At 46.8% G+C, this 65708-nt stretch overlaps 1 protein-coding gene across 1 annotated transcript; it reads right to left on the bottom strand.

Annotated features, from left to right (window-relative positions):
• Nucleotides 1–33641: 33641 nt before the first annotated feature.
• LOC144094040 (adult-specific rigid cuticular protein 15.7-like) lies at nt 33642–38182 on the bottom strand. The gene is made up of 3 exons (XM_077627898.1): nt 38047–38182; nt 35937–36026; nt 33642–34172 (listed from the first exon to the last, which is right to left on the bottom strand). Exons 1-3 carry the CDS (start codon nt 38056–38058, stop codon nt 33864–33866), a joined length of 411 nt encoding a protein of 136 aa, XP_077484024.1. The 5' UTR covers nt 38059–38182; the 3' UTR covers nt 33642–33863.
• Between the last annotated feature and the right edge of the window lie 27526 nt (nt 38183–65708).

A 65708-nucleotide genomic window follows, 5' to 3' on the forward strand; every position in this document is an offset into this window, starting at 1 on the left:
AAAGCCTCTGAGCATCTTGTTCGCTCCATTGTAACCAGTTACATCATGCAGCGAAGACGCGCTAAAGATCCGTTTTAATCGTGTTTCACAATGCGTCCTCACCGTTTTGCTGCCTGAGAAGAGTTCCTCATTTAGTGATTCTCTTAATGGTGCCGATTGATTAAATGGTTGTGGTGATGTTGAGATTCTGGTGATCTTAACCTAGTACACTTAACCTAGTACACTGTAGGTGTAGGCCAGTGCCCTTCAAAAACTTGAGAAGTAGCTGGGCTATAATAAGAATGAATCATCTATTTAATCACCGCGCCACAAATTCCAGGAATTAGATTAATTCCCGCCTTACAGTGATAAATATAGATCACTCTGCGGAAGTCATGATGCGGGTCCACTTACGTTGTTTGTTTAGGAATAATAGGGCAAAGGCTCATAATGGCGATTGGTGGCAACGTTTATAGACGTGCGGGGCACTATATACCAACACATAAATGCTCGTCCCCTTTGGGTGAGCGCGCACTTCGTCAAAATCTTACAGGCCGCCGTAGGCACTACTCGAGAGGTAGCCATGTGGTGCGGTAGAAGCCCAGATGAGTTCCTGGCGTCTTGGATGTACTTGATAGCAAGACTGACAGTGGTAGCCCAGGAGCAGCACCAGCAGCAGCTACCGCCATCAAAGCAGATTAGGGACGACCCCTGCCTGTCAATACTTGGGAGTCATTATGAGGACGACAGCCGTCCCCGAAACAAAGGAAAGCATAACGAAATGTTTCTTTTTTAATTACTGGCGTTGATAAATGAAAAATCAATAGTGTAACCATGTAATGGCTGAAGGATAAATGAATAGGAAGTAAAAGAAAAAACCACCACATGTAACCCGTACGATCCGAACCCATGATCTCCGTATGTCACGTATGGCATTTATTGTGCATTAAAAACTTCTGAAATAATTTGCGACTACAAAAGCATGGTTCATCACGGTTTCCTCTCCTAGCCTCTGTGCAAAACGTGTGGAAGGTGCTGATTGGTTCTTGTAGGTTAGACAAGTGCTCCTGAAGAGTTGCTTTGGAGTGAAGCCTTATAAATACCTCTTCCAGGCCGATGCTCTTGTCGTACTGTTAGTTTCGCGAAAATGAAAGCGGTTACTCGGTAAGGTGAATTTTGGCGCGAATTCTGAATACCTGAAGTCACTGGCGGCAGTTCACGATTAAATGCGGTCGGGCATTCCAGCGCAGGGGGGCGTTATAGTGGCCCCTCTGTCCAGAGCGGCAATAGGTCGGGCAACGCATGGCTCGGCAAGTTAGGTTTTGACGCGTGTGACTAACCTGTAAGATGTGCACACAGCGTCCAGGGTGCTCCTCCTTTTAGAAATCTGGAGAAAAATGAGGTCATGTGCGCAATATCTGCTCTATATTGTGAACTTTTGTCTGTGCCCGTAGTCATTGTTCCGCGCCTTCTTTTTTTTTCTGTCTCTTTTGCATAATACGCGCACGTTGAGCCGCTAAAGTGCCAGAAGTACGGATATCCGCGTGCGACGTTATGAGTGCGCTTCCGGCGTCCAGCGCAGGTGCTGAGAGGGCCGATCGCGATCATACATTCATCTCCACGTTCCCTGCTTTTGCGAAGCGTTCAAAGCCGGAAGAACTGATTGGCACAAGCGCTAAAGGGGCTCTTTCGGTGCTTTGTTTGGAAACTGACAAAAGCGACTTGCGCACAATAGAGGGCGGCGTTCACCTACGGACATGGCTGCTCTTTTATGCAGTCGGCCGAGCTCTGGAAGCGTATAACGGAGTTACGAACTTATTTTTTTCGCTCGCTCTCTTATTTTTATTCCTGCTGCCTGGCAGTGGATCCTAGTTGTGTTTAGTTTACATAAACTAAGCCCTTATTCTCATCCTTTATTTTCCACTTCACTCTTCCTGCTTTATTTTTTTCTCTTGCTCGGTGTTTTCTCCTTTATTTGTTGTTCTTTTTCTTCCCACTCCAGTTCTGCGGATATGCCTAAAGTGAGGCCCGCCTGCGCCCGAGCGCCGATATAGACGAGAGCGTTGCGAGTATGGCGCCGCACGTGGTCACCTCGACGGCTGGCCCACGCTTCGGCATTGTCTTCTTTCCCGCGCGGTGCACCCAATCTCGCGGCCCGCTGTGCTGTGTGTGGTTGTTTGCATCCGCCACCGGCTGCTGTTTATCCACGGCGAAAAGAAAGCGCCGCCGTGGAGGAGCCCTCCGCTGGGTGTCTTTTTTTTGACGCACCACCTTCACCGGCGCGCACTTCCTGCTCTTTGTCCCCCGCACGAAGCAGCTCTTGGCGGCGGCGCGTGCGGCGAACAATACGGGCCGAGCTCCTAATGTCCATTCTCCCGTGGGGCCCGTCATTCGCTTTCGGCGCCTATACCGAAATCGTTCCTCTCCGCGCCAGCGTCCGGTGCTCGCCAAGCATCCCCCCCCCCCCCCCCCTCCCCTCCGGTTCCGAGGAGCCTGGCGTCTTATTTTTCGACCTCTTCATTCGGCCCCGTTTCTCGTCGGCGGAATTCCGGGCGACCCTCGGGGACCTCCGGCGGAGAAACGCCAGTGGCTGCGCCCTGATGTGCTGTTGGGAGGCAATGAGAAAGAAATGAGAATGGAGAGGGAGCTCACAAGGGTACTGAGTGTGCGCTGCGTGAAAAGAAGACGATCGGATCGCCGATGAAATGAAGGCTCCATTCAGTCATCTCTCTCCCAGCGCACTTTCTCACTGGCGACGTCAAGCGCTCCGAATGACGGGTGCGTGCGCAGTCAGCGCAGCTGCCACCCCGACTGCCCGGCTATGATGCTCAAGCAACTTAAGCGATATAGGCATAAATATTGCCACTTAGACAGCAGCCTGAAAGCCTCCCCCTTTTTTTTAGCTATTTGCGTTCTCATAAGTATGAACGGTTTTCGCTGATGATTTTCCTTTTCCTTGCCTGCATCAAACGGCTTCTTTTTTTTTGTTTTGCATAAGGTATAAATGCGCCGTAACGTTTTCAGCAATTTATTTCTTCCTGGCACATTTAAAGCAAATTCTTATAACTGTGGGTAACACATTAAAGTTTTACTCTAAATCATAACATCATCGCAGTGATGGCATAGTGGTTGGAGCATCCGCTTCGCATGTGGGATTTGAGGGGTTCGGTCCTCAGTGGCTCCGGGCACCCATTGGTGATACAGTGAGTACAAGCTTTTTCCTGGCCTGACGCTCGGCTTGTTTAGAGTGAAATGCCTGGGAAATGGGTCTTTTATCCCACAATGAGAAGGCGAAAACACCTTTTGCCATGGCGCTCGCTGCGCCATAGAAATTCATCATTAACAAATCGTAATATTATAATTGGGCTCTGAAAAACGGCCGATTACCCCACCATTTAGTAGAAGAACGCTTTATCCGACGAATTATTTGGTAGCCACTTAAGTCATCAGATATTAGCATTTTGAGGGCCACTTTAGCCCTTTTTTTAGAGTTTGATGCACTTCAGTGTCGCGCACTTCCGGGCAGAGTGTGCATCAGATCATTATTTCTGTGTACAAATTCCACACGATGTGCTCAATGAACTCTTGCAAACAAAACACGGCCAGAAGTACACCAATCTGTAATAAGTTTCTTGTATTAAATGTACTCGCCTTGACTCCGATTTAGCTGAACGTCCGCCGACCCACTGATAACTCACTTTTAGTTGTTTTTCGGCGCTCCTAGTTTTGCTAATTAAGGCTGTAACTATGGTCCAGCGCAGCGAGAGCATATTGCTGGCCGAGAGCGGAAATTTCTAACTGTCGCCGGCAACTCCACGTTCTCGTCAGGTGATGCGTCACACCAGGCAGAAGCTTCGTGCCGGGCACCGATCTCGCATGCGTAATTAGACGGATTGGGCTGAAGTTTTAGACGTGAATATCTCAAGAAACAGGCACTTCACTAAAACTGTACAAAATAGAATAATCTTTGAATGCCACTGCCTCTCACTTTACAATATAAACATGCACGCTAACAGCAGTGAATAAAAGCTAACTAAGGAATTTTAGTTAATTACTCGGGTTGCGATCACAATTTTTCCCACTGTTTGTGTCCGCCTAGCTAATCCATTTAGCTATTCCGTAAAGCCTAATTTCGAACGCCCTGTAAATGCAACCAGAGGCTAACCTTTAAAGTTTTTCTTTTTTTTATATCTACCATTGTTCGAGGGTCCCTCACAATGCTTGCGTACTCCAGAGAAGATCTTACTATGGCTTTGTACGTCTCGTATCCGAGTTCACTTGAAAGTGTTTAAAAAGCCTAATTTGCTACGAGCTGAAGATCGTAATTTATCAGTGGGGGCTGTCCATTTAAGCAATTGTAATGAATAAAAACTTACATTTCTCTATTTGCTTAATTAAATTCATGTTATATGAAAATTCCAGTTTTTTTATTTTATTAGTAAGACACACATACATTTTTTTTCGAAAGTAATAATCGTATCCCACTGGTCACACCACTGTGCTAGTTATTGACTCAGGTTCAGCTCAGTTTTATCAATAGGTGAATTTATAGTTTAACTGACACAGTTTTCAATCTAACAAATTCACTGATACAGTGAACTGATACAACTAAACCAATTTAACTGATACAGTTGTTGTCATAGAGTGGACTAGGTCATTGACATAAATATTAAATAAGACCGGTCCTATTAGAGATCCTTGCGGCAGTTTCGCAAAAAAAAAAAACGTCCGTTATGAACGTCTGCATGCCCTACCACTGCGCTTTCCAGGTCCTCCAGGGCGGTCATGTGCTCCTCGCCAAGAACTCAAGAACGCAGCGGCTTTTGCGCTTCCAGCCAATGGCGCCGGCCGATTCTCATGTCCCTGTGTGACAGTGCAGGGAGCAACGCCATAGTGGAGAGAGCGGTCTATTCCCGACCATGGAGGGAGGGTACACCCCCCTTTCATCTATCACTCCCTGCTTTGTCTCACTAGCAACGTCATGAGAATCAGCCGACGCCGTTGGCTGGTAGGGGGTCCTTTGAAAGGGAAAAGTCGCTGCGTTCTTAAGTTGTATCCGACTACAGCCCGTTTTAGGGACGCGACGTAACCAGTCGCTTGAAGCGCCTATTGAAGATTGCCTCGCTTCGTGTCTGATCCCCGAGAAAGTTTTAACAATGCAGCGACGAAGTTAGCACAGCGCACGTGCGCGTAGAGCGCCCTGTCTTTAAGCCCCCCTCATTGAAATTAATTGAGGGGCTTTATCCTGTCTTGGGAGGCCTAGATGTACCAGGCGGTACATGTAGGCTTCCTATGCTGTCTGCTCTCTGCGCGCCGCCTGTGCGCGGTATACCAGCGCCGATTGGGTCGGTGACGCCCACCACGTGGCCAGCTAGGCAGCGATGCATACCACGTAACTGCTGCTCAGATTCTTCAAAACGACTCCATTGTCTGCAGTAGTTTAGCTTTCAGCGCTGCCCCTGCCTCGCTCCCATCGCACTTCTGCTTCCACATTAGGCGCTTTTCCCAGCAGGTACACACGCAAGCACAAAATTCACTTGGAGCCCGTCAGCGCTTGTTTGCCCGGCGCTTAACGTTAGTTTCAATAAAGCCATTTTTATTGCTTTTTTTGTCTCTACATTCTTTCAAGGGGTCCACGGGGGATGAGCGCATAGGCTGGAAGACGCTCTCCGCGCTGGCGGCAAGCGCGAGTTTTTCAACTGCGGGGTCGATTTTACTGCGCCTCCTCGTTCTCTGCAACCGAGTTGAGCGATTGAAGTTGTTCGTTTTGACTGAAAAGCGGTGCCATTGCCCTAATGCATATTTCGACGTATCACCACCCTCGTTCGTAACAAGAGAGCTTGCGTTACAACTGCGGTCGCTCTAAGTGGACTGTACTATAATCGCATTTAAAGTATTCAACATAACGGATGGCATGTCGGCCTCCTCTTTACCATCTTTATCAGACTGCTGGCAGTTGGGGAGCGCTCGTACTTCCCATACAATGCTTTTTTCATTGCATGAGGTAGCATCACAGAGTCACCCGCACTAGCGTCTTGTTGCCATAAATTCACGTGCGTCTGATCACTGGGTGTTCGACAGCGCCCTCCGTCTTTCGTGGGCCCATAAACACCGCCTTGTGGAATCAGTTCGGGATGCATTCCGCATTCAGCTCCATCCACGCGGACTTAATCATTTGCACTACAGGGAAAAGAAAAGACCTGACCCACTACATGCGGCATCTGGTCGGTCAATTGGCGTTAGCATCCCCTGGGTGACGACAAGTCTTGTCGAAACATTGGCAAGCTCCCGGAGTCTTTCACTTCCTTTGGTCACATTGTGTTCTCAAAAACCCATCTACCTCGCCTCTCTCTACCATGGGCACATCAGATATGACACTTTAAGCGCGAAAATGGCGCCAATGTTCAGTGGTTGGATCTTGCACCTCGCATTATGTGGCAAGAAGATTTTTGTACCGAGCGCAATTTCATGTCTTCGGCAGCCTTTCTTCCGACAGTCGATGTAGAACATGGCGTACAGCCTGCCGTCAAACTGCATATTACTGGAGTGCTTGCACTCGAGCGATGCAGTAGCCTTGGAGCGACCGATCCCCGACAAAGTGGTGAGGATGCGATGCCGAAGCTTGGTATGTGCGCGTAAAATGTATCAACTGCACAATCCGCTGTCTGCGTCAAGTACCAGTGCAGATCATTGAGAGCGGATAGGGCAGGCGACGCATGCCACATGACCGGTTGGGCCAAGAAGGCATAGCACGTAACTGGTATCGAAACATTTGAAGTAACTGTTATTGATCATGGACATTATACGCTTTCAGCACTGCCTCTGCAACCCGCCCATCACGCTTCTCCTTCCAAATTAGACGCTTTGCCCCGCCGGCAAGCACGCGCGCATTGATGAAATTGCGACACGCCGGCGCATGCTTCCCTGCAGCAGTTATCTCAAGTTTCAATCAACCCTTTTTTTATTGTTTTTTGGAAGACCATTTTTTTTAGAGGAGGAGGGGTCACGTGGCCCGGGCGATGCTCTTCGGTCTCCGCGCGCTTGCGGGAAGAACCATTTTTTTTTTACTGCAGGAATCAGTTTATGGCGCCGGGTTGTTCGTTATAACTGAAAGGTGCTGCCGCAGTTGTTCATTTTATCTGAGATGCAATGCATATTGAAAAATTTGACAGTAACACCGCATTCTTTCGTAATAACTCAGTGGTCGTTATAACTGCAGCGATTATCAGTGAGACCGTCTACACTAAGATCGTTATATACGAGGTTAAAACGCGTCGTGACGGCGGTCGCCGCTTGCACAGACCCTTCTAATGCTAACGCTTGAAAACACACCAAAAGTCATGTATGACTGTCTGGAACGGCACCATGGAAGGTAAGCCTGCAGCTAAGCGGACAAGAAATGCAAACATTCACTGAGCATGTGAAAGCTCGTGCATCAGTATGCATAATAATGGCACTTATCCATATGCGTCGAAGACTTTTTTTTTAGGCGCTAAAGAATGAGGCGCAAGTGCGTTTCAAATGCCGCCTAGGAGAGGGCTTAGTGGCACGCGCAGCATCGCTTCCGTGGTCGCCCCATGTTCGCGCGCTGCAGCTGCACCCCCTCTTAGCACTGTACCAGGTGCGGTCTGCACGTCTTGAACCGCTCGCCATGGGCCCTAGCTGAGCCAATGCACAGGGTTTATTATAGCCGTAGATCGGTTAAGCCTATATCAAATTTGGATCAGGACTCTCCAAAGTAACTAAGAAGGCAATTGCTATGTAGTGTCTGCTTGCTGCGCTTTGGAGATCCTGCATACATCGACTTGAGAAACAATATTCGAAATCAAGGATATAGATTCAGAAACGCTGGTTTTCATGAAGCGTTTCTGCTTCTGGGCAAGCATGTTGTAGCAAAGAGACGAGTTGTAGGGAAGACAAGGTATTCCGTTGCCCCCGTCCACAAGTGAGCGCACGACGTGAAGAGTGCTGGCTCCCGGTTTGATCTTGGGGTGGTTTTCAATGCGCCTATCGGAACTCGGGCGTTTTTCCTCTATCGTGCAGAGGAGAACTGAAGATGGTGGAGCCAGCAGTAGGTCTGTATGCGCTTCATGTCAGGCCGCAAAATCCGCAGCATGCAGTGCTGTTGCCGTACGTTATACTATAGAATCCGATTTCTTGTGACAAAATTTACACAAGTTGGCCAAACCGGCTGTTGCATTAATAAGCGCCTGCGTGAAAACGATCTATCACTGAAAGGAATTCCTTATGTCCATTTCATTTCGCACTGTATAGGGAGTGCGGCTACACACCTCGTCTCCAGGACACGCCTGGACTGCAAGCACAAGCTTCAGATGACCAGCGAAAGTGCGAAAGTGTTCCACATGATGCTTCCACGTGTGCTTCATGCAGTCAACTATCCTTGACACTTCACGAAAAGGAGTTTGCGTATGTCAACCGGCATGTCACGTCATGATTCTTGCCTTTATTTTTGTGTTATTATAGTTATTTCTGTTCTGTTTCTTTTTTTGCGACTTGGAGAGCGCTGTGAGCAACTTGCAATTTTTTTCGATATTTCCTCACATAAACAATCGGCTGCGAACAAAAAAAAAACGGAAAAGAATCGCTTGCGGTGTGTTTTCTCTTCTCTTTGTTCCGTCTGGTTCCCGTTAATCATGTGGGTATACGTAGTTTTTGATGGTACCTGTTGAAGTGGTTAACTGGTTAGGGCGCATGGTTGGTGAGCCCAAGGTCGCGGGATAGAATCCGTGCCCCGCCGTCCACATTTCAGTGGAGACGAAATTAAAAAAAAAAGTTTAGACCGGAGACCGGTCTTCGTCAAAAATGATCGTACAGTGCGTGGGCAATGCGATGTCAGTGCATGTTAAAGAACCCCAGCTGACCGAAACTAATGCGGAGCCCTCCACTACAGCGCGTGTCAAAGCCCATGTGCTTATTGGGACACTAAACCTCGCATGCCATAACGTTCTATGTACCATATCAGCTTTTACTGGTGGCGTTGTTCGCGTCTACAACAATCCATCTCGTCTAGTGACGCTGATCCAGGCACATTAGTCATTTGATCATGCGTTGCCGTGAACTTTAGTTACGCGTCCTGTTACAACGCGGTTTTGGTGTCAGACTTCAAGCTTTGGCGTTATTTTGAGTGCATGCCGAACTCTATTCCCATATATAGCCTACAGTAGGGCACGCATCAATACACATCGTTGCTCGATTCGTACTGGGCATGACATCACGCCTCATCCTTTTAATTGTCTGGTAAAGGCCCGTTTTGAATGCAAGCGCAATTTTCTTTCCCTCTTCCTGGTGCTTTTTATTGCGACTGCTAAATTTCCGAACGAGGAAAGGACATCTGCGCCTCGTCCTTCTAGCGGATTCATTTCCGTCGTGCATATTTTTATCGGGCTACTGAGGCGATCTCGCTCCTCATTCGTTATATCGGGCAGGATATATCTGATTGCACCCGTCGGTGCGACGTGCGCTCAGAGTTGATGCGTTATTTACCATTTCTAACACGCGCAGTAACTCGTGCTACGAAGACTATTCACACAATTGAGCTGCACAGATTTCCCGTCAGTTATACCAAAGAGTATTTAGCGTCTTAATTCGGAAGGTAATCTAGAAGAAACGAAAAGAGGTATGGGGATGGGTTCCGCAAAAGAGAAGCTAGCCGTTGCTAAACCTGCACACCGACTAAAGGTCAGGTGTAGCCTACGCAAGAAAAATTTGCGTCGTTCTCTGCAGATAGAGATAGCTTCATAATAGCGTCTTGGCGCCCATAAACGAACGTGAGTGCAGGAAATTAACTTGTACTGCTGAGTTCGTAACATTCACAAGAAAATACAAAGCAGATAGCTCTTTTATTTATGCGAAAGCGTTACTAGTCCTATTACGAGAAATGCCGGCGGCATGTGTGAGCGTGTGTGTACTCGCAGATGGTACAGAAAATCCACAGCGATGGCGAGAAAAATAGGGTGACGTCATCAAGCGGTCGTATGACGCACACAGCAAGCCGAGCACCACCACTTCAGACAACCCATACATGTCGTTCGTCTATATATACTCGCCACAGGCCAACCTTCATGCGACGCCAGTTTTCTCAAAGTTCGTACCAAAATTGTGACGCAACCGTTTGGCGTACAGCGCTCCGTGTGGTGTCTTATGATTTTTTCGCTGTATATAGCTTACATGCGCTAGTCAAACTGGAGGCTAGCTTAGGACATGGATTCATACCGACGACATATCCACCTTCAGTTGTGTGCCTTCTCAGACTTTCGTATCAAAATTGTGATGCAACCGTCGGTCGTACAGCATTCCGGGTGGTGTAATGTCCATCATTCCTGGACAAAAATTTTGAACATTGAAAAATTGTAAGATGTTGTCATGGAAATATTGAGGGTAAGGTTCCATTCTTTCGAATGAGCAGAAAAATCTTTTAAAGTTCTTCCGTCACTCGCATCGAGAAGGTAATACTGTCATATAAAACCAATGGGGAACGCTTTTGACCATAGCAAAAACGTTAATGGCAAAAAAATGAAAGCCTGCCGACGGGAAACATGAGGATTTATTCATTGTTATAGTGAAATTTTGAAATGCAGTCGATCCCACATAAAATGAACCTGACAGCCAATATGGTGGCGTTCGTGGTATCCGATGTTCGTATGAATAGTTTTCCCATATTACAGCCATGAAAGCTAAGTCCGACAAAAGGGGCATTAAGTTTTTTAATAAGTTAATTTTGTGCGTCTACTTCTTCAAAGCTGTCCCTACCGCGGTGGTTTCCAAGCTCAGCAGTGTGGTCATGTTCTCCTCGCTGAGGCATTTGCTGTGAACAATGTACTTCTTGAACGTATTATAACGTATAAGCTATTCACAACTGAAGTGTTCACGGTAGCTGGTGGCAGTTCGGCCTTCTAAATCAAATTCCTGTTGGTCGGGGAGTGCTCGCACTTCGCGTAGGACAGCTTCGTTAGAGCTCGTCTCTGCGATGTTGGCGTCTGCACCAACGAAGTCATCCCATGAGACAACAGACTAATTGTGCATCAAAGACGCGTTGAAAGAAATGTATGTGAGTCTGATCTTCGGGGCTTTCGAAACCGTCATCTGTCGTTCCTGAGCCCATGCAGCGACGAAGATAGCGTAGTGTACGTTAGTACAGACTGCATCAGCTGCACTGTTTGTTGTCTGCGCGCTGTCTGCGCACAGCAGAAAAGGTCGACAGTCGACTAATCAGGAGTCGCACACCACGTGACCTGCTATTCCAGCGAAGCATTTCCACTTTTCAAATCTCTCCCGTTGATTGATCCCCGACCGTGCGCAGGGTAGCTTCGCTTACGACGGTGCCCTTGACTCGTGCCCACCGCGCTTCTCCTACTCTAGACGCTTATCCCAACCGGCACAGATGAAACGATTGACTTGCAGGCCACCGGCGCACGCTCGGCTGGCGGTCATCTACAGCTTCAATGCCGCATTTTTTATGCTTTTTTGGGTCGCCGTGTTTTCTTCGGGATGGTGTCACGGGGGATGAGGGATGCTCTTCGGTCTTCGCACTTGTGGGAAGCTCGAGTTTTTCGACACCGGGGGCAAGTTTACGGGGCCTCCTCGTTCGCTATAACCGAGTGGTGCTGCCAGAGTCGTTCGTTCTATCTGGGATGAGTTGCCTTTGCCCTAATACTTATTTTGATGGCAGCCACACCCTAGTTCGCAATAACACAGCGTTCGTTATAACTGCGGCCGTTATAACTTATAAGTGGGCTCGACTGTTTATAAAAAATGCAATCATAAACTCTTTCTTTTGTTGGGATGCATGCGCGCGCGCGCGCGTGTGTGTGTGTGTGTGTGTGTGTGTGTGTGTGTGTGTGTGTGTGTGTGTGTGTGTGTGTGTGTGTGTGTGTGTGTGTGTGTGTGTGTGTGTGTGTGTGTGTGTGTGTGTGTGTGTGTGTGTGTGTGTGTGTGTGTGTGTGTGTGTGTGTGTGTGTGTGTGTGTGCGCGTGCGTGCGTGCGCGCTTTCGTGCGCTCATTACAAGCAGCAAATGAACCGCCATTGACGGCCTTCCCTCTACAAAGCATAGGGGAATTCGAATGAATTCAACAGAACAGCATCGGTGCACTAAATATTACGTTATATTTTAATGATGGTTTAATATATTTTCAGAAATTAGCCATGCACAGTAAATTGTCGCGGTCCTTTGGGCACAACCTTTATAAAGATAGGTTAATTATTTTCAAGATCATAATGTGCGCAGACGTTATCACCACGTTTAAAATTCGTGCCACATTGAAGCTTCACTGGAAAATTTTAAAGGCGAATTATAGCGCTCTGTAAATATTATGCTTGCGCGTTTTTCTTTCTATTCAAGTGTGGCGTGCAAGGGCTTAAAAATAATGTACTTAAGCCTCTTTTATCCTCACGTATAGCATATTATTGCGACCTGTTTAAAATTTGCAGGTTTACCGATGTTTTAAGAATGAGCTGTGAAAATTATGAAAGAAAAAATGTTTTTTTCGCGTTCACACTAAAAAAAGTTACATATTTACAGTTTGAAACCAGTAGGGCTTATGTAAAGATAATTGTGTATTTCAGATATTTTTTTGCCTCGAATATCTTGGAATGCCACGAACGATACCTCAAAGAAAATAAAGCAGGCTCAAAGTAGCAGCCAAAATTGCTCTTAGTAGACACCAAATTTCCTCCAATTTTATAGAACCTTGATTTTAGATGAAAATCTGTGTTTTTCTTCTTCACACTCATCATAATTTTGAGGTTTTCATAGGTTGAACAGTGTTGTTTTAGACTGCGCAGGAAACGCAATCAGGAAACAAATTTACTTTTCGCTGCACAAATGAATCATCAAAGTTTCAATTTATTCAAATCTCATTTGTGCTGTTCACTACACCTTCTGACATGAAATGTTTTGTTAAGAAAACTGCGTTGTGTACTACAAAATTAATGTAGATTTCTTTCACTGGGTGCATTCTCCTATATTATATGAAAATTTTATTCCAAAGGAAAGTAGTTATCGGCTGAGAATTGCCGTTCTCAACATGGCCATATAGAGTGTACCAGCTATCGGGACTCAGGGGTTCAAAATGAGTTGGCATTATTTGAGGGAATGGAACTTAGGGAACTTGTTCTTGGCTCGTTCCTCAAAACTGTGACGGCGGCGGCGGCGGCGGCGGCGGCGGCGGCGCAGTCTGCACAGCCCTCCAGGCACCCTCCGGTAACAGTACATCCCACCTACCACCTACAAGGCCAGCGCATTCCTACCAGCCCCTACCGTATACTAGGCAGATACTCTAAACCTTGGGCCCGGGTTGAAGTGTCCTATAATGGTTACAGCGTTAGATGTTTTTCGCTCTTTCATCAGTTTTGAGCCGTTGGCTTCGGCGTCCGCAAGTACACCGCTGGCACCCACCGGTAAAAATGCTTATCCGACATATGAGCCCAGCGCCTCCCAATTGCGAGGCGAATGCATTAAACACTATAGGCCACCACTGCGGTGGCCTATAGTTAATTAGCGCATCCATTCTAATATATCACCTCTAATATGCCTCCTGTTCTTCGCGATCACAAGCAAGCTAACGCTGGATAATTCGCGTTGCAAATACGTATAACCATCCTGTGATTTTTTTTAGCCAAAACAATTTTATACAAAAACGGGCCGTTACAAAGATCCCTGTTTCCTTATGATAGATAAACCAAATATAAAAAACACTTAAACTGAAAAGCACAAGAGAACCGGAACGTTTTCATTGCGGTAGCATACGCCTTTCTTTAGTCTAATGGCAGATAAATTGAAGGAAAACATTAGAGGAATACACAACGCTGCCTTCACCGCGGACCATATATGAACACTGTGTGTCCCGCTAGACGCTCTTACATGAACCGAGCCGCGGCGAAGTCCAGCTTTCTTGGACAAAAATTTTGAATATTGTAGTGTCGTATGGTACTGCTATGGAAATATTGCAGGTAATGGTCCATTCTTCCGATGCGTTGCAAATTCTTTCTTGTAAAGTTTTTCCATCGCTCGCATCGAGAAGTTACGACCACTGTAGAAAACCAACGGGGAACATTTTCGACGATAACAAAAACGTTAATCTGTGTATGTATTCATTGTCATAGCGAAATCTAACTATGTATGAAAAAAATACGTTCAGAAAATCTTTCCTTTTGAGAATTGATATTGTCCACAGTTGCTGGGTATGCTGTTGTTGAAGGGCTGTCCTTGGACCTGAGCAATTCGGACCCGAGTTTCCCGGTCACGATTTTAAATCACTTTTCACGGTGCGGTGCACGTTCTGATCCATGCTTTGTTGCGTATTTTTTCTTGTTCATGCAGCCTGCTTTGTGTCTAGTAAAACTTCTTTTTGGACTAGTTGGTGAATTTTGAACCTAGAGAAAGGAGAAGCGCCAAAGCATGCAGCCACACACGAAGCAAGGACAAGACACAAGCGCTGACTAACTGAATTTTATGAAGGAAGGCACGCCTTAAATAAGGCGAGGAACAGGGGTGTAAAGGAGGAAAGCGAACAATCGCGAAAGATAACAGCAAGCCCAAGCAAGAAACAAGACATGAAAAAATCAAACGTTAGCTGCTTCTAAAAAGTCTACCACTGTTGCAAAAGAGTGATAATGAGGAAGTGCCGATGCAAGTGTCGCCGTATCTCTTAATATAGTAATCTTCCAGGCTAACACGCGCATTCTTGTCGGCACTCTCACCTAGAATCCAAGTCTCCCCTAAACGAGCCACGCATTCTCTGCACTTACGTGCGCAACCAAATGTGCGTACTTATCTTTTAACTGACTTAAATTTCGGGCATGTTCCCCCAATCGTTCGTTGATGCAACGGCCGGTTTCGCCTACATAAACCTTTCCACACGTATAGGAATGGCATAAATCACGCCGGTTGGGCACTTCACAAACGGAGTGTCATGTCGTATCTGGCATCCTCTTTTTTTTGGAGCCGCAAATGCGTGGGCATAACTTTCCCACCTTGTTGGGTGCCGAAAATACAACGGACACATCATGCTTGTTGGCCACTTTCTTGATGTTGTGCGAAGTTTTGTGCAGGTATGGCAAAACCACAGGCTTATCGGCCTTCCGACGATTATCATCTAATCTTCCTGTTCCAGCCTTCAATTTCTGAAGCAGGGTTTCAGCAACAGTAATCAAGACCGAAGGTAGGAAACCCGCCGCCAAAAGTCGGCTAATCTGATTCTGAAAGCTCGTTTGCACTTGATGCGGGCACGATTTTTTGAGACAGGATTATATGCAGTCGACGCAATGGCTCTTTTGACAGTCTTAGAGAGCGCCGAATCATAAGGCAGCAAATCCTTTTTTGCACGAGGGTAATAGCCCCAGCAGACGTGTCTTTCAGAGAACGTTAGTTTCAAATATAAAAACTGTAAAACAGCTGCGGCAGGTAGTTCACTGGGTAAATTTTAGCCCGAGTCTAAGTTTGTGAAAAGCGTCTAACACTTCGCCTACTGTAGAAGGGTAGGCGAAGGTCGTCTGATTTTTTAAAAGCACTGAAAAATCGTCAGCATATCTCAAAACCTTTAAAACCACCCTCCTCTCATTAAGATACCTATGTAACTGCTGATCTACTTTTGCTAAAAAAATATCGCACAAAATTGGAGCCACGCATGACCCAATACAAATTCCATCGCGCTGCAAAGAAGGCAGGTTGTCAAAGACGATAAAAGTAGATCTCAAGTAAAATTTCAATAAAGAGACGAAATTATCTACTGACACGCCTGATGAGTTCTGGAAAGACACGTCGCCGTTTGCTTCAATATATTCTTTCACAGCCAACGCAAGCTGATCGTGAGGAATTGAATAACACAGGTCTTGCACATTTACAGAGAACCCATAGCCAGTATCATCTGGGCTGGCGAGAAAATGCGTGACATCAGCAGACTTTTTGGTGAGGAAAGGGTCATTCAAGGCGAGCACTTTTAGTAGATTTTGCAAAAACTGGCTCATGTTTCTGTGCCACGATCCTTCCTCGCTAACAGTTCTACGAAAAGGGATTTCTGGCTTATTGGTCTTAGCAGTAAGGAAAGCATTTAGGCTATTACCTCTGCTATTCAGTATATCACTGGCAAGTGAGCCAAGATTTAAATCCTCACAAAAGTTCATGAACTTTGTCTTTACTCTAACGGCCTTTTTGTTCTGGCAGGAACAAAATTCTTATTAATTGCCGACTGCACTTTTTCATTGTACTTTCCCTTCGGCGGAACCTAGCGCGCCTCTTCTGCGCGCCATGGATAAGCTCAGCCTGACTAAGAACACAAAATTCTCGCCGTACTGTGGCCTAGCAGATATTCCTATCAAAATTCTTGTTCGATGATCGATTGCAAACAATATTACGCAAGGCTGGTGTCGTGCGCGTCCGTAGAGGAGCCCCGCTTACGAATGTGGCGAGCGCTGTATGTGTGTGCTGCATTCCAGTATGTTATGCAGCACAATTGGAAAGGAGGTGCTGAGTGCGCGGCTGGTTGTGCCAGGTCTACCTGCGAGGCAGTCATCTGTATATCGTTTCGTCCTTGTTGTTCTTCTGTTCTGTTTTTTTAAGTGTAAATAAACAGTTAACTCTCGCGAAGTTGACTTCGAGTAATGTGATTGAGCAAGTCGAACCTGGAAGGCTTTCGGCATCCCTTTACCGCGATAATCAACATTTCTTTTCTTCTTAACAACTTCAAGAGAGAGAGATGACAAGTCACAACTGCTGGTCTCCACCTGTAGTTCCCAACGTCATCACATCACTCTTAGTGATCCATCGCCATGATCAGCTTCGAAATTTTTTTTCTCTAGGGTGTGTGTGGGGGGGGTGGGGGGGGGGTGGACTGCGTGCACTCTAGAATGACGTTGCAGAGAGGACTGTCTTGAAGGAAACACTAAGAGGTGCAGTCGAAAACTTTTTGTTTAACCTGGTTTCATGTGCTACAAGTAAATGACTGTGGTACAAACAACGAAAGCAGTACGTGTGTCAGAAGCGGTCCCGGCACCAAGCGCTAGTGCCTCTGCGACCGAAGTGGGATTAAAGCACAAAGGAAGAAAGCGACGAGCCAACATAAACATCTGTTCGTTTTCCTTGCGTACCTTTTATCTTTGCTTTGACAACTTTGTAATCCCGAGAAGTGTATGAAAGGCAGGGTACTGTTACATTTCTGAGCCAGAATAACCTTGCGTCTTGTGTCTTGGTACGTCTTAACAATGTGACCATACTGTGAAAGGAAGACTACGTCACACGTGTACCGGCTGAAGGTCCCATAAACAGAACAGGTTTTCAAAAGTTTTAGGTACACGGTTTATAAAGGTCGAGAGAAACTCGATGGAATCGAAATGAAAAAAAAAGAAGCTCTAAGAATTGCAAGGCTGCTCAAGCGTTTAGAGGCTCTTTTTGGCAAGTGCGTTGGTGGAAGGTTTCCGCCTTGCAGATGAAGTCTGCAGGTTTCCCTGCAAACGTCAGTTCGATGCTTGGCCGAGGCACATCCTGGTTTCCGCTCTATTGGGTCAGAAAAAGCAACGCACTTCTTCCGCACGACCGACAGCGGAGCACTTGCTCTGCAGCCGGCACGGGTGCAGCGAATTGGGAAGCGTTAAAGCACTGGCCGTGAGGTAATGAACTGGCATCCATTTCAAAGGCTATAGAACAATAAGAGCGACACCGTGTCAGCGCTGCATATAACTGCGCGAGTTTTCAGAAGGAATGGGCGCGGCCTTTTTCTGGTACTGAATTATCAAGAAAACAATATGAAGGACAAAAGGACACAAAATGAAAGATACCAACGGCTATTTAGCTATGTAAGCGCTTCAAAACCACTCTTCAGAAGTAAGCAATTTTCATTACTTTTGTGTATTTTAATGCCGTCATATTTCGCAAATGCACGTTGTCTGACTACTTTTGTCAATTATCCATGGGCTGGTTTTCGTGCTGGATATAAACTAGCTTGGATAAGGTAAGAACGGGACTACCTACATGTACCATAACCGGTTACGTATCTATATAAAAACAAAACTGTAGGAACAAGATGGATTCATATGTCAATAAGACATTCAATGCGACCCGCACATTTTTTTTTTACTTTTTCATCCTGATCGCTTCACATAAAGCCGCACCACCGCGGTGAAATTTCCTGCTGAGCATGAAGACGTCAGTTTAACGCGCGCCAGAGACGGCCTCTTCATTCTATGGGAAGTAACAATAGGAAGGAAGGAAATTTCGGAATTGTTCTTTTTTTTTTGGGGGGGGGGGGGGGACTCTTCGCTGCAGCACCTGTTAAAACCGCGTGCAAACTGATGTCACTGGTGTCATATATTGTGCGATCTCGGACTCGCGAAATCTGCAGAGCTTGTTTTTTTTGGGGGAGGGGGGGGGGGGGGGGGGAGTGGGGGGGGCAGTGCGATTGGAATGCGGGGTCGTGTAGATTTCCTAGTGGAGAGAGGAGTGGAAAACTGCGGTAGCTTTGCCTCGAGTGGGGTGTGGCGAAGCAAGACATAGCAGATGTCCACCCATAGTTACCGCCCTGTACAGTTCAATCGCGCTGGGCAAAGTAGACCTACAAGGACCCCCCCCCCCACCCCCCCCCCCCCCCCCCCCCCCTGTGGTTTAATATGCAGTTGCACCTGGGGATTTGAGCTAGACCAGCGTGCTTCCAAGGCCGTCAAGACAAAGCCAGTTAAGTATCTCAGTATGTCTGAAAATTTTATTTCGGCCCGCCAGCCAGATATCTGGATGAACCTCGCGAGCAACACATTCAAAGAGAAAGAGGAGACGCAGGGAGGTCCACATCGGTGCACGCTAGGCACTTTATGCGCGTGCTCAACCATCTAGAGCGGGGAAAAGTATACGCAGAACAGACAATGCGGCCTGCTTAGGCAAACTGTGGGAGTTGATACTGTCTTACTGGGACGTTCTGAGAGGCCAGCACACTGCTATAAAGGGCGTTTACTCCGTCATAGTGGAGACTCCCCTGTCAGCGCAGAATGTAATGGGCTCTGCGCTCTTTGCGAATGAAAGTACGATGTTCCTCACGGAGGCAGTAAAAATTTAAAAGTTTTATTGCGGTTCTTTTCGAACGCTCAACGCTTTCAGAAGTCGATATTTTAATTTTCAGTGATAGCATTTGCCTGCACGCATCGACCTAAGATTTAATTAAAAAGGAAAAGTTACCTAAAGAACGGGCTTCTATTTATTTCATCTTACTTTTCCTCTCTGCCAGGGCCGAAATTGGGTGTCTTGAACTCAAAGTATGCAGCGCTACTCTTCACGAGGAAGACCCTGTCATGCAGTAGCCCGCATTAAACCAATGTCTAGTTCACGTAGTGCGGATTTAACTCTTATTCCTTGCCCTCTTACCGTTTCTCTCCACAAGCACGTCGACGGTAGGCTGAAATAATTTTGGTACACTGCAGGTGCTACTGAGGAAACACCACGGAGACGCTGGGGTGGCTGCATGTAACTCTGTTTCGCCTTTTTTGCAGTTTATCGCAGCTTGATGGCCACAGTGCAGCTCAACGCGTGCTAAGCTTGCCACAGCCGGAGTAAAGAAAGCACCCCCTTGATATATGACTGGTCTATACACAATGCGATGAAAACCGGTCGCGGTGATGTTTAGTCCCAGACGAGTAGGAGCTATCTTGATCTCCCTGACCGTGAACGCGTCATAGCGGGGCATTCAGCACTTTCAAGGCAGCGTAACGATGCTGCCGAGAAGCTTTACTCGTGCGCAGCGCGTGCAGTGCGAGATAATTTTTCATTCGAGCAGATTACGCCACCGCAGCTCACGCGCGTCGTCTGCTGCGCGCACTCTCCCGGCATCTTGTTTAGGCTGCGCTTAAACTGTCCAGGCGGCGTTTGAATTTTAGTTTCAATTCCATGTAATGGAAATCGCACTGAATTTGGACTTTTACAATTTTATTACCACGCCAATAGCGTTTACTGCCTTTCACAGGTCTGCAATGGCCGATATTAGCTAGAGGACCGCGTTACTGTTCCCACGAAAATCATTTTTCGGATGTCGACTGCACTGAAATGTGTGCACCTTTCCATAGCCATAGCATGTTGCTTTGGCCCGCGTTATCGAGGGAGAAAAGGTTTCAACCGCAAAGCCATGCGCGTTACCATTCCAACCAATACCAGCCGCATCGGTGGCTTTGTGATCATTGCGCTCGGCTGCTGAACCGAAAGACGCAGGTTCGATCCAGGCCGCGGTGGTCGAATTTCGATGGAGGCGAAATTCTATAGGCCCGTGTACTGCGCGATGTCGGTGCACGTTAAAGAACCGCAAGTGGTCTAAATTTACGGAGCCCTTCAGTATGGCGTCTCTCATCGCCTGGGTCGCTTTGGGACGTTAAACCCCCGTAAACCATAAACCAAATCAAACCAAACCATTCCAACCAATACTAATACTTGACAATAATGCGTAGTGCTTAAGGTCACACTGCAACCCAAGTATATGCAAATTTTATTGCTGACTTATACGGCCTTGCAAACTATTATCAAAGATGTTGAAAGAGGAGCCGCAGGTGCAGGCGAGGCGGTCGACGGAAATTAACATAAAAAATTCTGGAATCTCAAGGATGGCGTTCTTTGCTTATGACTCAATTGTAATGCAAAATGCATCGAAGCCGGCGCTTTTTGTTTCTTCTTAGCATTTTACAGTCGACCTTCGATAGAAAAAAAAAAAACCTGCCTAGCAGACAGCACACGGCGAAATTAATGTTAAAAGAACACTGTGATGATGTGACGTGCACGGATAGAGGCTAACCTTGCCACGCATGGACGCAGTGTTCTTGCTGGCCCTCTGTGCTAAGACAGAATGGAACTCCACGTGCTCCGAGCTGGCGTTCCAAAATATCGAGACATCACTAATGGCAAACGATGCAGTTCAACGGGGAACACTTGCATGAAGAAGAGACAAGTGCTGAGCACACAGTAAGCATATTGAAAGCTTCCTGAAGACGAGAGCAGTTGCACGACTACTTAAAAGAACGTCCAGTGTGGAAGGGAAGTGGCGCATAGTAAATTTAGATCGACAAGTTGGTAAGTCTACTTTCAGACAATCATATCGAGCTTTCTTGGACATCGCGTTTAACTGCGAGCCAAATGTGCAACTTTGTAAGATACTGCTATAGACATATTGATGGGAATGATCTAACCATTGGATGCGTAGCAAAACCTTGGTTTTATAGTTTGTCCTGCGCCCGCACCGAGCAGTAAAGACTACCACTAAAAACCAATGGGCTGCGTTTTTGCCACTAAGTAGCAGAAAACTTCAAGCGTTTCTGGATGGCGGTCTGATCTGCGGGTATATTCATGTGCTTTGGTACAATCTTACGACATGCGAAAAAAACTACGCTCATAAACAACTTCGCGTTGAAAAAATGTCCTTGTCCGGAATTTCTGTGCGTGGGAATACTCGAATAAAACATGTCCGTAGAAAAGAAACCACCGGTGCTGCTCATACATGGCGTCCGTACCTGTTTTGTTCTTGTTTTTGTGAACCGGACGTGGGGGGGGGGGGGGGGGGGGGTTAGTAGCTATGGCGCTCGGCTGCTGAACCTAAGGTTCGTGCGCGGGATCGAATCATGGCCGCGTGGCAGCACCATTCCGATGGAGGCGAAATGCTAAAACGCCCCTGTGCCCTAGGCGGTCGAAATTAATCCGGAGCCTCTCATTATCCCACGCGCAGCTCTGGGACGTTAAACCCCGAATCGCATCACATCGCATCATATTTTATACTGGAGTAACCTTGGAAAAGGGTGGAAATTTGGGCGAGTTAGAAGTAATGCATCAGTGGAACATGTGCTTACGCCCTCTTGTATTTCTGTGCCGAGTCGATGGCGTCAACTTTTTAAACCGGATTTCAATTAAGTTTATTTTTTCTCTATCCCGTTAGTCGATGCAATGGAAGCAACAGCATCAGTATCGTTTAATCACGACTCATTCTATTCTTAGCATCCTGTGCGGCCCTCGGCCGATTTCGGCTGTAGCGGAAGAGTGAGGACGGTTCATTTGATAAAAAAAAATTACAAAAAAAAACAGTGATGCGTGTACAATCACTGCGCTGTGCCGGCCTTTTTTTCTATGGCAGCAGGCAATGCACGTTCTCTAAACCTCCAACAAAAATTTTCTGCTGTCTCAAGCTACGCCGCAGAGGCTCGCGATGCGAACGTCTGCTGTGTGGCAAATATGGCTTCTCTTAAAAATTTGCAGCGTAAACTCCACAACCCCTCTGCAATCGTGACGACGAGATAAACTGAGGTAATTTAATTCAATATTTCCTAAGATAAATAGAGATGGTCTCCCTCCCAAGTAATGAGCGAGCCCAATGGATTAAAGCAATTTAATACGCTCCTTAGCATGCGCAACACAGTCTTTGTTAGGGCACTCGGGCTCACTCGGACGTATTTGTGCCAATAGGAGAACAGTATATTTATTTAGAACCGGGCACAGCCTCCCGGTGTGTCGGCTGTCCATCAGTCTACCAATTAGCATCAGTTATCCGCTGGCCATAAGCGCTGTGCGCTCCCCTCAAGTCTTTGCGGACTATTCTTCGTCGTCAAACGCGGATCAAAGCGCTGCTACAAACTCCCTCTCGACGCTGCGAATCACAATAATTATACATGCAATATTATACTCTACCGCATTTAAGAGGTCGTCGACATAAAGTCCTGGTGTTTTGCATGATGACGGTCATTTAACTTCTCGCTACACAGCAAATATAGGGATATTTTTGGTAAGTCCATCATGTCCGCATTGGCGAATTCCGAAACAAGCAGGTGAGTGCTGGGAAGGGAGGTGGCCGACAGACGGAGTCCTTCAGTGTACGCATCACCTGTGCTGTTCCCTCTGCCCCCTTGAGATCGACTTTTCAACATCAGACGCACCTTCTTCGAGGACTGCGGCAGAAGGCGTCGTAGTACCGGTGCTTGGCCCTACGAATAGTGGGGTGGTCACTGTTGAATGCACTATGGCAGATTTGGTAATTAAACGAGTTGATTGGGTCTTAAACTTCACATGCGTCGACTCAGCCTCGAACTCGATGCGACCTAGACACTTCGCGACTTGTGCCGCATTGCTTGCTAGTTTGTATTGTCCTTTTTTTTATTTGCTATTGCCCAATATCATTGGTTCGTTCCTTATGCAGAAGACGTTCTGAGCCCAAGTGAGATGTTTTTATAGTGATTGCTTCTAAAACACGAATATCTTATGCGGGAGTGTATGCAATACATTTTCTTTTCTTTCAACATTTTCCCCCTGGCATGCAATCTGTGTCTGTAAACTAAGCATTCGGAATGCTCACTTTCTTGCAAGCTAGTTTCGTTTCCTGTTCTCGGCTAATTAATGCACGAAATTAAGCTCTGTTGTATCTTCTATATGCCTCGTCTTGGAAGGTATAAGGTATGTATTATGAAGTGTATTATTCTGTACTGTATATGCTGTTACATTCTGCTATGTCACACAGCAGCGCGGATGGGCTTTTTGGGCTCTGAAAAGTTCAAAAAACCTTTTCGCACTTCGAAAAATATAACAATGTACAAAACCTCAAAGCTCACCCTTATTCACTTAGTGCACGGCAAAGTAATTTATCAATGAATGCCTAGGTGCAGCGTACGTTTCCCTTCAAAGACAGCACAGTGCACGCTCTGCGCCAGTGTCGGGTTGCTCTTCACCGCGGAAACAGTAACGCATTGAGGGTTAGTACCAATGATAATCTTCGAGCCCCGTAACTCGGCGCGGAGGCTGAGTTGCATCCGACCGCACAAGGCAGCAATTCTTGTTTTGTCCGAGGAACACAGTTCTCGCGTTATCGGCGCTTGCGACATGTGCGGAAACCCCGCGTGCTGTCCGCACCCGTTAGCGGTGAGAAGCGAGGGCGTTATGACACGCGGAGACGCGACTCGGGACTCCGGGGAGCGCGATCCTGAGGCAATCGAATGCCCCGATACACGAGCGCCCATCAGTGCACGGAGGCGGCCCAGCGCCGGGCCCGCAGGTCGAACGGGTCCTTGGGGAGCGAGGTTACGCGTCCGAGCACGAGCTCGTTGCCGCCATCGCGTGAGAACAATGGAGGGTTGCTTCATAACGAGGAAACAATCAGCGCAGCTGCCGCAAGCGCGCACAATGGCTGCGCCGTGAGTGGGTCAGCATCCCTCGGAGGGGGCTGACCCGGAGCGCGTAAGGAGCATTCCGCACCGGGCCTTGGATGGCCGTCCGCTGGGCGTGATGAATGGCCGCGCTCAGTCAGCGGGTCTCCGCTCTCCTGCCGCCGGTGGGACCGTCGGCGCTTGGACAATCCCAGCGGCGGTGCTCAAACGACCCTCGTTGGCGCCTCGGGAGCATTGTCGCCACTTACCCCCCGCGCCGGCTTGCCTTCCCCGCTGACAGCTACCGGGCGCCCGCAGCCTTGGCTCGGCCCTCGCCTCGCTAGCAAAGGCGCCTCATTGAGATGAGTCCGTCGGCTCGATGGCCGGATAATCACGCAGTCGCCCGGGTAATCGCCCCCTTTAGCGCCACGTGCAGAAACGTGTACCCGTCGCCTCGGCGACAAACTACTCCGGAAGAGAGACAAGCGCTTTGTGTTGGAAGTCGTTTCTTTCTGCACTTACAACACCTCTGACCAGCGTGAAGTTGTTTTTTCTTGCTGCGCTCGGAAGCCTTTGACATGAATCTTCTTTTTTTTTATCTCTCAACAATTTTGTTTTCTTCTCCTCGGGTGGTAGTGGCACTCTGCTTTTTTGTTCTTCGTTAATCTCGGCTTCTTGACTCTGGTCTGCAGAGTCTGTTGGGAAATACTGCATCCTCTACAAAGATTAGAAAAAAACTTCTCTTATATATTTATCAATTTTATTTGCCCTTGTCGCGTTTAATTGTGTGAAAATTTTGTATTGTCAACAACAGCAGCACAACGATAAAAATGCCCTTTGGTGCGCACTTTACACGAGATCTTAAAGTGTACAGAAATTTAGTTCAAAGACAATTTGACAATACCGGATCAATGTTTGTTTCCTCGAGTATGAGTCTTTCGATTATTAGCGCTTCTATGACCTCAATTCTACGGCACAAAACAAAATGAGCGGGGTCGAAGGGGGGCCTGAATTAGTTAGCCAACGTTTCGACAAAACTTGTTTTGAGGGCTGCAGTCGAAACGTTGTCGAAACATTGGCTAGCGGGCTGGGTCTCCCCTTCGCCCCATCTTAATTTTGCGTTGTATTGTCAAGAATTCTATCTCCTCCTTCTCTCTACCGGGGATCTAAATGCTACGGAGTAAAATTTATTTCCAAGCCCGATTTTGCAAAGCTTTCCCGAAGAACAAAGAAAAAAAAGAATAGAAAGAATTCCAAAGGGCAGCATCTTGCGTAATTAACCAAGTCACATCGCCGTCAATCCACTTTAGGACATAGTTTTGTGCCATGCAGGATCACATGACTGAAATTTCATACGCATGGTTCTGGGGCCCAAGTAGTAAAGCGAGAAATTGGCGGAGTATGAAAAAAACAAAGCGAACAAAGCGATCAGTGGCAAACACTTTTGAATGAGCCGGAGCTTGATGAGGCTGCTTCCAGATTCTGGCAATGCCTTCGTCATCTTGTCAGAGCCTCACTTGGAGTGATCTTTAGAGGCAATGATGCTGGTGCTGGTGTGGACAGGAAAGACACTTTTGACGGCGACAGCACTGCGATGGCTACGAAGTGCGCTGCAAGTGAGTGACAGGTGTCAAAAGGATATCAGTGAGGACTGTGTGCTGAAGCTACCGGCGTCCCCTGCTGATTTGCTGGGTATCAGGAGGAAGACATTATTTGTCTGGAGTATACTGAAGTGCGCAACACCTCTGCCTGAAGTTACAGAATAACTCACATTTCCGCTCGACAATTAATTTTTGGTTTGCTTGGGAAATTGTCGCGTTTGTCAATTTCACTAAGTTCCAGATATTAAGGAATACTTTGTGGTTTCCGTAAAATTAACAAAACTGGGTTTGGAGTGTATACGGGTTTAAATTGTGCAAATATTTCCTTTGTCCCCACTGACAAGTGCTGTCGACGAATATACGAGGCGACGGTTGCGCACAGAGATACGCCTGCTAATTTCCGCTACGTTGCGTCCCTGTGCTCATTGATGAAATCAACATTATTCGGGTAACTTACCTTTGCTCGAACTTTCCATGAACACACTAGGGTGCCTCCAGAAGCAAAAGTAAACGGATCGTAATGAATAATAGTGGCATTCGAGACATTTCAAAATCTCAGGACGAAAAGGTGCATCATCAAGCAGGACAGAAGCAGAAGTTACGACACTAAATTTACAAGGGACAAGAATATGACGCCACATAGCCCTGTGTGTCCTCGGCTTACTCTCTACCTTCTGTTGCAATATTGTTTCTGCTTGGGAGATGTACCAACTTGTCCTAATCATTGCCTTAATTGAGAGAGGGAGTTGACGCTACCACTAGTTGGGCGGCCCTTTCGGGCAGATTCAGTTCATTTTATTTTTTTTTTTTTTGCAGGGTAAGTCAGGCGGATTCGATTGCTGTTTCTTATTTTAAGGCTGCGGCTAAACATCGTACGAACTCGATGCATTTTTTTTTTCGAGTACGTCAGGCCGATCCAATCAGCGTTTTTCAAAGTCCGATTTATCTCACAAAATATGTTTCTCTCAGGTTCGGTATGACGGGTACGACGGTGTGTTTCCGTCCGCTAATAGTCGCAACAGTGGGCAAATTCAAGTTGCTACGATCGCATAGTGTGGGTCGCGTGGTGGCGTAACTTTATCGGCTGCTACAGGGAACCACTGCTTTATCCGTGTTTATCCACTGCCCCGAATGGGGTGATTGGCGTTCGGTGCGCGAGTGCGCCAGCAATTAACTCTTTGGGCTGCTACGCGCATGATGAACACCGGGTCTTTCGGATGTACCGTTTGAGGCTCGTCGTTGAATTGTAGCGTGGGAACTGAAAAATTACTCCTGGCTGCTTCCATGCAAACATGAGCCATTAGTGATTTTCTGCCGTGTGCCAAAGCCCACTTTGTGAAAGTGGAGGCTTGTTTCCTTACGACGAGCCGCTGTTCTTCAGCCCGAGTTGAGTTCACGCCGCATCGGCGCTCAAAGATGTGCGCAGCGTGTGGTGATGGCTGAGCGGTGGCTCTTCGGCTTGCGCTAAGCTCCAGCCCGCGGTTGTTTAAACTCCTTATACGCGGATTCTCGCTTGGAAGACAAAGCTGCGGGCTGGGCGCTTGATTAGCCTTCCCCAAAACGCCACTGTTTGCCCGGAAGTGAATCGTTTCACGCTTCTGGCTTTCCGGTTGCTCCACCCCCGTGCATTGTGGCAGCGCACGTCTTCGCCTCATCAAGCTCTCCAACCCCATTGCCAATGTACTACCGTAGCGTCAGATAAATTCGACAGGCCACTGATTTTGCCATGACCCGTGAGGCGGAAGCTAAAAACACGCACTCAAGCAGCCACGGCCCTGCACGGCGAGTTGCGTGCTTTGCAGGGTAGGGGCGCGCGATCCCCTGAATAGTATACGTACGCTTCAAAGGACGGTGCAGAATCGCAGGCGGCGCAAAAGCTAGTGGTAACTTGCTTAACGTCGAATAGCCTGCCACCGTCGCTTGCATGCAACCTGGTGAGAGTGACAATGGCGCTCGCCGCGCACACCAAACTTGAAGAACTCAATCTGTGCCATGTGCGGGATTGCGGGGATGTAAGCACAAGCGACCTGGTCTTTGCAGCTTGTCAAAAGCCGCGAATTCAGTGTGCAGCTTGCATATGCTTTGCGAGGCAAGCCGCATGACGGGTATACGTTGGACTTGAAAATCAAACGGGCACATTGGACGTACCTTAGACTAATCACTTTTTATAGACACGGCAAAGTTTGTAAAATGGGGCTAGCGTGTATGCTTTCTGTCTTCCTTAAATCTGTCTTTTTTTTTTCGAATACGCTTTGTTATCTGTTTGCATATGCTTGTGTCGTAAAGAAGCAGTGCGCAGCTTGCAAATTTTAGCGTCTTGGTAGTGTGAACGTTCGGCAAATCTACACAAAGAGGAAATGCAATAGGATACCTAAATTGTTCAGAGGTGATTGGTTGAGCTTATCAACGCGCCAACAATTCAGCGAACGACAATCCATAGGTCCGCATCCGTCTCATAAGTGTCATCACTGATGACAGCTGAAAGGGCCGTGTTAGCTTGCTCAGAGTGAAGAAGTGTTTCCGCATAATTCTTTTCTTTATGTTCCATATGCAAGCTAACATGACTCTTCACCTCACAGTAAAGAAGTGACAACGATACTGTCCGACGCGATTCCGCCTGAATACGCGTGCATGTTTCCGGGGACGAAACATTTATCCAACACGTAAAAACGCGAGTGTTCCTACGAATGCTTCACACGCGTTGTCTAGTTGCTTGACGATGCTATAACAGCTTACGACTCGAGACGTGACTCTCAAAGAGAAATAATTTTCCACGAGCGTTCTCGCTGACATTCAACAGAATGTTTATTCGGTAAAAACATGTTTATGTCACTAACAGGGCCGAAAAACATTTATGTATACGCAATGAGAAAAATAGTGAAAATAGTTAGGACAGCTTGGCTGCTGAAAGTGCTTGTAGAAGAGGCAAGGCCGACGAGTCTGCAGTGACAATGCTATGTGTCACACGGGCACTAAAAGGTCACGAACAGGCCACACTGCCAAACTGCCGTCGCACACTGAAAGCGACGCAAACGTTGGGCTTTGGCATGACAGAGAGGGTGGCGACTCAACCCTCAAGAAGTGGGAACACAGCGCAGTGTTCCAACAGGGATCACCGAAGGAGATATACTGGGCCGACCTGAAAGAAGAAATCAGAAAGAGGATAGCACATGGGAACAATTAAACTAAAAATACCTTTAGTCGATTTCATCTCATAGAGATCAATTAACTTGAGGTGTATATGGAAGGGTGCCCGTACGTTTGCTGTAATTAAAAGGAATCATCACTCGTTTTTCTTTCCTTTCATTAATTAATTCTATCCTTGCTGAAATTATCATCAACTTCGCCCTGCTCCGCCGCTTACCTGTCAGCTACAAAGCGTTACCGGATCATCAAGGCTGCTTGAAAGTTCGGAGTTCGATTAAAATGAGAAATACCGTACTGATTCGGAACAGAAATTTTTCAACATATGACGCAGTCGAAATCGTTGGCCATCATTAAAGTCAGAGAAGGCGTCGAATAACTTGTAAACTAAGTGGTTGAGGCTGGGTCATGTCAAGTGCATTTGGGTACCGGGGCCTTTCAGTCTTTTTTGAGTAGTCCAAGAGATGCGGCATTTTAATGTTAAGTTTTGCTTTAGCATATCGGGGTCAAACTAGCATAGCTGTTTTTCGCGCTGCCTTTGAGCATTATTCGCAGCCTCTGCGATGTATCAGTGCCTATTCAGAATCACAGAATGCGTCTCACCCAGACTAGCTGCAAACATTCAATCAGAGTAGATTAAATGAAACTTGCCCTAAACCTTCCTCGCTTTTTCTAGACGCATGTTAGGTCTTGGTTCTCTGTCTGTCAAAAAATTTGTCATCTCATAGTAAACTGAGAAACGTGAAGGTTTTCTCATTCGGCACACATGTCCCCTCGCATCGGTCATCGCCACAAAGTAGCAATGCCCCACTGCCATACCAGCAATTTATATTAAGGTTAGTCTGTTCCAAAAACGTCTGAAGAATGGAGCCTCTCACCCACCAACAATGCTATATTAGCCGACGTAGTTGGATTTGAGAGTGTAATTGTAAATTTAACCTGCTTATGGCGTAGGGTTGTCAATTTTTGTAACCTTGACCTAAATAGGAGGGCCATTCATATAGTACGCTAACAAGAGCTCGCGCTGGTGTCGTATTCTGCCTTATGTTCAAATTTGTAACTAGAGGTGCAGCAAATGGTCTTAGCTTTTTACGCAGCCTTCAGATGGCACATCCTTGCCTCAGACCTTCGCAACATCAGTCGTAAGATGGCTGTGCTTACTAAAACATGATGAAATGTAGAACAGTTATTGCCTCAAGAGGTTTTTGCTCCTAAAGGTCATCTCCCTGGCTGTCATTCACAAGCAACTTCGTAATGTGTTCGATGTGCTGATGTCTAGTCACGGAAACAGGCATAGGCTCGGTGCGCTTAGTTCATTAACGGCAGGACAGATGCGAAAGCCGAGCAACAGTCTGCTTAGCCAAACACGTCCTCAGCAGATGAAAAAATAACGTTGCATATGAAATGTCTGGTTGAGTACAATCTTTGCATTCAACGTGGCAATACTGGAAAAGAGATCGACATCTGACTTGGCTACTGAATAAAAAATAAGGGTTTCACGCTGAGTCAAGTACGTGACCATGGAGTGGTTCATGCAGATATCTTCTATACCGGCACTGATGCCTTGGTGTACCACCGTTAGAACGAATGACTGGAAAAACATGGTGACTGCGTTGGAAAGTAATATATGTGCAAGTGACACATGACCTGTTTATAGTATATCGGCTTGACGTATATAGTTTATCCACGCGAGCTCTTGTTACTCTACTTTATGAATCGCCCTCTTATGTTGACTTCGTTATGGTATGTCGCATTCGCTTTGTTCAGCATTGTCTGTATTGTATCTTCACTACACTTCTGTAGAGCCTTTGGTGCGCTGAAGGTAGTCAAGCAAAAAAAGTAAATAAATGTTAGTTCTTCGCACATCAGTTTTATACGCGTTTAGTGGCGTGACAACTTTAACGAATTTTAAATTAACTTCGTACCGCAACCATGCACGCGCGGACACTCACCTACCTCCTCCCGTAGAGCGTCCTCATAGGTTTTTGAACCGTCATTAAGGGATCATTTAAATTCTCTTGAACGAGTAATGGTTGCGGCCTGTCAACCCCTCATAAAAACCTGCCTCATAGACCTGGCATTGAGCACCGGACGCAGAATGTGAATGGTAGAAAACTTATTGAGCCAGTTAGAAAGTAGCCAGCATCTTTTCGATGTTCTTGTAAAATGTAAATGCCCAACCGTAAAATACGCTGAACACGTGCGACGGCATTCCGACACGCGGAAACACAAGCAAAAGAACGAATAGAGGTATTTCAGTGCGTGGTAATGATCTGGTTTGTATATCACGGGCATAGCTCCGACTCAATACGCATGCTAAAGTCGAAACACATATATTTAAGGTTCTTTGTTTTCGGGTTTTGTGTTTTTTTTCCCCAGATTCGGACGGTAAAAATCGAGTGCTATTTTCAACTTGATAATAGGTGAGAAATCAGTTTTTCGTGGGAAACATTCCGAAATTCTGTTTGTTTGTTTTTTTTTTGGGGGGGGGGGGGGCTAAATTCACAAAGTGTAATAATTTATTCGATTTTTTTAATAGCAGGGTAACAATTAGAGCTACGTTTCAGGCTGATAGGAGCGAAAAATTGAAGTTCTGTACAAAATATTCCGGAATTCATCGTTTCTTTGCTAACTACTAATTACTGGCAGCAAAGAGCTTGGATCTGTTTTGGGTCATCAAACATTTTAATTCCCACAAGCTGGTCACCCACCGACTTTTTACACGTCGTTGTTAACATACCTAATCATCTGCATGCGCAGCATTTTGGTTTCCATACGAGACCTGTCAGCTTTTTGGAGGTATCTCAGTTAAGAGAACGTTCTCTTAACATCACAGCTGCCATTAGCTATGCATGAAATCGTCAACGCGCCCATTTTCTAGCTCGGGGTAGCGCACAGCTACGTCATGCGTGTCAATAGTCCATGACTTCCGCACCTGTATTAGTGGGGCTTGCTTCCAGGAAGTACTACTGGTTAAACTTCACGCGAAGTTTGTCTACATCGTCGGTTACGGAACTCAAGACAGGTTGGTAGTCATCAAGCGACTGACTAAGTAGCCGCTTCTAGAATGGATCCAGTACGGGTACCAACTTCTATAACGTGAACTGGTTTTCGTATTTGTCTGTCGAACCCGCCGCGGTGGCTCAGTGGTTAGGGCGCTCGACTACTGATCCGGAGTTCCCGGGTTCGAACCCGACCGCGGCGGCTGCGTTTTTATGGAGGAAAAAACGCTAAGGCGCCCGTGTGCTGTGCGATATCAGTGCACGTTAAAGATCCCCAGGTGGTCGAAATTATTCCGGAGCCCTCACTACGGCACCTCCTTCTTCCCTTCTTTTTTCACTCCCCTCCCTTGTCCCTTCCCTTACGGCGCGGTTCAGGTGTCCAACGATATATGAGACAGATACTGCGCCATTTCCTTTCCCCCAAAACCAATTATTATTATTATTTGTCTGTCGGCCGCCTCCCGCCCGCGCGCCAACTGGGGGCAGAGCAGTTCCGCGGGCACAGCTGTTCCAGAAATCGAGGAAAAATATCGGGTTTGCACCCGAGCCGATTTTTCAGGTACTAGCGGCGTCAAATGAAATGCGAACAGCGGAACGCTTGGCGAACGGTCCAGCTTAGGCCGTCTGCCAGTCGCTAGCAGCGATAGGCGCCCCGCATCCCGGTTATCGACACTTTTGCTTCTGTTCTCTCCTGAGTTCGTTTTCTCGCTTTGCCACTGGAGCGCAACTGGCGCAGCGCAGTTCCTCTGGCGGTAGCGGCTGTCGCCCGCGTATGTAAAGCGAGCGCTGATAGAGCCCTGGCTTGCAGCGCTTCGATTTTTCTGCCATCATCGTGGTGCTACAAGCGCCTGTTATGCGAAAAAATAAAGGTTGACCAGGGGAGATAGGGCCGCTCGCTCCAGTAGCTGCGAAACCACGCTGTGCAAGTTGTCGATCGGTGAAAAGCATGAATGTGGCGCTCCAGCTTCAAAGCGAAGAAGCGAAAGTCAAATAAAACAAAAGAAAACTATCGCAAACCGGAAGAGCGCGCCTGTAATTGATAACGACAGGCAGACGGCCTAAGCTTGGCCGTTTGCCACAGCTCCGCTGTTCGCATTTCATTTGACGCCGATAGTATACATGTTCAGGGTGCAAAAATCGGGTAAAATCGGATTTTATCCCAAAACGAAGAGCCCTACATATATGGCAGTGAAACTAATTGAGAGTTAGTAATCGTAGCATCACTCTTCAGTGAAAAAAGCATATATTAGTATGACACTACAAAGTGCAAGCAAGCAGAGTGTTACGTGATCATGTTGCAGTTGGCTGTCGATCATTTTTTTTCCCCTCAAGTGTGGCGCCTTGCTTCGCCACTCAGCGCAACATAAGAGCAAGTTTTCTTCTGGCAATTAGGTACCCTTTGTATGCACTAATTGGCCGCAGACAAGTTACTAGAATCAAACAAAAATCTCAAACTCAGGAAAATGTCTCGAGTGTGTGACCATGAGAGCTATGGGGTCGATGAGCAAGAAATACTATAGTCCAAATCCCCCCCCCCCCCCCCTCCCCTATCCTTCCACCCTACGGGAGAATGAGGATATAGAAAGAGGCACATCGGGGAGTAAGATTTGTGACTCCCCGCTGCGCGTAGAGAAGCCATATTTGGCTCCAGTGTTTATTACCACGGGATCTGATGACTGGGAGAGTTTATTCATTAAGCCCACAAAGCGTTTAATGGTCCCTTCCTTGTCACCGTCTGAGCGCCACTATATTGCTTAATATTAAAGTGCGTGCCTATTTTGATATCCTTACATCTATAACGCCTCATACAGACATGGCAGCCACATGCATTGTAGAAGTACCCCTCTGAACAATACAGCTTCTAAACCTTAGGAATAAAGATGACAAAATATCGAGACAGGGCCACTTCTAAAGGTTATTTTATGGGGTTCTCCGCTTATTTCCTACCGGCTCATAGCTTAATAAGGGTCAGAATTATTGACTCTCTGGTACATAGAAAGCCATGAGAGTTCGCACACCGACCTGAGTAAAACAGGTGGCCTAGCCATGGTAACCATGGCCTCCGTAACCATAGCCGCCGTGTCCGTAAGCCGGAACATGTTTCCCATTGGCCGAGTGGTAGGGCGCAGCTGCCGGGTAGCTGGTCTTGGTGCCGGGCTCGTTGGTGTGCACCATAGCGCGGAAGCCTCCTTTGTCGGCCACGTACTCGACACGCCTCGACCGACCGTCGACGTCGTGCAGGTAGTAGGCGCCCTTGACGCCCCCGTACGCCGAGCCGGACTCGTGGCGTCCGTTGGCCGCCCCATAGCCGTTCACGATGTTGTAGCCGAAGTTGTAGTTCCCGTAGTCCTGCCGACCGGCCAAACAAAAGAACACGGGTCATCCCTAGTCCAGTTTCTCGAACCGTGCTAGCGGGAACGAAGCGTGCTCACATTGCAGGGATCGGAAGAGCATGCTTTGCACATTTGCTTGCGCCGCCTAAGAGCAATTTCGAATGCCTAATTGCGTCCGCTCCAGGTTTAACGTATGCAGTCTACCCTGCGCACCTGCTCAAAGGCAGCACGTCAGTGCACTTATATTTAGTTGTGGCACAGTAGCCAGTCAACTCCTCTTTGGGGTAATTTGTGTATCTGTGTACATCCTCCTCATATTTTTATGATATTCAATCTCGGTGCGGTCATTCGTTTTGAGCTGGTCGAGACCTGTTCGAGAGTTTTCTACCTGTAGCACTAGCCGGCTGAAGAAAAATAAGCAGATCTTCAAGCCACAGCGACGCCCGTACGTTCCGACTGCCCGCCTTTCAACTTGCCACTGACCAACCGAAGGAATAAATTGCTCACGAATACGGGCAAAAATCATGGCATATTTCTGGGTGGCTAGTTTGATCCTGGTCAGTGCTTACATGTTCTTTGATTATGAGCAGAGACCGAAAGAAAAGGACGCCGGAGCACATTTGCATTTCGTGAGATCGCCTTGACAGGTTAGAAAAAATAAAAAATCTGGTCATCCTGACATTAGTTAACAGCAATAACCTGCGTACATGTAAGATAAATAACAATATAGGGTTTCATTTTAGTCAGTTGTAGCACATTGCAAAAAGAAAGGGTAAATAAAAGTGTGCCTTCACTGGTTATTTTCACAGCAAACAATATAGCGGCTCACGAAAGCAGTGAATTCTCCGACACGTTTGAAGCAAAAACTTGGAGAGCACTACAGTCAGCTGCATTTGAGAAATGCGAAAGCATTTGCGTTTGAACGTGAGCAACTTCTTTTTTCAAGTCATCATTGTCACGTGACACTTATCACGTGACCCTTGGATGACGTCAACATTTTTTTTTGCAAATCATCGTTGTCTAACAACAGTACACATCCCTAACACATTTTACCTTCATACACACCACAACACATTCACTTCGTGTCCCTGTAACACGCCTAAACCAACGAACTTTGTTGTCATATGCGTTGCGTGCCCGCCTAGCACGCAGGAGGCCTGGGTTCGAACCCCAGAGCCAGCAAATTTCTTTTTCCGAACTAGGTCACGTGATAGGTACCACTTCTTGTGGGCACATTTTGCGGACATCTTCCGGCAATGGCTTTTCCTTCGCAGGAGGCATATAATGCTTTCGCATCAATGAAATACTCCACAACAGAAACTTCGGCGTGATCGCAAGCCATTTTGTCATTATATATCGAACAGGAGAAAAAAACAATCTCTAACGTTCTAGAGACACATTTAGCCATTGACTTTTGTGTCGTACTCATGTAAAGGTGAAGCATTCAGCTCCACTGCCGAACACCCAACACCAAAGATTTCTAGCAATGAGATTGCTTATATAACTTGTTCCTACCCGGCGCATGTGTTGAGCCTCTAATCATGTCTTTTCACCCCCTCCCCCTCTGACGTCTGTTTGCGGAACATGCCTGCCTCACGCCTTCGCAACGACTCAAATACACCTATGTGATATCGTGCAGCACTACTCTGAACCCAAATTTAAGGGGGCTTTCCATCACACGCCAGATTGGCCTTAGCCGCGATCCAAGGGCCTGGAAAAAGTGAATGCGAAGCACATAACCGAGTGGTAAAATGCTAAGCTAGAAAAGTAACAAACTCACATCTTGCTTGCGATGGGTGACACTGTGACCTCCGTGGCCTCCGTAGCCGCCGGCGCTCGCAACGGCGGCGAGGGCAGCGAGTATGCAGAACTGTGTGGAGCAAAACTGCAAGTATTAGGTGCGGCACTCAGCAGAAGCAGCGGTCTCCCGGTGACGGCGTTATGGCTGGCTACAGATCAGGAGATAGTCCGGTGAAGTTTCTATTGGTTAAGCCAGACGGCCTTTTTCAGGGTTTGCTACAGTCTGAAATACTTTTAGCTACTCTCCACTGTTCAGACATAAAGGAACCTCATGGAGATCACAAAAGAATAAAGATCTCAGCCAGGGTGTATGCACAAGGTGCAGCACGAAGCGCAGTAGAGATTACGCGGCAATTTTACCTTTGATGAGCTTCGAAACCATCGCAATCGGTATTAACATGCGTTGAAAAATGCTTTGCTTCACGTGTCCAAAAGTTCATTTAATCATTTTGTGTCATTAAGTTGCAGTGGTATGCACATTTGTTACGATGAGCTATGCAGTATTACATAACACTGTATGTAGTGCTATGCAACGCGTGATACTGCATTATTGCTAGTTCTGTTCACGGAGATGTACAACGAAAAAATGGTGAGAACAAATACATGTACTTGTAGTTTTTTCGACGTACAAATTAATAACCAAATCAATTCAGACAGCACCCAACGCTAAATCGCAGTATTCTATGGCAACCACTTTCTCTTTATAAATAACAATATAGCATTGCTGTAGCAAGAAGAATGCATAAAGTGTCTCGAAACGCGAAACTATAGCTGCCGCGCACCGCTGTATGAACACGGTTTCAGTGTAGCCAGAACAGACCGTAATGGTCATTGAAAATAGAGAGGGGTAGCAATGCGTGCAACCGCGAAGCCATGCACTCGAAGCACGCATAATCATGCATATCCTGTCAAGATGACTATACTCTTCTCACCAGTACGACTTCCACAGTGTGCATTGTATCGGCGTTCATTATCCCCTCATGTAAAGCCCTCACCCAAGGGCCCTTGGGGTATCTATAATAAATAAATAAATTACTTGTCCTGTCTTAGGTGTGAAACAGTTTTAGACATTTTGATCGCAGATCGCTGCTTCCATGCCTTGCCGTGCAGGGCGTAAGACTGTATCTTACAGTTTCCTTTTCGCACTAATCCCAAGATCATATTTTTGGGATCTAATTCTCACTGAAATTATTTAGAATCCAGTGAGAACCAAACGATTACAAGTTTCCAACAGCGAGCAGAAGCTGTAGTAGTTGTACATTTTCCTCTCCCCGTCTCCTTCGCTGTGCCAGGAACGTGCATTCGTGACGCTCTGTGCTGGTTCACAGTGAATCTGGGGGACCTCCTTGCGTTGGAGCGGGCACGAGTGTTTAGAAGGAGTTAATCTTGCGGAATGGACGTATTAACCCTCTAGTTCAAATAGACAAGCTTCATGCAAAATTTATGCACTGGCATTGCATGTATACACCAGAAACGCCGCCGCGGTGGCTCAGTGGTTATGGCGCTTGGTTGCTGACCCGAAAGACGCGGGTTCGATCCCAACCGCGGCGGTCGAATTACAATGGAGGCAAAATTCTAGAAGCCCGTGTACTGTGCGATGTCAGTGCACGTTAAAAAATTTCAGGTGGTGTAAATTTCCGGAGTCATTCACTACGGCGTCCCTCATAGCCTGAGTTGCTTTGGAACGTTGAATCCCCATAAACCATGAACCCTGTACACCAGAAAAGTTATCTCTGCTCTCCCATTTACGTGTAAGAATGATTTGGTAAACAGCACGCCATAGAAAAAAGCAACCTCGCGTGACCTCAGCTGCCACATCGCCAGCAAAAAGACTGGTATAAAAGTATCTAAATTGGCCCGTATCCAGCCATCAAGCATGATCCCCGTCTAGAATAACAATATGGAACCGAAGCGCATTATCTCCGCGTGTAAGCGTGGAACCGAGCAGCCAGTAACTAGCAACACGAGCGCCTCCCAGCACGTTCGCAGCGCTTAGCGTCATGCAGCTCAAGAGCAGCTGCATGGCACGGCGCTGCATGGCAAGCAACTTCAACTATGCTCTCGCGTATCGCTTTGCAGCGCGAACTCACCTTCCCAATCATCGTCCAAGCCAAGGCTCCGAAGCAAACGCCCAAGCCACACCACACCACAGGACAGCGCGTGAAACCTTCCGGTGCGTTGCGTGCCCTCGCGACACAGGCTTATATATCGAACCGCATGGCTGCACCGGGGCGCCCAGTTTCGTCCGAGCACCCTTGCCGTGGTGGCTAATCGAACCCGAAGCAGCGTCCCCTTTCCCGGCGCCATTCTCTCGTTCGCCCTGCCACTGCAATTTTGGGCGGCTTCCTCTTTTTTTCGCACGCGCACAGCTCGGTGCAGGTCTCCGGCAGTGCTCTTGCCCGGCCACTTACCGTTTCGTTGTGAACTCCCGTCGTTTTGCTGCTTTGTGCGGGCCGCAGCCCGTTTCTTTGACAGCTCTGTCTTTCTCAGGGAATCCCGATTCGCTTTTTTTTCCCTGTCCCTATCATATGACAGAGGTCGTGATAACAGTGCTTCAAGAAGGCGGCCGTTGGAGCAGGGTCGCACGGTCCACCGTGTCAAGATGCCTTTGTCAGCGATATGCCAGACATGGGTTCACCGGGCTCTTTCGAGGGCTTTGCTATGGGTGGCTCGCGCACGCAGTTGCGCAAAGCTTCTTTGAAAATAGCAGAGACGCTAGACGTTGGCAGGCCACCGCGTCGTCGTGGCAGGGTTGTATCCCACATTCTTCTTTGTCTTTGTTCTTTTTGAGCCGGCACGCAAAGCGCGGAAGCGTGAGTCGTAAGGGCGCTAGTGACATATCAATGACCAAAAGGTTTAGGAGTCGTAACACATTGTACTTTTTCCGTCGGACATATTTTACGCAGAAAACAAAGAAGATTTCAGACGTAACGAGAGCAAGGACAAGAGCACAGGATTTACACGAAAACGCATAACATTGAGCAAGTGCTTGCCACGTGATGTATGTTTGCTTCCTGTGCCCGTATTTCTTTGCACTGGTCGTTTGAAGCATGTTGTGAAGAACACGCAAGAACTCATGAACTGTGCACCAGCCTGTACTTCTTGAGAATCAACACTTTACATGCTGTAAAAAGTGGCGTCCTTTTATTAATCGCATTTATAAGATTTTCTCACAGTGCTCTATCGTTGCTTTTTCGTTACTCAATAACGCGTGCACCATGTTGTGCATTTAGTGTCAGAGGCGGCTTCTAAAAGGTAAAAAACCTAACGGCCCTTCAGCTGGCGAGGTGCAGCTCGGTCCCGAAAAACCTTCATCTTCGTGAACTAAGGTGACTCGAGGTCAGGCGGACAGTTTCTGCGTTTCTTAGTGTGGTTTTCAAATTTATATCTCAACCTCATTCACAAATAGAAGTTAGATCAAATATGGCCACTTCAGGCGCGAAAAATAAGGAAAAGAAGCCACAGATCCTTTTAACACGGTCTAGTAAGAAGCCAAAAAACAAGTAAACGCTGAAAAAAACATTTTTTAGCGACAAAATTAATTTGCCTCGAGCGCATGGTGGTGCACGTGTACGACACCGTAAGGTCGCCACTTGCGACGGCGCGTTAGAAAAAAAATGTGAGTGCTGTTGCGGGCTGTCTTAAAGTTTTCAAAACGCGTTTTCAAGGGAGTAAAGCATCAATTTGCGACAGCCTGATGCGAAACTCATAACAACAGTCCTTGTCTCCACTCAGCCGTCGAACGACATGCTTGCCCCAAGGAGACCGTGCCCTGAAGTTCAAGCTAGTTTCTTATATTAATGTGCTGACAGTGACGCCTTCCATAAAACCTTAAACAAAGCGTAGGGGTGAGCTTTGGATTGTATACCTGGCTAACGAACAATGTTTGTGAAAAAACTTCCAGGCAGCAGAGTCTGCGTTTGAACAGTATAGAGTCAGGCATTTACAGCCCCTGAGAAGCTACGAAGGCCCTCAGGAGTGAGAATGAGACTCCTCGTATCCCTCCAGAGATTATTAATGCGAAAGCATTATATGGCTCATCGGCAACGCAACCCGGCGTTGTTCACCAGCAGCAGTGGTCCGAAAACCTCAATGACGTCAAAATTGTCGCATGGCGTCAGCAGCTGACCATAATATAATAATGGGTGATCATAGGTAGTGAAGCAAAGATATTAGACGACGCAGTAGAACTTAGTGATAGTTACAGTGATTGTTATCGATTGTAGTAGTTTTGGAATGACAAAAGACATTACTAAAAATGATGGTCATTAGTAACGGTAGCAATAATAAAGACCTTTAGGTCAAAAGGTTTAAGGTGAAGGCTTTCAGAGCCTTTCGGTCAAACGCTTTAGGGTGAAGGCCTCTAGGGCCTTTAGGTCAAATGTCTTTATGGTAAAGGACATTAGGTCAAAAGTCTTTTATGGTAAAGTATTTAGGGTAAAGGCCTTTACGTCAAAGGATGCTTTCGCATTTACAGCTCTTAAGGACTTTAGAAGAGTAGGCACCAAATTTTTTACTCCGTGTTTTCTTCTTTCAAATGATGTGTTCGTCGTCAGTACAGATAGATCGAACCGTTGTGCACGCCTACGACCGTTTAATAATTTATAATTGAATTTCTTCTAGATGCCGTTTCGGTTCTGGTTCCATCAGCCTAACGATGGCTGTGAAGTAGTTATCATTGACTACAACACTAAAGCCAGCCTGCATCAAGACTCGGAATGACAAAAAAAAACGTATGAGCAATTACATGTTTTTTTTTGTGCCTCATGTGACCTAAACATCAACTACACGTCACAGCTATCATTCGGTTGATGAAACAAAACAGCATAATAACAAAAGTTCTGTTTTAAATAATTTATTTGTCATATGCGAATACCGCGTGGTGAACCATGTGTTCTAAAGTCTAACGCATCACTTGAAAGAAGAAAACATGTAACTAAAATTTGGTGTCTACAGTCCTTGAAGTGCCCACCGTAACTTTTACCTTCGAGGTTGTCGTAAATGCCGCACTACACGTTCAAGAGAAGCCACATGGTCTGAGAACTTTTGACAAACCGTCTACGTTGGCATGAAGCTTCCAATCGGCCGTCTCCTATCTGTAGACTCATTCTTGTTGCTTCCATTAAAGCTGCGAACGGTGATGCCCAACTGCAAAGCCGTTTCGTTGACTTTTCTCACCAGGCAACATTTGCCTTCTTTCCGCCGGTTGTGGTTGAACTTCGTCCTCGCTAACAGTATTGGAGCGGTGCGCAAACATCGCATTCTCATTTAAAAAATTAAGGAACAACTAAATAACAGTAAAAGTCATAAAATCTTACGGATATCTAAAACTGTAATGCAGAGTGAACTTGGGAGGGAGAAAGAAGCTACACTGTGCTTAGCCAGCGTTTCGACAAGAGGACTCGTAATAGTTCGAGCAATGTAAACAGTGTCACCATTTTAATCGTCGTCAATGCCCCTTTTAGCAATCGTGCGCAATAATGCTTGAGTTGACGCTCTAGACCCAGTATCTTAGCCAGCGACTAGAACAGTCATCAAGGCCTCTAAAGCAGCACATTACTGTTTGGGAACGACCGGATACACTAGACATGCGAAGGACACAACTAGGTAAGTCTAGCAGCATTCCATAGTTTGGGGCTGCGTGTGCACATTTGCGCACTATCAAATTCCGCATTGCTGTCTGCATTGTTTCTGAGCTGACATGGCGAATTCAGCGAGTGCAAAAAGCTTACCGTACTTGCTGAGTTATAACGCGCACTTTTTTCCCCCGGAAATTGCAACTAGAAACGGCATGCGCGTTAAAATCGGATGCAAAGCATAAACCACGTTATAAACAGCCCCCATACCGCTATTTCCTTCACAAGATAACAGTTAACCTTTGTGTGTGGGCATGGCTGGCATCTTGGTGATATTAGGCTCAACTGCGTACATAGCCAAGAATAAGCCGAGCTTTGTTTTTGTTTTTAGAAAAATGATAATCTGAAATTAGGCGAGCAAGCCGCGTGTATTATGCGCACCCTGCCGGTAGCCGTTCCTGCTAGGATACGTGGATCTCCATCAGTAAAACGTATGCGAATCTGTTCCACTAATGAAATTCGAACTGTGCGTCATTTACCCGGCTCGCTGGCGCTTTCCTAGGCTAGCGTAAGGTAGCGCGAGAGGAAACTTCTGGTCAGGGACTTTAGATTCAGTAACCTGCCGCTTTCGACGCACCGGATTCCGGACATACAAGACCGTCGCAGTTCAGTTCACCGCTTAGCAGACTAGTCAGCCGGTCCGCGCGAGAGGGTGGAAAGCGTGAAAGGTGCGCCTCCGACTGCGCGCCTTGGAATTGGGTCGTATATGTGCCTGTCACTTCGAGGTGCGCCCGCTGCGATGGCAGCGAGGAAATGTCGAGAGAGCGACGAGGCGAGGAGTAACGCGAAAACAACACGAATGTCTTCTCTACAAATCGCGCTTTTTTTTTATTTCCGCGAACATGAATATTGGGCGGACGTTAGAATCAGGTAATTGGTATATTTTCTTTTTCGTAAATACTTGTTTGACTTCCTGCTGCAAACTTTGTAACCGATCTGCTTGAAACGCGCTGTATGTCTTGTAAACTTGTAAGGACAACGGGTGTGCGTTTGGGCTTTCTCCTCGAAAAATCGACGTTCTTCAGCTGCGTCTAAAAGCTGAGCGCACGAGAGCCTTTTAGGTATGCCTTACACAGTTGTTCAAGCATGCCGCCTCTGAAGAGGATAGTTGGTTTGCACTCCCTCTCTACGGCTCTTCCGACCTAATACCATGGAATCTTCGCACTCTGTAGTACTTAGGAATATATTTTAAAAAGAAAAACCGCTGTATGCCATTCATTTAATCTGAACTTCTGAAAAAAGTAGTACCATGTGGCTTTGGGCGGTGATGAGCTCGCAGCTGGGTATTTGATTACAGTGCATATTTTATCACTTAACAATGAAATAAAATTACTGAAATCTGTCTTGCTTTTTGCAAATTTAATTTTAATACGATCGACAGTGAACTGTCTGCAGTTAACACGTTCATGACCTTCTACGAAAAGTAGTAGCATTCAGAATGTTTTTTTCTTAAAAAGAGAGTGAAATATTAAACAATGACAAAGACACCAGAGGGGTACCCATGTGGCGTGAACATGGTTTTTGTCCCAGCGGAGCGTTGCAATCGCTGACACAGACTGATTTTGCAATCTGTCCTGTGCTTGTCTTTAGCGCCATTTTAAAGGTGCAAATAAAGAGCCTGGGTCGACGAGGGCAAGAGGGGGACAAGATGTCCCGTCGTGGGACCGAAAGCGCGAAGGAACCAGCTGCCGACATCGCGGCGAGGGCGGTCTTCTCCCGCCGGGCGGCGCGCATTCCTTCGTGGCCGTTTTCTGGCTGTTATTATCGGCGACAATGAGGCGCGGCGAACAGCTGCGCGTGCCAAGGAGCGAAAAAGAGGCACGTCGTCGCAGTGGGACGCGCGAGACTCAACACCGTTCTCCTCTCAGGCGGCCGTTTGCTTTGTCTTAAGGCGCGTCCGGAAACGGCCGGTCCGCGTTCAAACGGTTCCTCATGGGAGAAACCGCATTTGCATTCCACGGCGTCTAAGTACGCGCAGAGCGCGTGACAGATTAGATCAGTTCCGCTTGGGAGTGAGTTTCGGGCCGGCGATAACGTCGCCGTGGGGCCACTCGCCACTGTCGCCGGCACGCAGCGCAGCGACTGGAAGCGGCGCGAGGCGGAGCCACAATGACGGAAAGTGGTGCCCTGGTTGGGGCCTTTGTGAACCACCGCCGGTCACGCCTGGCTGCCGCGAGTCCGGCTGCACCAGGCCGCCCTTTGTGCGCCCTCCTGGCTCCGGCCTTGATGCCTGCACGAGCCTGATACAGGCTGTCTGACCGAATTTTCACTTGCCCAAGCGTGGTCCCCCCTTCACGACGCCTGGCGTGCTGCTCTGCCGACCAGTTGCCTCACGCGACGCTAGCGCGTCCACGTCCCGACCGGCGCGTCACGCCAGGCCGCCGCCCTCGCAAGGTCGATGTTCGTTTCCCATCGGCGGAACCGAAATGCCAACTCGGCCGTGCTGTGCATTACCGATGCGTGCCCGCAACTCCAACCCGAAGCTAGGAAACGGCCTCTGGACGCAACGAAGGCCTGGAGACAACCGGCACATGTGCGGTTCGAAGTGTGCTCGATAGTGCTGATAGTCCTAACAGCTGAATCAGCATCTAGGTTCTCATTTAAGATATCCAACGCTGCTTCTTGGAACAAAACGTTGAGTTGCTCTGCGTTTCGCATGAAAAGTAACGTGAATGCCGAGATGCAAGCAGCAGAAAGCAATTTAAAAAAATTAAGCAAACGCAGTAGCGCTTTGAACGCACGCAGCAAGCCGTACTGAAAGCAAAAAGACGCCTGAGAGGATGCGGAAGCATTCGCATTCAGAAGTAACAACAGAAGTGCAAGCTGGATTTGTTTTTATTAGCGTGTAGACAGGGTCTTCGAAAGCAGTGTTGTTCTCTTGAAGGCATACCGTCCGCAAAAAAAAAAAAAATGATTGGACAGTGCAGTGCAAAGGAAGTAAAGGCATGAGGTACGATTATAAACACACATGTTGGCCTAGCATGGCTGGCTGTCTGTTGGAAAGCCGCAGAACATTCTTCACAGTGAATCCGTGTCTTCACCTTCAGTGTAAGTCTTCCTGAAAAGGAGCCAAAGATAGTTGTCTGTTATTTTTCTCGCGCACTGTACATAATATACTCGCATCATAAGAGGCCTAACAGTCATGGGCAGTTTTTTTGTTTTTGTTTTTCAACATCTACAGCCCTCTCCACTGACAACGTGCCGCAATTTTTCACGTCTTGTTTGCTGTTATTAGGCCACCTACGGACTTCGCACGTGAAAGCTCTTGTACAAATGGAATTAGTAATGAAGCAGGCCTGTTCAAGCTAAATTCGCTAAGAGTCTATCTGAGACCTAATCGGTGTGCGCATCTCTGGCGGAGGCAAATATATGTAGTGGCGCCCCCTCATCGTATAGTCCCCACGACACCAAGATTTTATTTCATGGTAAAAAGTCGTGAATACGAGTTACTCTGCGAAGAAGTCGGACTTGATCGTTAACAGTCAAGCGAAACATGCAGGCATCTTCCACGGTGCAGCAGTTGTGCGCTAATGTAAAAGTAAGAACCATTTCCATTGTGTGAATGACCCTCACTTCCATACAAGTCCATACAGACACTATTTGGGAGGTAATACGCATCGCTGTGGAACTATAGTTATTCGATGGGAGAACCAGAACAACAATTTCTGTTTAAGCGGTGTCGGTAGAAAATGGTAGTTGTTTTTGTGATTAAAGGACATTGCTCAGAGTGCTTCAACAATATCTGAGCTCCCTACCTCTGCATTTATGCTTATTTAATAAATTACATGCCTTTGATTTCTCCTTTTCCGTCATGTGAAAAAGCGAAACTACAAGTTGTATCTGAAAGCGCCGCCGCTAGCTGTGCTAGATTGGCTTCTGACCTTGCTATCCGAAGTTTTCGGAAAACCTGTTTCCCCCTCCGTCTCTACGCAGCCGACCATCACCACCATCAATCGTCAGAACAGGGCCGGCTGGGCGAGGATAACACTATAGCAAGGAGCAAAATTCCCTGGTGGGGGAAGCGTAAGCAGCGACGGGCGCGCCACCTCGAAGGCTACGCGGAACTCCGCGGAGGTGGTGAGAGTCTCTTGGGGAACTGGCTAGCGTCGCGAGCGGTTGCGATTGCACGCTCTTGTCAGCTTCCGCGGCAGGTGCTCGGAGATCCGTCGTGCCTTGCCGCCGGACTTCTGGTTCAGGGCAGCGAAGCGAGCGCGGCAAACGCGCGCTCCGCCGCCTCCCCCAGCCAATGCCCGGGGATGGCTTTGCCCCAAGAATGCGGCGCGCGCGGGAAGTCCCGGCCGCCATTGTCGGCGCATACAAATGTTCGCCGCTGATACCTCCGAAGTCGCGCCTCCGCCCCAGTCGGTAAGTCGGAAGCCCTTCTGACGTAGCCTTCTACTTCCGAGGAATGCCTCGTTGACGTTTTGTAGCTAGCTCGCCCGCTCTGGGTATTATTTGTAAGTGTAATAAATAGCATATGAGCGATCCCGCTTTGCCATCCCCCCCCCCCCCCCCCCCCCCTTGTCACCTCGAGCACGAAACCCTCTGCGGTTCGCGAGCTAACACGCTGCAGCCGCGGAGAGGTAGTGAGGAGCGGAAGACTGTCCCCGTACTGCCACATGTTGCTTGCCAAGGTTATGGAGTACGAGAATTCTGGCACAAGTTTAGTACTTCGCTAAAGTACACACCGTTTTCCCTGAGTTTGCCAGATTCACGGTACGTCACGAAATCCAAACGTGCACCAACTAGACGGCAGAAAGTTCCGGTAAACGACACTCTTGCTGCTGACTAATGGAAACAGAGCACCGTATGAGTCTCTGTTTAGAACAATACCGCCAGTCTTCCATATGTCGTGAAAAGTCGTTCGTGCGGTATTTATTCGTTTCCCAGTTTTCGCACAGCTATTTCGTGTGAATCCCCCGTCAAGCAGAGAGCGAGGGAGCGCTTGCTACAATTATCCCTCCCAGTACAACACCGTAAAATACCCGTGACCTCGGTGCTTCCACTAATTTGTGAAGTAAACAGTAGCAAAATTATTTAAAAGCTGTCGCGTGTGTCTAATTTTCCCCTGTAACTTACTGCTCCTGATCATCCTGCTCTTTATATTGACGTTGAATGTTCAGGAAGTGGAAGCTCTCGTGCACACTGACGAACTTAGCACAAGGCTCTGAATCAACTTCAGCCATTGCTACACTTTTCGGCGCAAGAGCTTGCCCATTGATTTACTTCAAGAGGATCAGATCGAAACGCTGCCATCGACGCCAAAAATTCACACCGTGAGCGAGCCTTTGGCATTGCTCCTTTTTGGCAGTGCCCCTGCGATGTTCCAGTGAGTGAGAAGAAGCGCAGGGACAAGAGCTGGCAAAGTGTGTTCCTGTGCTCTCCGGTCGGTTCTCAAGTAACGTATCCAGCTCAAAGCTTCTCGAAATTACCAACAGAGAAGAGGGGCCGCCACCATCTGTAGGAGCTCCTCAAAGACCCCTTCATCTATCCTGGTGATTCCGGGAAGCGTACTTGCCAGTCATAGCCATTCCAGCATCTATCCTCGCAACTTGCAGTTCTCGCACGCTTCTCAACCCCAAGCGCCGCAGAAAATACCACATGCCCTGAAAATTGACTAAGCGGGCCAAAACCTACAATTTTTTTAAACAGCCATGTGAAATAAGAACCTGTCTTATTGGGGAAGAACTCATAACTCAAAAAACATGGGAATCAAACGAGAAAAAAAAAACTCGGCGTCCGAAAGCAGGCACTATTCCACCGAGCTACACTGCCGTACAGCGAAGTTGCTCACGCCTGACATGCATAGTTGAGTTGCATCTGCTGGCTCGTCGCTACAGTCGCTGGTAGTGTGTTAGACGGTTGGTTATCACACGGTCGGGAACTGCAAGCTTCGTACTGTACTGGACTCGGCTACTGTGCAGCCGAAATTGTGGATTCTGCTGCGTAATCATAACTGCGCCGCAACGCTCGCTTTTCAATAGTTCGTTTCACACTTCTTTAGCTAAATCTAATCCAAGTTAATGTTCTGTATTAGGAGCGCACGGAAATAAGCAAACCATTTCTAGGACGTTTGCCTCGAGTTGAGTGACCGTCGTACAAGTGAACCAAATACAAGCATTGCACTTCCCGTGATCCCTGGTATGGATAAACGATCGCAGCGCTAGTGCATGCAGCTCTATGGCTTCTATAGAGCTAGGCCTCAGCACGTGTGCTCAAAGTCGGGAGGTCGTGGGCTGTGCGCCCGAGAAGGCCCGTATTTGGCTGCCTCCTGCAAGATCCCCTACCGCTCGTCGTGGTCGCTGTGCAGGGGCGTCGGAGGGCAGACGTTCACCCGCGGCACGTGGGGCTCGGCGTGGTGTCGGCCCAGGTCGCGGACGAGCGCTGGCCGGGGCACCACCGGGTAAGGCAGGACCACGTCCAGCAGCGGCAGCGTCTCGCGAGGGCACCGGTCATCCGAGTCTGCGGCTTCCGGCGCGCATGACCGGCCTGCTTCGCCCTGCTCTTCCTTCTTCTCTCCTGCACAGAGAGCACTGATCATCGGGCCGCCGAAGGACGAAAACGAATGCTGACGTGTTTGTACCGTGTGCTTGTCATACGCGATTCGATCGAGCGCGAAATCAACGAGGATGAGGAGCACGATAAAAAAAAGAAACATGAGTTTAGTCGTTAGTGCGCTGTGCTACTTTTAGAGGGCACTGCACTGCAGACGAACAACGGTGGACTTATTTACTGCTTACGGATTTAAGCTTTCCAACTAGCGACTAATTACAAGTGACATGCACCGCATCCCAATCACGCGGCTATAAACTTTAAAAAGATCGATTCGCGTTTTCGCGGTGTTGCTGTGCTTAGCTCCATGTCGATTGTAATTATCCCCTCGTTAGGCCTCTGGGATACTAAGCTTCATTATTCCCATTATTAACGCTTGTTTTTTCCTCTTCTTCTGGATGAACTACTTCTTCACGAATCAAGCTGAGGTCCAGAGAGGGTGGGCAGCGTGACGAGACTGAGTATACTGGAACCAAGCGCTGTTTCGCAAGTATGTTGTATGCCGACACCAATTAAACGCGACAATGAGGGCCCCGGATACAGGGTGTTTCACCTAAAAGTGTGAGCATTTTTTAAATATAGTTTTTTTGAGCTAGAAGACCACTTCTTTTGGCATAACATTATCAGCGGTGATGTACAGCAGAATGCACCTTAAACGTGTTGACTATAGCAGGCGTTAACTAATATAAAATAGTAAATTCTAATTGCTACTGTTAAGGTCTTCATTTATTGAGAGGTTTGTAGCCCACCGTAAGTAATATCTATATCAGTTTTTAGATTTTCGAAAATACCATTCTCGTCGCTGCTGCAGTGCAATGAATTCTGGGACCGCACATGACAGAAACCGAAACCGCGTGGCCAGAGAGAGCGCTAACCACGCCATTGAGTGCCCTTCGCACAGCGGCGCGCCTGTCACTGCCACATGCTCTTTTCCCGATCGCCGCTCCCAAACGGGCGCCGCGAAACGAGCTCCTGAAACCCATGCCGGTGTGCGACGCGCGCTTGTAGGCGTGGCGAGTGCTCTCTCCGGTCACGTGGTTTTAGTTTCGCCCGTATGGGCCCCCAAAATTCCTTGCACTGAAGCGGCGACGAGAATGTCATTTTCGAAAATCTAAAAGCTGATGTGGATATACCAACATTGCACTACAACTTGATCTAGAAATGTTCTTTTGCGCAAATAAAACGACACACGAGAAAGGCGACACACACACACAAGCGCAAACTGTCAACTGGCTTTATTGGCGGAAGGCCACACATTATAAAGGCCGAAGGGTGGGGTAATATACAATGAAAAAAGAAAGAAAGAATGAGATAACAAAACAAGGTGTGAAAAAGCCACTAAAGCAGAACGCATGCGCTGGCAGACATGCGTAAGACATGAAAAGAAACATTTGTGAAAATTAAGTTAGCCGCTTTAAAAAAGGCGATCTCAGCCACGAACAGAGATAAAGAAGGTTCGCTGATGCACTCGCCACCAAGTTTATATGATAGGCTTCTAGGCTAATCCGTGCCTTCTTATCTCTACTCCTGCCAAGAACCTTCGTCTCTTCAAACCGGGCCACACATTCTTCACAGTTACTAACGTGCGCAACCAAATGCACGTATTTGTCCTCTCGGTTTTCTAAATTTAGGGCGTGTTCCCCCAGACGGTCATTCAGACAACGTCCAGTTTGGCCGACATAAAACTTTCCACAAGACATAGGAATGGAGTAAACCACTCCAGTGGAACACCGAACGAACGGTTTCTGGTGCTTCTTCAGACACACACATTTTTTTTGCGTCACAAATGCGTGGGCAGAGCTTTCCCAATTTGTTGGGAGCCGAGAACACGACAGGTACACCGTGTCTGCTTGCAACTTTTTTGAGGTTGTGCGAAATTTTGTGGATATACGGCACGACCTCAGGCCTAGGGGCCTTTTGTTGAATTTCAGCCATTTTTGGCCCTGCTCCACGTTTGGACTTCTGAAGAATGGCCTCGAAAACGGCAGTCAGAACCGACCAGGGGAACCCTGCAGCCAAAAGCCGGCTTATCTGATGATTAAAGCTGTCAAACATTTGATGTGGACACGATTTTTGGAGAGAAGATTCCATACAAAGCGAAGCTATTCCTCGTTTTATAGTCTTGGAGTGCGCCGAGTCATACGGCAACAACTCCTTTTTTGCGCGTGGATAGTAGCCCAGCAGACGTGTCCTTCAGAGAACGTTAATCTGAGGTCTAAAAACTGTAAAACCGAAACGTCGGGCAGTTCATGGGTAAAAGTCAAACCAAGACCATGTCCGTTAAAAGTATCTAAAACTTCACCTACTCTAGAGGGGTAGGTGAAGGTCTTCTGCTTTTTTAAAAGTACTAAAAAATCGTCTACATACCTAAAAACCTTTAAAACTATCCCGCTCTCCTTAAAAGTCTGCTCCAGCCGCTTATCTACCTTAGCTAAAAAAATATCGCACAGAATAGGAGCTACGCAAGACCCTATACAGATGCCATTTCGCTGCAAGAAAGGCTGGTCGTTAACAACAATAAAAGTAGCATTCAAGTAAAACTGCAAAAGTTCTAAAAAGTTATCTACAGACAAGCCTGCTGAGTTCTGGAACGACACGTCGCCGTTTTCTTCAATGCATTCCTTAACAGACAGTAGAATTTGATCTTTAGGCACGGAATAAAAAAGGTCTTGTATGTCTATGGAAAAACCAAAGCCAATGTCTTCATTAGACTTAACAAACTGTGCTACATCGACTGACTTTTTGGTAAGAAAGGGATCGTCCAAGACAAGGCATTTTAGCTTCTTTAGCAAGAACTGGCTGACGTTTACCTGCCACGATCCCTGTTCACTAACAATTGTCCTGAACGGAATCTCCGGTTTGTGGGTCTTAGCTGTGAAAAAAGGTTTTAGACTGTTTCCCCTGCTATTAGTAATGTCCCTGGCGAGTGCATTCAGATTTAACCTCTTACAAAGTTCGGTGAACTTCGTCTTAATTCTCACTTCCCTTTTTTTGACAGGGACAAAGTTCTTATGTACTGCTACCTGCGCTTTCTCATTGTAAAGTCCCTGCTCTAAAACAACAAACCCGCCCTCCTTATCCGCTTGTAGAAGTACCAGGTTCTTGCTCTTACAGAAAGGCACTACGCCACTAAAGACATTGTCACTGCGCATGTACGGATCTTTTGGAGGAAACTTCCGCAAGCAGTCCACACCTTCAAGAAGGCAGCGGTCGCGGTCCTCATCTTTCGCCTTCAGTGCCACTTTTCGGTTGAGTGCAATCAGTTCATGCGCTGGAACATCAAGATGAACAACCAACTCGCCCAACAGGAAGTTTTAATGAAATTGGGCTACAAACATCTCCATAAATGAGGAGCTTATCAGTAACAGTTAAAAAGTTAGCTATTCATTATTATTCAACCAATCCCCAATTTACCAACCTGCTAGTTATCAACCTGCTAGCTGTATTCGGATGCACACAACCACTGACAATCACATGCCGAAGAGGGCGCTCTGCTAACTCAAAAAGCCTATCTTTAAGTTTTGTTAACAGTCTTAGGTGAAACACCGTTTATATAAATTCAGGTATAGTTTGTTTGTTTATTGGGGTTTAACGTCCCAAAGTGACTCAGGCGATGAGTCGCTTCTGGAAAGGCCTCCTGAAATTTCAACCACCTGGGTCGACGCATTTGGGTACGCACCCAGATGTTTAAAGCTCAAGACAACACCAGAGCAAGATATGGTCATTATTGGTCTAGCTGTTGCGTATACCTTTATGACCGCGGGCCAAATAAAGGACATTGTCGGTTTGTACACAAGTGAGGATTTTGTGCGAAAACGGCTAAATGCAAAGGAATAGCGCAAAAGCAAAGGTTTTGCGTTTGCGGCTTTGCGTTTGCTTCATCACGGAAGGCCTGAATAATCTTATTAACTGTTGCCTTTCTCACACCAACTTCCCTAGCTATCCCCCTTTGAGATTTTTCCGCTGTCGCCAGTGCCAGAATACGCATCCGCGTTTTTTTTCCTGAATGCGTTTTGGCATTCTTCTTGCTCCTTGACTGCTAGGGAAAAAAACTCGACGGGGCGACCGCAATTTATACACAGCCGCAGCTGCGTTGTCACTATATGATGCCTACGTAGTGAATTTTGCAGCCGAGTAAAATCTAGCGACATGCCTAAAACTTTAACAACGATTTGTTCACCAAGAAGTACTTGCAACTGGGCTTGTTGGTGCATATTCGTGAAAGACATAAGAGCGCAAACTGGCAACACGGACAAGGAAGGGAACAGGACGAGCGCAACTAGCGCTCGTCCTGTTCCCTTCCTTGTCCGTGTTGCCAGTTTGCGCTCTTATGTCTTTCACGATTTGTTCACCCTGTCGTTCGCCGTTCTTTTGCTTCCCCACGAAGCCGCTGTCATCAGCCGGGGGAGAAGAACGTGGCCGGGGTTGTGTCGTGATAATGGGAAGAGCCCAGCAGACGACAGTCGTTGTGTGGGCAGACTTGTTTATGGGGGTTTAACGTCCCAAAGCGACTTAGGCTATGAGGGACGCCGTAGTGAAGGGCTCCAGATATTTCGAACACCTGGGGCTCTTTAACGTACACTGACATCGCACAGCACACGGGACTCTAGCATTTCGCCTTCATTGAAATACGACCGCCGCGGCCGGGATCGAACCCGCGTCTTTCGGGTCAGCAGCCTAGCGCCAAGCCACTGAGCCACCGCGGCGGCTGGGCAAAATTTGCGCATGCAGTTATTCTCACTGGCTTCACCGCTCCCCGCGGGGATAAGGCGCTGGCAAGCGGTTTGGTCGACGCTCGAGCGGTGCTGTTAAAGAATTGGCCGGATGTAAAGCACAAACATGTCACTGCCGTGTTCATGGCAACACCAGGTGAGTTCAAGACCTCGTTTTTTTAGTGTGGTAGCGGGGCCACACGAAGTTGCCATTTTTCTTGGAATTTGGAATTATTGCGTAGCCAGTGTAACTTCAGAGCTGGGTCCATTCGCCAGTTTGCAAAAACATACGACATACTACAGGCATATAATAAACTGACGATGCTACCATACTCAAAGTTTCCGTGCTGACTGCTTTGAGGAGAGCAACCCTAATGAGCCTTAGCATATCAACTATCGCTCAGTTTCGGTTTGGTTTGGTTTGGTTTATGGGGTTTAACGTCCCAAAGCGACTCAGGCTATGAGAGATGCCGTAGTGGAGGGCTCCGAAAATTACGGCCACCAGGGTATCTCAAACGTGCACTGACATCGCACAGTACACGGGCCTCTAGCATTTTGGCTCCATCGAAATGCGACCACCGCAGCCGTGATCAAACCAGCGTATTTTGGGTCAGCAGCCAAGCACTATAACCACGGAGCCACCGCGGTGGCGGCTGAGTTTCATAGTTTACAGGTGTTCAAGGTTGAGGAAGAGGCTGTGTTAAGCTACAGGTACCTCTGAGATGTAAGACGAAACGGGTCGACAACCCGAGGTTTACCACAACCCGTGAATAACAAGAAACATTATTCAAGTAAGTACCTGATGGCTTAAGACATTAGGTAAAAGGTTAAAATCAATGATTAAGGCAACAAAAGATAGGTTTTACAGCATCATTATGAGTAAATATTCAGGTAAATCTCTGCACAGCTTTGGGAGAGACGTGTCGGTTTCCAAGACATCAACTTAACTAAATTAAATACACAGCAGGGCCTTACTTAAAACAAGGCTAGAATTGCGGAGGCTCTCAGTAGTTCTTTTGTGTGTGTTTGGTTCTCTTTAGAGTGTTTTTGTTTTCAGTAATATAGGACCAACACAGTGTGCGTTGCATAGTAATTTGCCAGAATTATTAGGCTAGGATATAGGTTCGACTCAAGCGAAATCATGTCAGGGGTGCCACTTGAGTCTATTCTTGGCCTTTATTTCTGATGTACATCGTATGACTTGATTCCAGATTCACCTGTACAAGTTCGGCTATTCGCACACGACCGCATCATATTTAAGGTGGGGTGTGACTTCGTTTTGTCAAAAAATTCAATTGTGAGATTTTGCGATCATCTGATAAAAAATTTATCTTTCAGAAAATACCTATATTCCACTTGGGTATTCGCGATATCAAAAAATATATTTTTTGTCATTTTACTTCGTCACGTCGAGCGGAAAAGTTAGTGGACCTCGATGTGCTCGTTTCAGATACTTGCAAAAATTCAATGTTCTGAAGTTTAGGATCAGAAACTCAAGTTCTCGTTTCAGCTTACAATTTGGCCTTGTTTGTCGTACATTTTTCAGCCACTAGAACACCTTTTGCAGCTCTCCTGTCAAGGGAAGTTTTGATGAATAAAACGGTTTTCAGGGACTTTTTTGGCGTTTTCCTTAAAACAACATTTTTGAAAGTTTGTGCACCTTTTTCCCCGAGAACTATAAGACAAGTATGCAAACAAGATGTTTCATAGTTGTTAGTTAATGGCATTTACATAACTGGAATTAGAATCAATAGCAAAGGTGCATTCGTGTTTTTCTGACTAAAAAAGAAAAACAATTCATACATAGAAATTTTATTGAATCGACAAAGATAAAAACATACCAAATAAAGTTGTTGGAATCAAATAATTTTTCTGTTCCACTTGTGTTAACGTTGGTTGCTACTTTCGTACAAAACTGCAACACTCTGCGGATAGTAGATTTTAAGAAAAAGGTACATTAGTAGAAAAAACAAAAACAGAAATAAAATACTAAACAAAATTTAAAATTTAAAACAAATTTGAGCTATAATGCGTGCTGCGTCTATCCTTAAAGAGATACTGCATTATATCACGACTTTCTGTAAAAACATCGAGATTGGATTCAGAAGGTGCGGTTATCTAAAGTGTGAGTCTTTATTTCATTTATTTTTGCGCGGATGGCATTATTTTCGTAGGTTTTGTGCTCGCGCGCCGTTTGCCGCACGCTTAGTTGGGAGTTGTGCGTGATGTCACTCGTCTCGCAGTGGCCTGCTCCCGTCGCACCGAGCTGACATCGGTTCAGCTGTCGCGCCTGGAAGTTCAGAGTTGGCAGCATGGAAACATGAAACTGATCGACGGTTACAGCCCGGAAAGTGGCAGTGGTAGTAACGATTATATCATTCAGATATCGGAATGACAATGAACTAGAGATACGGCTACAACACCGCAGCTTCATCGAGCGATGACGAGTAAAACGAGCCTGGAGGATGAAATTTTGCACAGGCGCGCTCCCCGTAGTGGTAGCAATGCATAATCCAATGTGATATGACCCGGACAAGTTTTCCTGAATTAAGTATTAAAACATTTCCTTTGTCGAATGTAAATCAAGACGTCACCTTCATTCATTGCTTCAAAAACAACAGCCGCAACGCCGTGATGGGGCGGGGGGAGAGGGATTTGAAATAGGATTTATACATCATGTAGGCAGCGCGAACAGCGGAGTGAGTGCTCGACGTATAAAAGCAGCCAACTTAATTTCATCGGCGTAGCAAAAAAGAATGCAGCACGCAGTTTTTGTGACTAAAGCGCTGTTACTACACTGCCAGGCTTGCGTGCGCAACTCTCACGAACGGAATCTGGCGCGCGATTTTCGTGGCATTGGCCTGTTCGTAAATTGTCTACGCTGTTACTCTCTGGTGGTCTCGGCCATGAGCCAAGAAGTTCTTCAAGTTTTCTTATATTTGCGCATGCTCGCATGAAAACACTATTACACGATATATTTATTTTCTACCAGTTCAAGCGTACACATATATTGCTCGCGGGCAGTTTCTTCGGTGAATATCCTGCAAATTCGGAATAAGAGATACGAGTGTGTTTATAATGGTGTATTTCTACTCCGCGTCGCATCCGAGATGATTTTCCGTCGGAGGTTGTTTGAATCAGCAAAAAAACCGGAGCAAGGGAAAATACCTCCGAACTGTCTATTAAAAATGAAAATACGATGCAACAAATGCAGCTGCATTTTTCGATATCCTCTGTAATTACTTGCACTAACATGTGCTACAGAGTGCACATTTTTTTGCCGTAAACTCCGCGCTCTTTATAAGTGACCTCTAACCTTCAGTGTAGTTTAATTCCCCTTTACGATAAAACGCGGCTTTCATGATTTCGGTCTTGCGCTTTCTAGAGAATGTTGCCACCTTGTATTGCGAGCTGGCGCACAGCTGACCTGGAAGACAACGATGTAGCGCTTGCTATCGCTTATCGACCGCCATTACCGAGCTCGAGGACAACAACAACTGCTCCCTCCTGCTTGGCTTTAGCTCTTCAATAACGTCTCCGCCACAAACATACGTGACATTGTGTACAGAAATGAGTCAGGTTTAAGGTACTCTCGTTTCAATTATGTGGATTCGGAACGGAGAAAGATTTGTACTTCAGTGGCTGTCGATTAAACTGCCGCGATAAGAATTCAGGCCTAGAAGGTTTTTCGCGAAGGCTAGCTGCGCCACACGGATCCATTCTTCAGAGTTTAGCATCCTTTGGGAAGGCATGACATGGCGTGTCTCTTCTCCCGCCGCACTACTCTTACAACCTTTAGCGGAATAATACTTTTGCACCCCCCCCCCCCCCCCCCCCCTGCTCGTCTGGTAGCCGCGTGGATCCAATTCGACATCGAAGGACTGCGGACACAAGCCGCGGCACTCGCAGCGCGTCCCCTACGTGGCGCGTAGCGTCCACGCAGATGCAGCAGGCGCACGCCGTGACGCCGAAGCGGCCGGGCCGGCCGCGCACGGAGGCAGGGAGACGCGTGACGTCAGAGTTTCCAAGGGGCAGTAGTTCGGGGCGCCGCCGACAGGTGCGCCAGTTCAAGGGGAAAATGAGGGGAAAAGGGGCTTTCCACTGCCTTCGTGCAAGAAACGCTGCGGTTTAGGTCGTCTTAGGAATTCCAGCTTTCATTCTAGCAGAAAATTTGACCGCCTAAAATTTGATGCGTATCCCTTCAATATTCTTTGCAAATTTTATAGCCATATCTTTTATGACAACTTCTGTACAGCTAAATTTTAAGACTCATTTTCAAAGTCTCTCCCCACTTTAAGGGAGTCAGATCGACTAGTGAGCAAGGCAAGCTAAATATTTTTTTTTTTGCTGATAGATAATTGGTGTACTAAGTAGCAGATGTCCTTAAATCCGCACTAGAAAGTTTGCATGACAATTATTCACAAGTGTCAACCGCTAAACTAAACAAACATTTTTCTGGCGCACGATGTTTTGAGTCGCGAGTATGTGCTATAAAACACAACACAACAACAAACGCATGCGTTGCAGTGTAGCCCACTTCCACATAGCCGCCCCGGAGGCTTATTGTTTATGGTGCTCTGCTGCTGACATGCCGAGGAAATGCTAGAGGCCCGTGCCCAGTGCGACGTCAGTGCACGTTAAAGAACCCCAGGTGGTCGAAATTGTCCGGAGCCCACCGCTACGGTGTCCCTCATAGCCTAAGTCGCTTTGGTATGTTAAATCTCAAAAACCGAACGAAACCACTTCCTCGTGTAATGGAATATGTGTACAACGGCTTGACCTTAACTTCGAACCTTAGCTGCACAAGGCATGTTTATAACATTGCTGGGAAGGGTAACAGAAAATTAGGCTAAGACGGACTTCCACTGATAAAAAAATAATAGCGTACATGGTGCTTGTACGCCCCGTTCTTGTATACGCATGTGAAATATGCGGCCCAATCCACAAAGAGTCTGTCTCTAGCTTGACCAGTTACACAGACGGGCGTTATGCTTTTTTTTCCGCTACCGATGGTTAGGTTCTGTGACACCTTTTTACGTCAGAGCTGACTTGCTTCTGCTTTCTCAGGGACAAAAAGAGAAAAGGCTAACTCTTCTTTACTGCCTCATAAATGGTTTAGTTTTGGTGAAGAAATAGCAATAGATAATTGATGCAAAGACAGGCGTAAGTCATAACCAACATATTAACATCTCTAGGCAGAAAGTTTCTTAAAGGTTACTTCAGATAAGCCTTTTTTCCTGTTATGCCATTCAAATGGAATTGTTATCCAGCTCAACCTGGCGATGCGCAATTCGTAGAGCAGTTTTCATACATTTCTTTCCAGATATTTAAAACAGCAGTGCGTATTGATGGCATGTTGTATTTGATCTCGCTTATTCCGACCTGTGTTTACCACAATTTGTTGTTTTTTTTCCACTCCTATCTTCTTCCAGGTTGAATCGATAGTATGTGTAAACAAAAAATCAACAAACAAATTCCTGCGAGGTCATTATTTGCCTTGACAAGTTAAGACAGGCTATAGCTGTACTACAGCTGCGCTGGTCTGCAAACCTTAGTCGCCAATGAAGAAATTACCGTTTTTTTACTTTTTTTTCTTTTGAATTCTATCGAAACGACTATGCTTAGAAGGCATTTACCGCTGTCCTTCCTCTTGGTTGTCCCTTTGGAATCACCACCGTGACGTAGTTTCTCCACAGACTTCAAAAGCGGCTTCGATGCCCTGCAAATATCAAAAACAAATACACGCTTTGCGATATGTGAGCCAGGCCTGTGACCTCATTGGATCAAGCGACGAGGCTAGGTTAATAGCAGGAAGTATTTTAGCGTTCAGTGTCAGCATTACACTTTATGTATACAATGTTCCAGAAGTCTGGGCGTCTGCCATTCGCCTTAAGAAGTGGCGTGCAGCGAAATCCTGTGCCAGAAGGTGTGCTAACTTGTGGGCTTGTTATCAGAAGTTATGCTTGCTTGTTATGGTCTGTGTGAGTACGTCCCTTAAAATGATTCACCTCTGTGGTGTATCAAGACTGCAAACGACAGTCAGAACGCGAATAATGATAGCCTCTTTGATTATGCTCGCAGGATATTCCATATAAGTCCACGTGGAGGAATTGACTAAGCTTAGAAGCATAGAAGTTTATTCAAATGCCTGAGCCAGAACTAAAGAAAAAATTGAAGTGATTGGTGCCATTTGGTATGTCCCATTGCTGCAGATACTGGAAAAGAATCCAGTGTACAGTACAACCTTGTCAGTTAGTGCCAAAGTGTATACAATGAAAGACACAAAAAACATCGCCTTAAGGAAGTGAAATTTTCCTAGCAACGGACATAACACACCGCCTTTCTCAGAGAACAAATAACTTACGGCTATCACTGAAACATTAGCAACACTCTTCTATAGCTATTCGATTAGGTAGCTTGACGTTCCTGATGTTGCGACATTCAGGGCACTCCGTATATTCAGTCAGTGAGGAATTGTTTTTCTGCTGCAGTGAGAAAAATGCTTACGGTTTCTCATTTTTTGCTGCACACAACATAAACGTCTTGCGCCTTGCCAGGTCGCTCAGTAATGCGCAAGATGGCTGTGTCAGCTCCAGTTTGCTGACTTTACTGACTTTAAAAAGACGTCAGTATTGTAAAGAACTATTCCGGACCGTTAAACTCGGGGCTTAGGCAAGGGTAAAGCAATGTTGGCACTTGCCTTGGAGAACTCTGTTTCTTCCGTTCTGCTTGAGGCGTCCGGCTGCCGGATGGTGCTTCCAAGCTGTGTCCATCCACCAATGGCTCTTCGTCCGAATTCTGCAGGTTGTACTGTACTTTCCGGCCTCGTGCGTCTAAGTTTGGAAACAGTACATACAGTATAGCCTTATTAGATCAGTACAGTGCATAAATCTCCAAAATGAGTGTCCTGTTCCCAACGAATGCCGCCAACTTAGAGGTGTGCCCAATGGCCGCAAATATTTGCACATTATAAAAATAAAGCGAAGTTTTTACGAATCTACGAAGTTTTCTAGGCCTTCTAACGCAAAAAAAATCTTTTCATAATAATAATAATAATAGTTGGTTTTTTGGGGAGAGGAAATGGCGCAGTATCTGTCTCATATATCGTTGGACACCTGAACCGCGCCGTATGGGAAGAGATAAAGGAGGGAGTGAAAGAAGAAAGGAAGAATATGTGCCGTAGTGGAGGGCTCCGGAATAATTTCGACCACCTGGGGATCTTTAACGTGCACTGACATCGCACAGCACACGGGCGCCTTAGCGTTTTTCCTCCATAAAAACGCAGCCGCCGCGGTCGGGTTCGAACCCGGGAACTCCGGATCAGTAGTCGATCGCCCTAACCACTGAGCCACCGCGGCGGGTGTCTTCGTGCAACGCTTGCTGTTTGGTCTCTCGTCCTCCGAATGCTAAAATTCTTGTACAGTGGTTTAAACTTGTTTCAGCGCAGAATGCTATCAAAACGTTTTTAGATAATCAGCTCTTTCCTTAGCGCGGCTATTGAAAATCGTTCAACTTGAACGATGGCATGAAATCGCTCATGCTGCGCGATTGAGGCCGCTTCTGTAAAAATAACACCATCCACTGTGTTGCAAAAGAGCTATACTTCACTTTCAGACCTGTTTTTTTTTTGTCAACTATTAGAGGGAGCATTTTTTTTATCTTCTCGCGAAACCTGTCAACGCGGCCGGAGCGATGACGGCGGGCACGGCGTTCACGGCGGCGTGCTCGTTTCGCACCGACCCAATTGCTGCTCGCCGACGGAATCGATCTCGCAACTCCGCGGCATCGACACTTGGCTTTGTAGCTGCGAGTGACAGCTTTTTCTGAAAAGATGACGTCAGTTCGTCGGCTTTTAGTTTGGCCAGAGGTAACTACTCCGCCAAGCACGAACTATCGACAGGTGCCCGTTTGTAACTTTCGTTTTCTCCACTTCCGAGAATATTCGGTGTTTCCCGAGCCTCTCTGAAGGTAACGGGCATGTTTTTAACTATTCCGGGCCACCAGCAGTAAAGCGGATCGAGTTTTCTCCAAGATGGTCCGGGGTCGACCTTGGCACTTGAATGCGGAGTATATTGCCCAAAAAACAACTGATTTTTTTTTTTACTAACCAGGAAGTTTAGCATAAAGAGTTCCGTAAATTTTAAAACTTGTTTTTGAGACAGTAATGCATAAAACGTATCGTCTAGATTTTTCATCCTCATATTTTCTGTCTGAATATATTTATTATTTTCGAGAGTTTTTTACGGGCCCCTCAAATTTTGCCATATTAAATTATTTTTCTTCTTCGTAAGCAATACACACCCTGTTCTTTCTTTGCGCCATTAAAAAGAAAGCTCTATTAGCTACACTATGATGTCTGCAATAAACCAAAACGCTTAAATTTATGGGTGAATAAATCTTTTACGCACACCACTTTGAAATCGCCTGTTTTCCCGCGGTAAAGAAAGGGTCTTTTAAAAGCGTCAGGCTTCAACTCTCGCTTATGGGCGCGTGACGCCGTTGTTTCGTTTCATCCTTGTACCCACTCAGCGCATTCAATTTACAGAGCTCTGGACACACTTCGGACACTTTGCTTTTACTGACCACAATGTACCCGTTATCACGCACGCGTGGCCCCCACGTTCCAGCAGCACGAAGAAATCAACCTTCTTCTCTATCTCCTTTCACCCCCCCCCCCCCCCCCCCCCCGACCCTTCCCAATGTGTAGTGCAGCCAACTGGGCATACGCCTGGTTAGCCTCCCCGCCTTTCCTTCCTTCTCTCTGTCTTTCTTGTTGCTGAATTCACGCTCTCACAGCATTTTGAGTTATTGTCATCACGGAAATGACAATCAGGAATGGTTCGATGCGTAAAATTGAAAAGCTGTTTCTACATTTTATTAGGATGAGTGTTAACTCTACGATATAGTTTTGCACGAACTCGCTTCAGTTGGCGAGCCTTCCCTGGGGCCATTTTACCCGTTTCACTTCTGCAGACAAAGTAGTTTGGATGTGGGACATTGCAGAACGACAACGGTTTTGTTCTCATCACCCGTGGCTCAAAAAGCCGGTATGAAATCACAGTATTCTTTTTTTTCTCTCTCTCTCTCTCTAATCGCTCCTCCCCTCCTCCCCTTTTGAACGGAAGATAACAGAAAAGAGCCCACTAGCACACAAATTTCAGTTATGTCCTGAAAACGACTTTTTATGCAGCCACTTTTTCTATCGGATAATTTCTTGCTAAAAAACTAATGAAATTGATTAAAAACTTTACGCAGACAGAATTAGCAAAGAAAGTTGACGAAGAAATGAATTTTGAGAATTTAACGAACGTCTGTTGAAGCAGTTGTTTTATTTACGGAACGGCCGCTGATAAATGGGAATGCAGTGCTTAAAAGAGTCCCTGAACCCTTTATTTACCTTGTAGAGTTATGAAATTCAAGGGTAGACTGTACCTTCGTGAAGATTTCAGCCAAGTTACATTATTGTTATTAGTGGTTTATTGAAAAACAAATAAATACAAAAAGGAAGAAAAAGATTTTTGCTGGACGCGGCATCTTCCATAGTATCCACAAGCACCCGAGCTGCCGCCAGCGGAAATAAAAGGGACAAGGTGGGGACAGAGAGGGTAAACAAAGAGGGAAGCGACAGTGAGAAAGGACAGTGGATGGAAGAATAATATATAAAAACTGCACATAAAACATAGGCGCCACGCCCGCCAGGTCCATTCCGGGGAGATAACACAGCAGGCGGGCGCGCACTTTCGCGGTGCGCCCAACGCGCATCTATCCACGAATGGGTTGCTGGCGCGTAGACATTTTAGGAAAATGTTGGTACAAATATTGTCCCAAATTACATGGTCCTACGCTGCGCATAGTGCAGAAGGAGCGCGATGCTCAAGTCTCGTTGTTTACTTAGGCTCCTTCCTCTACTGTGTGACCGCCTCATAACCTGGCGATCGGCCTCGGCATTGGTAGATAGGGCGTCGCTTCCGCAAGCGAGGGAATATGAAGAGCGATACGAGTTCAGTTAAATGGCAAAAGCTAAACATTTTACAATTTCTTCGCTTGATGATCGTCGCGTGATAATCTCATACTACACGTGCCTAAAGCTATCCCAGCAGTTCATTCCGTGAAGGCCTTAGTTCTCGGCGCAATGGCTTTCGTGTTCTCTATGCACGAACACTGCATTCACCTATAGCCACGAATTCAGTGCAAGGGAATGGACCCCAGAGATAAGTGTTACTTGCCGCTGGAGGGTGTCTCTGAGCCGCTGGGCTTCTTAGTGGGGCTGTCCGGGCCGCGCTCTCTGTCAGCAGCTGCAGAAAGCAGGGCAAGCAGCCTTCAGCTTTGACGGGAAGGTGGACGTCATGCGACGAGCCGTGTTCCATTTGTTCAGTATTTCGGCCGTCCGCTCAATGTTCGGCTCAACCTTTGGCGCTGCAAGCAATAAACCGCGTACTCAACGTGTTTGACGGAGAGAGAGATAGAGAGAGAGGGAGAGAAAACTTAAAGAAATAAGCATGTAAACGTGATGCAGCTGAAAAGCGTGCCTTATAGTTAAATAAAAACTGGAGCAAGCCGATTAAAATAAAGCAGATATTCTTAACTAGCATTTTGTGAAGAAGCGGTAGCAATAAGTGCACAAGTGTTTCCCTTAACACATAGCTTTAGAGGCGGTGAATTTCTGGCGCTTTTGTTTTTGGCGCGCAGTATATTCTAATTCTTCACTTACTGTCCTTGTTTGATGTTTCAGCCACTTTCTTGCATGTATTATTGTCAGGCTGTGGTAACGTTGTAGCGTGTTATTTAGGCTGGCGTGCTTCCGTGGAGATTATCTTCAATTTCTAGCTTTGGTCGTCTCGAAGGAAAGGATCGTTCATCTCGAACTGATTTGCTAAAATTCATAGCATCTGCTCCTGCTTCTCATTTGCTTCAAGTGAAAAAAAATCTAAAGCAGTTTGCTTCAGTGAGAGTAGCTGTTTTTTTTTCTCTCTTCCTTGTTCTTTTTCAAGCAGTTCCACCGCTTGAAAGCAGCAAGAGATCTTGAACCTTCAACTAGCTAGTCACCTACCGAAACCTGCAATTATTGGACAATCCCAGTGACGCTTCTCAGCTACCCGTGCCGATGTATAGTACTATAGAGCCACAATGCAAGTGGATGATCGGTTTTTACAACCAAAACTCGTTATAACGAAACGGTTTAAAACAAAATATCGGATATAACGGAGGAATGACGATTCCACCTGGAAGTTCGGTCAACATGGGTTATACCGAAGCTACGGTTATAACGAAGTAATTGCCAGGCCCCTACAACTTCGTTATAACGAGATTCAACTTATATGCTTAATCGGACCTTCTGGTTCCGCCGGAACTGTCTCTGTGACCGTCACCGTAGTGGTTGGGGCTGGCCCCGCCGGTGTCTCCTCTTTCTTCTCTTTCTTCTCCGGTTTTGTCTCCGTGTCTTTCTCCTGCAAAGCGACAACATGACCGGAACCTCAGTCTGGCATGAACGTTTCGTTAGCGATGTGCAGGGTGTGCACGTGCATGATCACTGTCAACACACAGTGTAAAAAACAGTCCTTTGCTAGGTGACTTTCTGTTCGTCCCCATCAAGTCCACAAGCTTCTCAAAACCATCTGTTCTTTCCTTCGCGCTTCAGTTGCGGAAAGGTGCACGACAAGGAAACTTCATAATAGTATATGTTCCTGCCGTGGCCTAATGGTGCGGGCGGCAACTGAGGCCATAATGCTCCAAACAAAGCAATAAAGCTTGAACAGGTATCTGCTGTAGCTACATACCCAAAATGACTGGTGCGTCAACGATCCAACTGCTCTAGACAAACTGGAAGACAGAGGCCTTTCCCATTGCTTTCCAAATAGAAGCGATTCACACCAGTAGCGGCGACCTGGGCTCAACCTGCCAAGAATTTCCTAATCGCTTCACAACACCTTATTCACCACCGCCTCATCCACGTTCCCTTTCTCTTGGTATCCCCACTGTGACTCTAATAGACAGCAGTTAATCTGTTCGCACGTCACATCACGTTTACGATGACCAAGTTAGCTAAGTGTTTGCTATGTCAGCAGGTACATTACAGAATGGCCGAACTTCGAAGAAAAAGCTGACCGAAGACAGCTCGCCGTGAAAGAGGAACCATTTTCAGGGCAGCGCCCAGACGTGTGCCGTGCAAGTGAATTTCATCAGCTCATTTTAAGCCAAAGTGGATGCAGGTACTAACAAAAAAATATGAATTGGCCTTGCTTCTGCGAAGCTTTCATAAGTACGCTGCTTTTTAAAAGTGCTTAAGTGTGCGGTTGTCCTATTATCTATCACGCGTCTGCTTTCTGAGCCATTTTGATATAATTCAAGCTCTAGTTTACACCTATTGAAGCATACGTCACTAGTTTTCTGCAGAAACTGTGAAGTACAGTCACCAGTAAAAAAGATTAGCTTTAGTGACGTATCACCGCAGTGACAGAAAGCAACGCTCGGCGCCTGCGGTTACGAACAAGCCGATAACAAAAGTGCCAGATGTGTTCGCAAAGCACGGCGTGGCATCAGCTGCGCATTGCGATTTTCGCCGCTCCGGTGACGTCACTTGTGGTAATCTTTTTACTTGCGACTGTACATCACAATCAGCACACTGCGGACAAAATGATGAATTTTTGGTGATTAGCGAATTACATGATTACAAAATGAAGAAGGTGTTCTTTAATTTACTGCTACCTTGTACAGTACATACCCTTCTTAATTGAAGCTTGAGGTCGTTGTTTGATTCTCTCAAAGATCCAGTGAGGGCCACCAGGTAGTATATAATCAGTCTGTGAATAAGTCAAATACAAAAATTAGACTTTATTAGGGTACACAGCGGCA

This window comes from Amblyomma americanum, chromosome 1 (assembly GCF_052857255.1).
Source record: "Amblyomma americanum isolate KBUSLIRL-KWMA chromosome 1, ASM5285725v1, whole genome shotgun sequence".
NCBI classification, from domain to species: Eukaryota; Metazoa; Arthropoda; class Arachnida; order Ixodida; family Ixodidae; genus Amblyomma; species Amblyomma americanum.

Excerpts from the sequence above, each read along its gene's own strand:
- LOC144094040 (XM_077627898.1), bottom strand. Across the intron at positions 34,173-35,936 it reads TCACCCATCGCAAGCAAGAT|GACTACGGGAACTACAACTT; the intron begins GTGAGTTTGTTA and ends GCCGGTCGGCAG.